The sequence below is a fragment of the Chamaea fasciata genome, unplaced genomic scaffold (genome assembly GCF_029207755.1).
Source record: "Chamaea fasciata isolate MVZ Bird 193981 ecotype frontalis unplaced genomic scaffold, bChaFas1.0.hap1 SCAF_2, whole genome shotgun sequence".
NCBI lineage: Eukaryota > Metazoa > Chordata > Aves > Passeriformes > Sylviidae > Chamaea > Chamaea fasciata.
The window spans coordinates 81,926,964-81,982,594 of NW_027094087.1; the positions used below are offsets into that span (position 1 = coordinate 81,926,964).

The window sequence follows — 55,631 nt, forward strand, 5'->3', positions numbered from 1 at the left end:
GCATTGCTACATCCATGCTTAATGTAGCTGCTTTCCTGGTCCCAGGAGATGGGCATGGAGCTGCCTGATAAATGGGTTGTTATTCTTCTGGTACTAGTTATGCTGCACTCCCTCAGCCATTGTCAAGTTTCTTCCCAAGGTATGATGTCTTTCAATAACTATGCTATGAAGACAAAAATCTTCAAATTAAGTATATATAAAAACATTTACAGGGACATTATGTATCCTACAGCCTGTGTATTTAAATCTTACTTCATCTCACTTCCTGTGGTCTCCACAAAAAGTCTCCAAATGATTGTAGTACTGCTCTACTTCAAATACGAAGGAAATTCTGGGAAGTGGTCATCTAGAGACACTGGGATATTACAGGCCTTCCAAGCTGGATAGAAGAGGAGGAAGGAGCATTTGGAGCTGAGCTGACAAATTGATAGGGATTCTTAAAAATGAGAACACAGAGGCAAGCAGTAAGACTGGGAAATAAATCTAGGGTATCTGCTCTGAAAGCACTCCCTGAGTCTGGAAAAATCTAGAATACCCCTTCATAAACCACAAATCTAGTTGAACATGTAAAGCAATCTTAAAATATCAAGGAGATGGAGGGTTGTATGAAGTGGGTAACTCTGCTCAGAAGACTGCTAGCTAAATACAAGCTGTATATAAAAAGACAAAAATAAAACATAGGGAATGTTAAATGACACCATGATTTTACACAGAGTTACTGATGATTAGTTGATGAAATAGAATCCATCTGCAAACAACTAAAGATCTATCCCCCTACAGTAACAGAAACAAGAGGTATTTACTTCACGAATTAGGCAGGCATATTAAACTATGGCAAGGATTTTGGTGGCAGAAAAAGGTTCATTGAAAAACCTAAGTGTGAGCTCCTTGAATTGATGAGGTTATCGTAGAAAAGTCAAGCTGCCCTGTGAAAGGTGAAATGCTTATTCCCTTCATAGCAACTTTGTAGCTAAGCCCCTAGAGTTCACTAATTTCCTCACAATGGAAGTGCATTGTTCCCCAAACAAGATGATCCTGTGCTTGCACAGGTGGCTCAGGCAAATAATACATCTGGGTTGAAATACATACACTTATCACAATACACACACAAGTAGGGACAAGAACTTTATGATCACAGTGTTCTTCACGTGCTTGAAGGCATTACTGTGCAGGCCACCGAGTAAATGCATGGACAGAAAAGCAGAGAAGTCCAGAACAAAAATATCGAGGTCTCTGCAGTTCAGAGCTTTACCTGCTGTTTTGCTTCTGTTCAAAATACCTTGGATATTTGAAAAAGTCAATAGTTTCATAACCAACCTTGGACAAGCTAATCTTTGACTAGCACAGTCAGCCACGACACAAACTTTTCTGATAACTGCTGGTGTCATTGATCTCCCCCTCGATCAGCTCACTGCAGCCTCACACTTGCTGTGCCTGGCTTGTGAGGCTACCATGGGGCAGTTAACAGCTCTCTGTCAAACCTCTCCCAGCCGTGGCAGCTTGTGTGATGTGGTTCAGCTTTTCTCACTGGGTTCTTTAGTTTGACATTTACACCAGCAAAAATAACATATAAAGATAGTAAATGAAAAGATGTATTTCAACAGGTTTGTGGTTTGATCTTTTAAATAAACAAAATCACTAGTTGCCATGTAAGTTTAACAGAATAAGAAATCTAGTAATTACCACTTCTTAAAAATAATAATCCAAGAGCCACATCTCATTTTCTTCAATTAAAAAACCTCTTTTAGTGGTCATTGGTTTTAGACATTGTCTTAACTTTCATGGAAAATATACCAAAACTCCACATATTTCCCATTTATTCGTTTGTTTCAAAAAGTCTGTTGCGTAATGCAGAATTCAGTTAAGGGAAAAAAATCAGGCTTGTTTTCCTCTTTAGTTAATGGGATGCCACACCTAAAAAAAAGGAGTTAAATTGGGTGCATCTCTAAAGGATCTACAGGTGTTTAGAGACAGATCTGTCTTTGTTCCCCTCTCAAAACAAGCTGTCGGGAACAGGTGTTCTTTCATCTGAAATCTTTCCTTTATTCACACACACACGGATTGGGATGGAGTCACAGCTTCATTGCTCTGTTGCTATGCAAGCCAAACTACACTGGAGCACTGAATAAAATGAGGAAAAGAAGAAAATTTGGCCTGTTGGTTTGATACGTAAACCTTTGTGTTATTATCTTAGCCCTCTGGAGTGTCTGATTTTAGTTTATCATGCTTGCTTATATTCAACACAAAGCAAGGCATAGTATAGAAAGATTTCTCTGGATAAGAAATTTGTCCCAGATTCTAGGAACACCCTAGGAAATTGCAATTTTCCTTATTTTGGTTGGTAATGCAGTCACATTGAAGATGTACATATATTCGGATTTACATTTATGTTTAACTTGCAGAGTTGTAATATTTTTTCCCAGAGAAATAACTCCACATCTTTTTCTCTCTGTGCCAGGAAACATAAGATTCTGTTACTTGATGAGATTTTTGTCCTTTTATTCCACTGTCATTTATTCTATTATAATCCCATAAATTATATTGGTATCATAAGAAAGATACTATGATTTTAATTTCTGCAATATCTTTTCAATAACGAGCAGTGTCACACTTCACAGCCCTGAAAAACGAACAGTGAATTTGTTCTGACAAGCTCTAGGACAAGCACAGACTACTCCTTTTTCACACAGGCCCTATTTTCTTCACCGGCTCTACAGATATCCCAGAACTATATTCAGTATTCTGGATTTGCAGAGCACAGCTGTCTACATTTACAGTTTTACTTAATCTAAGATTCTTATTTCTGTTTTCAATTCCACATAATTTCTCTAGGTTCTCTGTATTTTTTAATAACTTGAGAAAAAATGTCTTTAAATTTTCAAGTCTGCTCTCAAGTCATCATCACCACTAAAAAAAAAAAATATTAAAAAAATACTGACGTTCAAACCTTAAATCCTGGAACCTAAGATGATGTACATACAACCTGTCAGGTTATGGTGACAAATAGCTGATCCCCATGCACCATGACAGGTGCAGGAGGCCCAAGTCTGAAAGGAGCCCCAGCAGCACCACTAGGCCAACAAAGCCCCCTGTCCCAGGCACTCCAGGTGCCACAGGAGCCCTGTGCTACTGGGGGGTCCACAGATACAATAGGTAGGTAGGGGAATGTGTGTGCATGCAAAAAAGTTTTTCATCCTGATCAGCCAGAGCGGAACAAAGAGACTCCTGGTGCTGTTTATGCCTGTGTGAGTGCTTAGTGTCCCTGTCCATATTGCTCCGTGTGGTTTTCCACGTCTCCAAGTACACACGCCATACAGTGTGTGCATGTCTGCCTGCTGGCAATGGAATACACACTCAGTCCTGCTGCTGAGGGCACCTGGGGCTGTCAGATTGGCAACCCCTAACACAAACCATGGAATCACGGAGCAGGAAAGATTGAAAGGGATCGTCTAGTCCAACTTCCTTGCTCAAGCAAGGCCATCCTAGAGCACATTGTATTGTGCTTGTGGCATTCTGGATTGTGTCCAGATGGTTCTTGAATATTTACAGTGTGGGGGACATCACAATCTCTCTGGGCAGTCTGTCTCAGTGCATGGGCACATTAAACTTCTTCCTCATACCCTCATACTTGGGTGAAAATTCGTGAGCATCAGTTTCTGTCTGTTGCCTCTTGTCAACTGCTTGGCACCACTGAGAAGAGCCTGGCTCTTCTGCCAATGAGACACATGGTCCATGAGAGAGGTGTCAAAAGATCCAAATATGTAACACAAACTGCTGTTTTAATGACCGGGCATATTTTTAATGCTGGAGGATACCTTTTGCTTTCTTCCAAGCCAACTGAGAAAGCATGCAGCATCACACTATTTGAAAGTAATCTGAGTTTTTATGTTCTTTTTCCACTACTTTTTCTACTTTTTCACTTAAAAGGCCAAATAGGGGATATTTAAATTTTGATGAAAATGCTACAGGTGATGATGACAATAGAGTCACAGAATCGTAGAATGATGCAGGTCAGCAGGGACCTCAGAGATTCTTCTGCATATCTAACCTAAATTTCCCCTCTTTCAAGTTTGTACCCCTTACTTCTCACCCTATCACTTACATGCCCATGTGAAAAGTCCCTCTCTGACCTCCCTGTTTTCACCCTTCTGGTTCTAAAAGGTTGTTATGAGGTCTGCATGAAACCTTCTCTTCTTCAGGCAAAACAGCCTCAACTTTTCCAGCCTGTCTTCATAGCAGAGGTGCTCCAGCCCCCTGATGAACTTCATGGCCTCCTCTGGACTTGATCCAACACTTTTATGTCCTTCTTATGTTGGAGTCCCTTCTGAGCTGAGAGAAAGTGATAGCACATCTTTTCGAAATACTTCATGCCGACATTAGTGGAGGAGAAGGGATGGGATGTTAAACATGATGTGTGTCTTGTACTCGGCACTAGTGAGGCCTTGTCTTGAGTACTGTGTCCAGTCCTGTGCCCCTCCATTCAGGAAGGACATTGAGGTGTTGGAGTGGATCCAGAGAAGGGCAGTGGAGCTGGTGAAGGATCTGGAGCACAAATCCTAAGAGGAGCAGCTGAGGGAGCTTGTTAAGCCTGGAAAAAAGGAGGCTCAGGAGTGAGCTTATCACTCTCTAGAGCCACCTGAAAGGAGGTTGTAGCCAGGTGGGGGTCAGCCTCTTCTCCCAGGCAACCAGAGACAGAACAAGAGGAAACAGCCTCAAGCTGTGCCAGAGAAGGTTTAGATTGGACGTGGAGAAGAATTTTTTCACAGACGGGGTGATTGGATATTGGAACGGAATGCCCAGGGAGGCGGTGCAGTCACCATCCCTTAAGGTGTTTAAGGAAAGGCTGGACGCGGCACTCAGTGCCACGGTCTATTCACATGGTGCCGTTCGGTCATGAGCTGGACTCGATCTCAGAGGTCTTTTCCAATCTGACTGATTCTGTGCTTGAAGCCTGCCGTCAGCTGATGCGCAGGCGATGACGAGGACAGCTGAAGCCCTTCCCCTCACGGCGGGGCGGCCGCCGAACCACTGTCCCCACACGCGGCCGTGCCGTGCCGTGCCGTGCCGTGCCGTGCCGTGCCGTACCGTGCCGCCGGGGCTCTGCCCGCGAGGTGCTCCGCTCCCGGCCCGGCTCCGCCCCGCCGCCCCGCCGCCACTTAAGGCCGCCGCCGCTGGTTCCCCGCCCCCGACCAGCGCGGAGCAGAGGTCGAGCGCCGGTGGCTGCCGCCATGGCGTTGCACCCGGTGCTGGGGAAGCTGGTCAGGAAGCGGGTGGTGCTGGCCAGCGCCTCGCCGCGCCGGCAGGAGATCCTCACCAACGTGGTGAGTGCGGCCGGCGGCCGCTCGCCTTGCACGGGCCGGGGGCTGCGGGCAGCGGCGGCCGCAAGCGCCGGCCGGGGGCCTGCGGGGCCCGACGCTTCCCGGCCCGCCCGCTCCATGACACCCGTGGGAGGGGAGCGGGGGAATAACGTGTCTCCTTTCGGAAATGCGCTAGTGCAGAGCAAAGGAGGCCGTAACCTGCCATTCAGACCGTTCAGCCCCTGTGGAGAAACGCGTCGGCCTCGCTGGGCGGGCTGCGGGAGGCTTTTGAATAGCACTTGGATATTATCTATCCAATTTAGGTTGCTTAGTATTGCCATTCTTAATAATTCAACCGATGGATTGAACTTAAGTGGAAGAAATAACTTCAAAATACGCATGTGTGGAGAAGCACCTCGGCGAGGTTCGGTCATGTACTAAGTTATTAGAAACATACCATGCCTGCTGGGTGTAGTAAATATACACTGTAGTAAATATACGCTGTACAAGTGTAACCTAGAGGCAGAAGGTTGGAAGAATAGTTGGGCATTGTTTGATGAAACCAATCAGAAACTGCCTGGTTTTGTTTTCCGTTTATCATGTGTATAGGGACACAAAACGTGCAGTAAAGCTCCTGTAAGAATGTGCACTGCTGTTGCATGATTAAAGTGCTATGGATGGGTTCAATTAAAAAATATCCAGTAATATAATCCTCTGTTTATGAAGTGTGTAAGCTTACACTGTTAGTTTTTATACGAAAAGAATAATGAAATTACTAATGTGATGAGGTTCTAATAAATAAGGGTAAAATAAAATATACACACCAGTTTCAAAGTTCTGATTGTTTTCTTTTAGATTGCTTGCAAAGGATATGTATGCACTTAACACTGATAGAAGCACTGGGGTTTTTTTCCGTATGCTGTGGAGGAGGTGTGTTAAAGTGTAAGAAAGCATGTGTCAAAATTGCTACTTGTTTAATCTGCCTTGGGAGCAATGTTTAATAACGAGGTCAGATTGACTGTGTCACTTTCCTGTGTTACAGGGCCTGCGGTTTGAGGTGGTTCCATCCTGGTTTAAGGAGACGCTAGAAAAGTCATCTTTTGCAGCCCCTTATGAGTATGCTGTGGAAACAGCAAAACAGAAAGCTCTTGAAGTAGCAAACAGAATGCATGTAGTAAGTTACTAACTATTACAGCAATAAGGTTTTTGTCTTTAGGTGGTGCATGTTACTGTGACTTAATTTGCTTGCACTGCTTAAGTGATCCCTGAGTTCTTTTTCTCCGCTGAAGGCTAATGGATGTTTTCCTGTCATTTGTGAAAGATGGTGTCTTGTAACTGCCTAATCAAAAGTCTCATGCCTACAGTTCAGGCTTTCCACAAACTGAAGCAGCCTGCCTCTTTTTTCAGCATCATCTGTTCCGTGGTTTCTTTGAACAGTCAGGTGTATGGCTGACCTCATTCCATGTATTTGTTGATTGTGGAGACAGACTTCACAAAAAAACGCTGATGTGATTCCAGTGCTTTGCTGTAGCTTCCCCTGAAGGAGTGACAAGAATAGCTCAGAAATTGTGAGCATAGAGGTACTGGAGGAAAGCAGAAAAAAAAAATTACTCTTTCTTTGTCTAGAATGTTTTAAAACAGAATTTGTCTATCTGATTTTAAGAAGGGAGAAGTTGACATGATTTCAGGTTCTGTTAAACAAGGCATCCATTTTGTATCCTAAATTTTATCAAAGCCAGTGATGCAACTTACACTATCAGTGATGTTTGACTTACGCTCTTGGCTGTGATCACTGTTTGAACACATAAGGCTCTTTGGTACCAGAACATACTTAAAAGTTGGGCTGATTAAATCTCACAAAATGGACCATAATAATTTCTTAATAATTCAGCTCTGAAAGAGAGAGGGGTTTGTTGATCCTATTCTAGTGGCAGAAAAGGAATGTTGAATACTTTTAAATGAACAGTGTTGCCAGATGTGTCACCGTTCTTCAGTGCAAATATTGCATGATCTCCAATGTAAATCGTTACCCAGGATTCTGTCAGCTACTTTCCAGACAATACTACAACATAGGAAAGTGGATTTTAAACCCAACCTCACTGTAAATGACTTACTTTGAGCTTTCATTGCAAAACACTGTGCTGGTGATGATGGTAGTTCAGTGGATTTCAAAATACTTCATGCAGGAATTAGTAGAACCAATTCTAGATTACATTAAACAATTTAGAGCGTATCAAGTCTTCATCTAGAATTGCCTCCCTATAAATGTTTTATTATAATGGTCACACTTACAGGCAGGTTTCATGTCATGTTGTGATAATTAACAGCGGTATACTTTATAATATGCAGATGAATTAAAACTTAGCTATAAGGACAGGTACAGTTTAAAGTCACGAAAGGCTTACAAGGAACTTTTATAGATCACTACCTCTCATATTTAGAAAAATAGACTGTGTTCCCTTTTGAGAGAAGAACATGAAATGTAGCTGAAAAAATGGGTTTTATTTTTTAATTAAACTTTGTTTGGAAAAATGATCCTAGAGGGCTGTATTCTTTGGCTTCCAAACACTAGGCACTTCCTTTAAAGGAATTGTTTGCCACCTTGATGACCAGATTGACTTCTGAGAATGCACTTTATTTCCTGGATGCATTTATTCATCAATAACATATTTCAGGAAATTTGTGGCTTGAGAATGGTGTGCTCAAGCCTCACTTTTATGGTGATATAAATGTATACTATTTTTTGAACAATGCAAAAGCAGAAACACTGGCTTGTTTTCAGGTCAGTGTAGAGCCCTGCTTCTAAACCAGTAAACTGCTGTTTTCTTACCCTGAGTCTTAAGAGATTGTGTTGTCTTTGCATCTTCTGACAAATATCTTCTTATGCTTTTGCAGAAGCATCTGAGAACACCTGATGTTGTCATAGGAGCAGATACTATTGTGGTAAGAAGTCTTTAGTGATTCAGCATTATTTCAATTTATGACAAGTGTAGAAAATACTTGTATCATTAGGTTTAAGTTTGAAAGCTACCTTCACTGTGAAGTTATATCTGCATTATGATACGTGTTTTTGGGGTTTGTTGACGTGGCTTTTAGGTTTTTGCCCAACAAGGTAATTTTTGAAATCTTGAGAGTGAGAAGCCTTGCTACTGGTTTTGAAGATGTTAATACTGCCATAAATATTGCCTTGGATCCTCGAATATGTAATGGAAGTTATGTTCTCAGGTGACCTACCTGTCAAGAAGTCCAGCTCATGTGATCTATTCAGTATTGTGCCTTGTAGGAGGAGGTCACTTTACACCTGACATCTTCACAGAGACAGTGCACTGTTAAGGACAGAAAAAGTTGAATTATCCTTTTGTTTGAGAGGTGTAGCCATTGGAGGGTAGAGTGTGGCACTCACATGATTGACACTAAATTACCTGTTTTACCAAAATATCTGTGCTTCTTGTTCTACTCAATAGACTCAGGTTGGAAGCCCTGTCTGAAATCGTGATTTTAAACATAATTTCTGACCTCAGTTTCTGAAATGTGAGAAAAAGCAGCGCACTCATTCTGCCTTTCTGTTTTAGTCTGTGGATGAGCAGATCCTGGAGAAACCAGTTGATAAGCAAGATGCCTACAGGATGCTGTCAAGGTCTGTAGTTTTAAGTAAGATAGGAAATTTGAAGATGCAATTTCTCCATCACTTAGATTCTGAAAAGGGTTCCACGGAAGGGATACATGCAAGTTTTTGGGGGTTTTGTTTTGTCTGTTGTAAGTTTACTAGGTCAGTCTCTTAATTAGGGATATGAAATGCACTAAATATTTAGCTTTTTTAGAACTCCAGGAAAAAAGGCAGACAAGATGATGCATCTGCATATATCCAAGGTGTCATGAAAATTTTCACACACTTCCATCTTACAATTTGGTGTGAAATCTTGTGAGGGACAGAGCATGTGAGATGCTTCTGATCACATCCAAAAATATCTTGGCTAATCTTTTTGAGACTATTCCTTAAATAGTCTCTTCAAAGATTCACAATCCCTTGCTATTGTACATCTATTGCTTACACAGCAGATAATAAAGTCCTCAGAACTAATTGGCCACAGTGTGGCACTCCGGAGCCACTACTAGAGAGAGCCGGGGTAAGGGAATCTGGGCTTTTCTCTGCACTCTGGCTTGCTGTGGGATCTCCGGGGGCCACTCTGGATGAAATGAGACCACATGCTCTAGTTCCCTATTACATGTTTAGTCTGAGTTGCATCACCTAGTTATTTATTGCCAGCTTTCAGTGAAGATGGCCATAACAGTATTTATGCCAACTGGCCTTTTCTAATGCATTTGGAGTAGTCGCTTTGCTGATGTACAATGAATGAGCTAATACCATGGACTACTCTTATACAAGTGGTATTTTGGAGACTTGAGATGACTGCAGCTTTTGATAGTGTTTTTTATGTGGTTATTTTTTTTTGTTTTTCCAGTGTCCTTTCACTGATACGGAAATAAAATTTACTTGTTTAGGATGCATGTCAGATCCATTGAGTGATATGTTAATACAATGGTCTACTTCTCAGGCTGTAGCAATATAATCATGGAGAGAATTTCATAAGACTGTTGCTTAATGGACATTTTTTCCCTGACAGGTTGAATGGGAAAGAGCACAGTGTTTTCACAGGGGTGGCTATTATACACTGCTGCAGTAAAGGTATGCGTCATTTTATTATGACTCAATATTTGTATTAAAAATTACTCTCATGGTAGCTTGTACATGTAAAGAAACAGGATGAAAATGTTTCATATACAGTCTGAATTGGTTTTCTACTCAAGAACTACTTTATCAAAATATAAAGCCTCCCCACAAAATCTAACCTTCTTCCTGTATTCAGTTTTCACACAGAAAGGAAAGTGACAAGACACAATGGAGTTTATAAATACTGTCTCTGAAAGCTGTAAGACTAATTGAAATGCCAGCGTAAGTTGTGGAATATTCTAAATTAAATTCAGTTCAGGTACTACAGACTGTCAGACTGAGGTGAATGTAATCCATATCAACTTCATTCTATGTTGTGCTTATAACAGTTGAGGCTTAATGCCTCAGACTGTTAAGCTGTAGGGAGCAGTACACCAATGTTCTTTATCACATAATTTAGAGAAAGAGAGAGGTTTTTATGGAAACTGTACCATTAATATAATTTGAGGGGTGCTTTAATTATCACTGGGTGCTTGAATTATCACTGTTTGATAATTGTGCCAACGGTATTTTAGTAGAGCTTTTGCAGACGTTTTGCTGGGCATAGTCTTTCTGTATACAAATGAACAGTTTTTAATGTTTTCTGGAATGGTTGCTCTTAACTCTTGTAAAATAGAATTAAAGTTAGTTGTGCAGTACTGCTGATATGCTAGTACAGTAGAGGGAGAGCTGCTGCAAAAGAAATAAAACATTGTTACCAAGGGGTTCTTGTGAGCAACATAAATAATGCCTTTAACTGTTTACTCAAGGAAGAAAGTTTAAGTGCACTCAACTGTAGTAGTGATGCTATAACAGCACATCTCATTTGAAGTTTACAAATTTGAACTGCATCACTGTCAGATGAGTAAAAATATACCGTTAGTCTGCAGATTCTCCAAGAGATGCAATTGATAGAACAGTTTTGTAGAATGCATTTTCATTTATAGTTTAAAATTACAGTATGTTTTTTAACTTGTTAAAGATGAAATTTTTATTTCGAGCTGACTAGAGTTTTTTATCAATACTGAAAGACATGGTAATCTGTCTTCATATGCCCCAATTTTCTTATTTCATCTGGGTCATTAAATGTTTGGGTGTTTCGTTTTCACACTATCACCATTAGAAGTTGGCCAACATTCTTCCCTTGGTCTGTCTGTACTGTAGATATTTCTTACTCCTCCTCAAGCATTTCCACTGCTACCAAAACTGTGGTAACAGGGGATGCTGACCTTGATGTTTATATAGAGAAGAGTAGAGAAAGCTAATAATCTGTAATGTCTACACTCATTTGTGCAAGGCTGTTGCCTTTTGGAAAAGCCTGTGTCTGCAGTGACAGCAGGCTCACAGTGTACCACATGCAGCAGGGTCCATACCCAGGTGCGCAGCACTCGTATTCCACCTTCCCTCAGCCACTTCCAGTTACAGATGTCAGAAGTAATCTTGTCATCTCTTGAGAGGTGATAGAAAGATGACAGTGATGGTTCCAGATGGGGCTGCTGGATACCCAAGTCTGAAGTGCACTTGCAGCTGCACGTACCCACTTTTATGACAGCAACCTGTTGAACTCTGGTTTGTTGTTAAGAGTTCTTTGACAACAGTCATAAAGCTGGAAAGGTCATTGTAGCCTTCTTTATACTCAGTGCTGGATGTGTGGGCCAGCATCCATAAATAGCTTTGTGTAAGCATTGTTAATTTAAGAAAATATTCCACACAGGAAGAGAAGTCTGTTAGCCCTGAGACAGGACTGCAGAAGTTGAAAATGCAAATTCTTACTGTTTTGGGAAAGTTGAGTTCACTGTCCCTAAAAAGCATTATTAGTCATTTCGTACATCTATGCAATATATTTAATTTTTCTCAAGCAAAATTGCCAAATGATTATGAAATCAATCTAGTGTTATGATCTCTAAACTAAAATTCCTGTTTCTAATAAGGCCTTTTTCCTTCTGTAGACAATCAGCTAGAGATGGAAATCACTGATTTCTATGAAGAGACTAAAGTAAAATTTTCTGAGCTGTCTGAAGAACTCTTATGGGAGTACATTCACAGTGGGGAGCCAATGTAAGTAAGACCCTGATGCCACCACACAACTTGAGAACAGTCTTTAGGGTGCATTATTAAGCCAGTGTGAAACATTGTTCTGTGAAGTTTTGCTCTGTGTGTATGATAAATGATAGTATGGGTGATGCAAGGTCACTATTCTTTTGCTCTTGTGTAAAGCTGTCCTTTCTCTGGTGAAAGTGAGTTACCTTTTTAGAACCCTAACGAATTTGAAAAGTGAAGATTTGAAATACTCTGGATTAGAGCAAGCACTTGTGCAATATACAATTATCTTTCTGTTAGCACAGGTGTTCAGGGTTCTTCTTTGCTCAAGACAATGCCTAGTTCATTACAAACAGGTGAAGAATTAGTGTTCAGGGCATCATGGTACTGTATTGGAAGAAAGCTAGAACTCAGTGTTATTCATTCATCAAAATCACTGCTCTGATGCAAGGAACACTAGCTCAGTTTTCACTTATCCTTGTGAAAAGTGAAAACACAGTTTGTGTGTGGTGCTGTGCCAAAACTGTCCTTCAGCTTATGCATTTCTGCTACACTGGAAACACAGTTACTGGCCTGTATAGGCAACATTTACAAAGACAGTAAACCAGACAACAGCGATTCCATGGGAGAAATAGGATGAGAACAGAATGCCTAATTACTACTCCTTAGATGAAGTCCACTAGATTGCTTAAAAAAAAAAAAAAAAAAAAGTACTTATTTGGATAAAACAAGGGAAAGGAATTTTTGTTTCCTTTGTGTTAGCTGGAGCCACCTGAAGGCATAGTTAGCACTATGGACTGCATATCAGGTGATCTGATGTGAACTTTTGTCCCTGTAGCTTCAATTCTGACCATGTAAGAATATAAATTGTGGTGGTTTTTAAACTAATTTGTGCTATAAAACAATAAAGCTATGTCTTACTGGTGAAAGAGAAACACCAGTGTGGACTTGGGATACGCTTCAATGCTTATGTGTAAATTAGGCATATTTTGGGAACATATAAGGTTCACAGCTTATTGACTGGACTGATGTTAAATTGGATTATGTGGAGAGAATGTTTTGGGAAGACTAAAGCTTGTAATAAATTCCCACATAGGTTTCTGGAAGGTGATGTTTGCTATGCTAATTAGTATGATGTTTAGATTTAGTGGGCCATAAAGGTGCAGTTTGAAGGAAAAATGACCATGGATTTTTAGGAAGAATGTGAGGCTGAAAATTATTTTTGAATATTCTGAATATTTCTTCTGGAAGCAAATATGCTTTAGCAGTACTTTGCTGCAGCAAAATGGCTTGTGAGCAGTGCTGGGTTCTGTTCGTTCTGCTCAAAAGGGTGTGTGATGTCAAGGTTTCTCAGATACCAAAGGTTGAGAGAATGTATTTCATTACTCTCTGAAGCAGAAGCTGATTGATCTTTGTTTATATAATCCCGAGGATAGGAAGCATTTGTTCTGACTTTGCAAAGGAACTACCAAATGCAGTGTCCTGTAAATTTTGCGAAACAGTAAGAAGTATCTCACAGCACTTATTTTTTTTTTTTTGTTCCCTCCTCCACATCCACTCATACAGGTTACACATTTCAATGCATATGGGTTTTTCTAAACACTTTTGCAGTCAAGTGACCGTTTCTTTTTTTTTTTTTAATTTTACATGCCAAAATAATTTTATGAAATAATACAAGACTTAACGATCACATGAAAAAATAAAAGAAAAATTACTAAGTGCGTTTTTCTTCAAGAAGAAAATTGGCAAATAGTATTTAGGTCAATCATTGGTGACAGAGACTAATACTAGAAATACACAGCTGACCTAAAGTATGGGTACAGAAGGAGGGGAAATTGTTGTCTCAAGGTACCGCAGTAATCCTAACTTGTATAATTGAGTAGACTTAGTTTCCTTCAGCCTCTTTGACCCAACTTTTTATTTTGTAATCTTTCCCTTATGAACAGCTTTCTCTGTCCCTGCTTACAACTTCTAGCTTGAAAATCCTGTGTGGTTTAAGTAGCTCTCCTCTGATGGCAGTGAAACCAAAGGACTCTACTGCAGTCTGGGAAGGAGGTGATGGCCTACAGCTCCACAGTTTCAGACTTTCTTGTGAAGTAATAAAATGTGGAATGTAAATGTTCTTTTCAGTATCCAATCCCAGAACAAAGTGTTGTAGAAAAATAAATGTGTGGCCAGTTCTGTGAACGTTCTTGCTAGGAGTATGATACTGCTGCTTTTGATGGTCATAATTTTTTTTTTGCTTCCCTGTAAGCATTCATCAAAATGACTGCAACTTCATTTAAAAATGAGAAGACATTTTAGTCAGTATAATATTCCTAATTTAGTTGATGTAAGTTATAAAAGAGAAATAATTTAACCAATGACAAAGGTACAAGGTAGTGATTACAATGCAAGATTAAAGGAAAACTCCTATTCCACAATTTATAGCAATTCAGAAAATCCTACTTGCTGGTATACTGATTCCTCTGTTTTAGAAGTGCTATTAGAAAGGGAATCCAGAGGTAAGTACTAAAAATGACAAGCTGTTTCTGATCAAATCTAAGGTTAAAAAATTATTGCTAATTTTTGTATAGTAATCTTCTTTCTCAAGCAGTTTGCATAATTCCATGCTACCTTCAGTTAATAGATCTGAGACTGACTGACCTTTGGTTTCTAAGCTTGCTGACTTAGGTTTTCAGATTCTGCTGTTATTTAGGAAACATACTTTTAACTGCCTTGTTCCTTGTATGAAAACAGTAAAATTGTTGGATCTGCTGCAGCTTATCTGACTTGTGTATGTTTCCATTTCACTCTGTGGAATTTGCATAATTATGCCTAAAGGTAAATCAGATTTCCATGGTTAGTTTCTGTGCAGGTACATTCCTGTACCAAATTACCAGTATTACCATGACACCTAAGAGCACAGTGTTGTGAACCATGACTCTATTCTATCTCAGATGGTAGCACAAGACATGGATGGATAGGGCTAAATAGAGTAGTGTTTGAATAGGTTGTTCTTTCCCAAGAAAGTCCTGTCTTCCCAATCCTCATTTTAGGTATTCCTATGACTGAAATCTGCAATATGCATTCTGTAATCAGTTTGAGTTCTAAAAGGTCATCTTTGTTGAGCTCCTTTGAGACCTAACATTCCTAAAGGCTTTTAAGCCTCTTACGGAATTGGGTGAGGATCAGTGTGCATCTGGTGACCCAGTGGCAGTGTTGGTCTTGGTGACACTTTTTGATAGCCACAACTTGGTAACCTGTGACAACACACTTCGACTGCAGTCACCTGCTGCCGAGGTGATTGTTGCACTTGCACTGTCTGAAGCATCAAGGCTATGCACCCTTACTAGAAATACTGATCCTTTTATTATCTTGTGATCTACAAATTGAAGTTTTGAGCCTACCTAGTAGATTTAATCTGCCTCTAACTTAAGTACATTACTCTGTATTCCAGCCTCTGCAGTACTGGTGGATTATTAGTGTTCTATGATACCTCTACTCTTAACCTTAATTAGATCTATGTTGGTTTTGCTTTCTCTTCCTTAGGGACAAGGCTGGTGGATATGGTATCCAAGCCCTTGGTGGAATGTTAGTTGAGTATGTCCATGGAGACTTCTTGAACGTGGTGGGATTTCCTCTGAATCACTTCTGCAAAAAGCTAGCAGAATTGTACTATCCGCCTTCTAAACATAATGTACAACATAAAAAGTATGACTCTATCCCTTCTGTGGACACTTTTGAGAACTTAAGTGATGGAGAAAGTGAATCTTCAAATTTCACAGAGCACAAAGTTGCTAGAAAGTTGGACAGCAGTGGGATGGATTCCTCGGGAGCAGTTTACACTTCTGGAAAGAGTTCTGCTGTCAGAACAGGTTTTACAGTACCTTTGGAAGATCAGAATGGAGTGTCACAGAGTGCATCAAAACTTCCATCCAAAATTCTAGAGCTGATGGATGGTTTTAGAGCTTCAAAGGTAAGGGAAAAAATAAAACTGTTAATTACATTGTTGTCTGATACATTTGTTTCACTGGACTCCAGTATGTACCAGGTATTGTGAAATACTTCAGCTGGGGAAGGAATGTATTAATAATTAGTAAAAAAGGACTACTGACGTTTTGGAGAATCTTAAGATAGCCAAAACTTCTGGTGCAGTGCAAACATTGCTGGGTTTGTCTTTTTGTATTTGTTTTTATATGTTCTATGAAATTTCAGTTACCTATTGGATAATTTTATCTCTTTAGTTTAGAGGGAAAAGAAGTTGCAGATTTTTTTACTGATCAGAAGAGTACAACCAAGCTGGAATCATATAATCTTCAAAGAAAGCATTTAATGTGGTTAACTCAGCTGACTTAAAACTGTGACAAGAATTGTATGTACTATATTTCCTTAGTAACTTTTGATGCTTTGCATTAGAATTCTGTGGAAGATCTTAATTTTTATTGCCTCTTCTGAATATTATTTTTGTATAACCTGCTTCATTTTCTGAATGTATTTAACTGATAGCATCCATGCTGTATCTGATGGAGGCATACTCATAACAGCTCACAAACAAGGTCACATGCTCTGTGTATCAGCCAGGTGTGATGAGAAATGCATAGCTGGATATTTTAAATACTCCAAGATTTTCTATATAGTTCCAGTGTAGCAAAGACAATACTGAAGAAGGGGAAGAAGAAATGAACATTGATCATTCCAATAGATCACTGGTCTCCAAGTTACTTGTGTTTTAGACAGAGGTGGGAAAGAAGTGCTAAAGTGGCAGTGAAGTGCAAACTTGGAAGTAAAGATCCAGCAACTTAGAGGTGAATGGAGGGAGGCACACCAGACAGTGAACAATAGTTCTGCTGAAACAGTGGAGAGTTGTGCTCAGCTCAGAAGGAAGATTGTAGCGTGATCACGGGATGTGGTTCTGTGGGCGTGCTGCTTGGAGGCATGCAAAGCTGTCCTGAGAGGTTTGGAATAAAGTGGCTTTGAGGCTGCTGCATTTGTGAACTTCTTGTCTATCCATAGGCAGTGAGGCATTTGAATGGGTAAGATGATGCTTAGCATTTCTTCAATTTAAGTAAAAATAAATATGGAGAATCATCAGCATGTGGTTGTACATTACTTATTCTGTTCACAGGGATGTGATGTTGAATAGTTTTGTGCAGTGAAAGACAGTGGAGGCTGGAAATAAAAGAGCTTTACTTTCCCACTACTCCAGTGTAAAGTCATAGTATGAAGTACTGAATCACATGTTGAACTAGTGGGATTTTTTTTTTCCCCACTTCATGGATCTTTGTAAAATTAATTGCCAGTAGCACTGAATTGTGATATGACAAAACTCATCATGTTTCCATTTCCACAAAAACTCTCAATGTTTTTTTAAATCTTAATTCTGGAGTGTCACATCAAGAACTTTATTAAGCAGAGTAAAAGCTCCTGCAGGTGAAGATATTGCTGCCTGTTTTCCTCTGAACCACTCTGCAGAACAGGAGGGGATCAGAGTTAAATACTTGCAAGTTAAAAAACTTTCAAGTTTACTGTGTTCCAGATTTACATAGTCTGGTCTGTACTTGGATCTTTGACATTTTTTCTTCTTTAATTCCTTTTTTTCTTTTTTTAACTGAGAATTACTGAATGGGTAGGTCAGCCAAGTTTTCTGCCTTATATTCTCGCCTTCTTTTTCGTGTTCTACTATTTTCCAGTTGGTATCAGTCCAAAGACTGGGCAGGTCTCAGAAGCCATCTGATTGTAAACTAGATGTAATTGCCTCAGTATTGTGAAAGCCTGAAATATAATAAATCCCAGATATATGTTCTTACTAGAATAACAAAGGAAACTGTAAAAAGAGGTGAAGATGATAGAATATAGAGACACACAGTAGCAAACCTACCTCTCAAAGTTAATCACGTTTTCTCCCTTTGATTTTTATTAAGCAGAATGTCAAAGCCCTTCTTTCCTTGATTACTTTTAGATCTAAATTTCATTATAGTTGCTTGCAATTGTAAAGAAATTGATTCTGTTACAGCTGCATTTGCCTCTACCATTGTGTTCTCCATAAGTTCCCTGGTTTTAGGTGTTTTACCTGCTTCACAACACAGGAACTGTAGAATTGCAAATAAATTTTGAATGGAGAGATATATATTACCACATCTTATTAACTTTACTCTCTGGTTTGGTTAGCATATCTTTAAAGAAGTTCATCTAAGGTTTTCAATTTAAGGCAGCCATTGCCTGTGGGCTTTACTTCACCATCAGGCACTAGCTCTTCTCTTGTCCCTCTTCCATGTGTACACATCCTGTTAAGGTGTGCCTGTAGTACTGCTGTCCTGCTGTCCTATGAAGTTTTATTCTTCTTGTTGTTAATCTCTTTGGGGTTTTTCCTCAATTTAGTAAAATAAAGACCTGTATTTTAGCAACTGAAGCTGTCATAACATCTTAGTGGAGAGTTTCGAGTTCCTTATGCTTTAGGTATATCAAATTTAATTTGATCTTTTGGTATTGGATCATATGCTTAAGAATGTTTTACAAGATCAAACAGTCATATAGATGGGGAAGTGCTAAATATCTCAATAAAGAAGTTTCATACAAAATTTGTAGGCTGCATTCCAGAATACTCCCTTGTCTCCCAAACACTGTTATTAAAAGTTCTGTTACTCAGCCAAGATACTGAAACCCTCTGAGAAGGAAAGGAGCAATTTTAGGAGGTTTGTTAAATTGTGTTGAAGTAGTTTACAGTAGTTGTGTAGGATATTTTTAGGCAAACAATATCATTGTTTTGTTTTTTGATTGCAGTCTTTTAAACACAGCATGATAACAGTTTCTTACCTACACATAGGCTCTATTTGTAGCCTCCAAGCTGAAGATATTTGATCATCTGAAAGATAAAGGTCCAATGAAGGCTGTAGCTATTGCAAATGTTATTGGAACCTCTGTGTGTGGAACTGAAAGACTCCTTGATGCATGTGCTTCTCTTGGATTACTGGAGAAAACACCACAAGGTGATTAATTTGTCCTGCTTGCAACTGCCTGTGGTACTGAAAGACAGGCAGGACTGGAAGAGATGCTTTTAAAGTCACAGGTTCTGACTTGATATTGTGGGTAACTTGGATTTGGGGCAGAGGGGAGTGGGTTGTTATTCCTTTGCTTTCATTATTAATAGCTGGAATTGCTTCATGTGGGGGAAGGCTTTATGTAATGAACACATTCAAGTCTCCTTTATGGAAACTTTAGATTGTTTTTGCTCTCTGGACACAATACTGACCAAATTTCTAAGAAAAGGTTGCATGGACAGTCCCAGGGAACAGTGTAATAGCTCAGATGTGTTATCTGTACTTGAGTCACAACAGCCCCATGCAGCACTACAGGCTGGGAGAAAAGTGGCTGGAAAGCTGCCCAGTGGAAAAGGACCTGGTGTGTTCAGGAGCAGCTGAGCCTTAGCCAGTGTGTGCCCAGGTGGCCAAGAAAGCCAGTGACATCCTGGCCTGTATCAGCAGTAGTGTGGCCAGCAGGACCAGGGCAGGGATTATGCCCCCATACTCAGCACTGGTGAGGCCACAGCTTGAATCCCATGGTCAGTTTTGAGTCCCTCATGACAAGACAGACACTGAGGTGCTGCAGCATGTCCAGAGAAGGGTAATGGAGCTGATGAAGGGTCTGGAGTGCAATTCTGATGAGGAGTGGTTGAAGGAGCTGGGGTGTTGTTAAACCTGAAGAAAAGGAGGATCAGAAGAGACCTTATTGTTCTCTACAACTACATGTAAGGATGTTGTAGCTGAGTGGGAGATGGTCTCTTTTTACAAGTAACAGCAGGATAAGGGGAAACAGGCTCAAGGTATACCAGGGGAGACTTAGATTGAATATTAGGAAAAAAAATCTTGCCTGAAAGGATTGCCAAGCATTGGAGCAGGCTGCCCAGGGAAGTTGCTGAGTCACCACCCCTGGAGGTATTTAAAAGGTATATAAATGTGGTACTTGGGAACCTGGTTAAGTGGTGGACTTAACAATGCTGGGATAAAGGTTGTACTTGATAAACCTTAGAAGGCTTCTCCATTGAAGTGATTCTATGTTTCTATGTAAAATGATTGTCAAATTCCATTTCCTGCTGCAGCAGTGCTGTCAAGTCTTCAGCAGAGGATCAGGCTTTTAATAGGGAGAGTTCTGCAGTGTGTCCTTCCTTGTGGACAACAACTTAAATTTTAGTGCTCCTAACTAGAACAGTCCTTGAAGGTGTATGTAAATGAGGGAGTCAGTATTAGGATTAACATTTTTCAGTCCACACTATGTAGTTCTAAGTTTCCATGTGCATCATTTACATAGTAAGACTTTAAATGGTTAGGTGTGAAGAAAAGAAAATAAAGGAGTCTTTTAACTCTGTTAGAGGACACGACAAATGAAAAAGACCTAAAGATAAAACCTAATGGACAAAGTTTGAATTCAGGGAAGAAGCAGCCATAATCTAAATAAACATACAGTCAAGAATGATGAACTTCTAATACTGTCCCTTGAATATTAGGTATCTAACTGAGGTACTGTGGTTTAAAATATATATTAAAAAAAAATCAGTGTGTCTGTATTTCCCAGCATATAAATTCTTTTCTGAAACTAATTACTTGCTCTTTTAAGAATGACAGTTCTTTCAGAATTAATTACTTTTTGTGCAAAATTTTTAGTAATAGATCATAAGATCAGGATTTACAAGTTATTTATGCAGGGAAACATGCCTTCAGATTTTAAACAACAGTTGCAAAGTACTGAAACAAAGCTGGTTACAACTGTGTTCTTCCCATAAGGTTACAGTAATACAGACTCAGCAAACACCTTCCTGACCTCAGATGGTAAATACTCACTTCATGGCTACATTATCCATTCTAATGATCACCTTTGGCCTCTCTTCACAAACTTGGAGTCTGCTGTCAAAGAAGGGAGCAGGCAGAATCATCGAGCCTTTGGAAAGAAATCAGATGATCTATTTAAGGTAATGTAAATGCTTATTAGTATCAAAACCAGCTGTGGGGAGCTCAGAACTGATCTAGGGGCAAATGGAGACTGAGCTATCTGAAGAAAATGTGTCAGTCTCTGAAAAGGTAGAAACACAATGCAGGTAGAAACTCACCGGTCCCAGGCTTCAGTTCCCTTCAACTTTAGACTGTGAAGTAGTGGACCAATCATAGAATATATTGGGAAGTTTGAGTACTGATAAAAATTCTCCAGATGAAGTGTTTCCTATCCCACTGACACACTCTTAGAACAACTTCTGGGCCTGTTTAATTTTCATTTGTGTCCTTTTTTATAACACCAGATAGTACCTTACCACACGTTTACTCTGTCTATATTGGATGTCAGTCAGCCGATACTGATGTGGATCCAGTTTAGGCTGTGCTGTGTAGTCCAAGCTGGTTTGTGTTGATGCAGTGGAGAAGGGATCTGATCTCCTTTGTGAAGTTTTGTAATTTTGTACAAGCTTCAAGCTGATATCTGTTAGTGATAAAATTTTAATCCTTCTGCCACCTGTTTCAATCTGTGGCATTCCCTTCCCAATGCTAGCCCAGATGGATCAGACTGGAGAATCACTTAGGGTTGTTACTGGCCTAACTTGTCAGTTATCCACGTGGTGAAGCAGGTTGAGAGCCATAAATATTTGTGCCTGTGTAAGCAGAGAGCTGGTAGTGTGAGCAGGAGAATATGTCTTTGATAGCACTGCTGGCTTGAATTGTACTTCAGACTACATCCTGATGTCCTTAATTTGTATTAAACTTCAGGATGGTGATGAAGGCCATCTCCTGAAGGAGATGTCTACATCCCCTTATGTATAGTCAATGTAACGAAATAAAGTTCTGGAGATTTTAAAGCTCTGCTAGCCTCATGTTAGTACCTGAATAACTGCAGGACAGAAAGGCCATTGGAAATCATTCAGAGGGTCTTTAAAGGGAGTTAAGATACTTTGCTTTAGGATAACTGTTGCAGTAGATGCCTAAATTTATATACAAATTAAGTGGTTTAATGTTGGTGAACTGGAGTTAATCCTTTGTTAAACACATCTGGGTTATCAACTTTGCTTGGGTGATGCTCGTGTCCAGTTTGGACCTGGGCTCCATATGTGTACAGGATGGCATGTCTGAGCAGAAGCTATGGGCTGCCTGTGACACTATGTACACCACAGCCTGGACATACTTCCACTTCATGGTAGTTGCAAAGCCAGCCATAAACGGTGAAATCTGTATAAAAGTGAAACATAAAGGGATTTGTGTGTATGTGTCCTTGAAAAGGTAAAGGCGTGAGGTTCTGCAAAAAAACCTGAATGATCTTTCCAATTTATGGTATGGTCCAATTATCTGGTTATTTACCCTTCATGGCAGAAGTGAAATGAAAGCAATTTGTGATGATATCAAGAAGGAGCACTAGAATTTTTCTTTTAGTCTCCTGAATCTGTCCTTTCAAGATGTCTGTGTGATCAGAATTCTTGAGGGGATGCAAAAATCTGCTTATCACTACAGCAAAGGATTTGGATAAGCAGATAGTCAGTGGCGCTTTTAATGGACCTTTTCATCTTGGGAATTCTGATGTTCACTACATTCACCTTCTGCCTTGGTTGTACATAGTTTTAATTAACTGATGAAAATAACCTTTAATTACACTGCTTCTCCCCCTTTTTAGGACTATTATCACAGCCAGGAGGTAAAGCAACGTTTTATGGCTGCCATGCACAGTATTGCTCACCTGACAGCAAGAGATGTGGCTACAGCGTTTGATCTTTCACAGTTTAAATCTGCTTGTGATTTAGGAGGTATTGCTTGTAATTGAACTTGTATACAAATTAAAGGGAAAAGCTTGATTTCAGTTCAGCATTTTATTACTTAAAAGACATTTTAAATGTATATTTATTAAAAAATATAAAATGTATATTTCTTTACTAGAACTGCAGTAATATTATCTACTGTTATTTTTCTGATATTGGAATGTCAGGATAAAAGAACCGTGCAGCTAATTGGAAACAGAGTTACCTAAATGGTGTATTAATAGTTTAAGATAAGTGAATATTTGTTTCAATCAGTTACACAGTTCAAGGTAGAAAAGAAGATAGTGGCTCAGGTGATAACAGCATTGGGCTGGGAGTGCCATTTTCAGCAGTGTTGTTGCTCTCCTTAGGCACACCCAAGATTTTCAAAAGTAATGAAAGTAGTCAACCACCACTGCTGGGGTATCAAACTTGAAACACTGCACTGTTAAAACAAAAGTTTTGATTCTTTTCCGATGAGTTTGTTTTGTGTATTTTTGTAGTTATTAATATCTAAGATGTCCACCAAAAAGTTGGAGACCAATGATATACCTGGGGAAACTCTGCTTTTTAGTATTTCTTTTTTTTTACCCTGTGCTTGGGGCTGCACAGAGGAAGTGTTTTTACATAGGGAAAGATCCACTGAAGAGGAGGAATACCTTATTTAGTACCTGGGGAGGTGGACAGCATCTCAGAGGAATTAACCCAATACTGGTACTGGTACAACTGTTGGTACTTGTGCAGAGACTCCAAAACTTCACAGTCTTTACTATGCTGGCGAGTGTTTGTTAAATTTCATGTATCAGTGCTTTGTAAATGCTAAACTGTTAGAGGTGGTCTTCTTCAACAAATAGAAGTCTTTGCCTTTTCATTTACATTTTGATACTCCCAAAAAAAACCCTGAGGTACTGATATCAAAGGTCACATTTGCAATTCTGTGTCAGTAAGGAGTCATGCCTGCATTCCACAAGCTTTAAAACCTTGCTGTATCAACCAGGAAGTCCTGTTACCCATTTTAGTTGTTGAGCTATCTACCTCTGGTTCTGATTGGATGTCTCTATTTTAATGTTATATACAGCCTTGTCTTTAAAAATGTTTGCAAATTCTGGGACAAAATACTTGATTTAACTTCTTTAAACTTTTCACAGGTTGCACTGGAGCCCTGGCTCATGAATTGGTACAAGTATACCCAAATCTCAAGGTCACAGTGTTTGACCTTCCGGAAGTCATTGCAAACATCTCTTACTTCCAGCCTTCAGGACAGCACACTGCTGCAGTGACATTTGTATCAGGTAAATGTAGCACATGATCTTTTGTCTGATTTCTGTTATCCTTGAGCCCAGAACAGGCTCTTTTGCTGCTGCTCCAACCCCAACATATCTTAGTACAAGGCAATGTAGCTTCACTCCTGCTAAATGAGGGTGTGGTATTTTTTAAGATTGTGGGGAAAAAAATGTTTGGAGAATGTGGCTGAATTGGTATGAATTAGTAATTTTTTGAATGCCACTGGAAGCAGAGGCCGCATGTGCGTGTCTGAGATGTTTCATTTCTAGACAAGATCAACATGATGACTACAAAGAACTTTGCCTCCTTTCTTGCTGTAGGTTTTTGCTCTCCCTTTTTTTGTTAGAGAATTCTTGCCTGTGATCTGCTCTTTAACTACACTTTTGTTATCTGCAAATCAGGGCACACCTGTACCTGTTCATTCTTGTTAGTTCCACACTCTGCTGAAGCGTTCCTTGTTTTTGTAGTATGTACTCTGTGGTTTCTGTAGGAATGTACTAACTGTTTTCCAACAGGTGACTTCTTCAAGGATAATCTTCCAGAAGCAGAGCTTTACATCCTTTCACGTGTTCTTCATGACTGGCCTGATGAAAAGATACATGTGCTGTTAAGCAAGATATCAGCTGTTTGCAGACCAGGTATGTTTTTTTCATCTTGTGAGTTTAAAGGTGCATGTTAATGTACCTTCAGTGAGCACTGACTAATGCTTTTCTAATGTGAGCTTACAATATTTTTTGTTCAATCATAGTAGCCTTTGCTTGAAGGTCTAGGCTTGCATTATGACAGTACCTACTAAGAAAAGAAGGAAACAAAGCTGCGAATAAAATTATATATAATAAGCTTTTACTATACTTGCAGGCTTCACATACAACTGTATCATATCCCCAGTCTCTGTCATGTCCAGTATTTCTAAGCCCTGTATCATCATCATCAATTAAGCATGTGCTTATTTCTATACATAAAATTAACCTAGCTAAAGTTTCTTTGGGTTAATCAAGAAGTAGCAGTTTGTTTTGCTATCTCAGTAGTGTCCAGAGTATGGTAAACTGGCTGAAGTTCAGTGCTACTTTATGCACACATACCATGAGAAATACACAGCCTCTTGGACTTTCTACTACATTTAAATCATTGGATCATCAGAGTATCCCAAGGTGGAAGTGAGCCCTAAGGATCATTAAGTTGAACTCCTGCTTCTTGAAGGACCAACTCAAACTAGTTTGTACAACTAAGAATGTCATCCAGATGGTCCTTGAACTCTGGCAGGTTTGGTGCTGTGACCACCTCTCTGGGGAGCCTGTTCCAGTGCCTACCACCCTCTGGGTGAAGAACCTTTTCCAAATGTCCAGTCTGAACTTTCCCTGATGCTTCATTCCATTTCCTTGTGTTCTGTCACTGGTTCACCAGAGAGAGGAAATCAGCACCTTACCCTCTACTGCTCCCTTTGAGGAAGCTGTACATGATGATGAACCTCAGCTTTCTGTTCTCCAGTCTGAACAGATCTGGGGACCTCAGCTGCACCTCATGAATCTTGCCCTCACGGCCCTTCACCATCTTGGTCACATATACTGAGGCACCCAAAACTGCACACAGAATCATAGAATATGCTGGGTTGAAAGGGGCCCATCAGGGTCCTCAAGTCCAACCTCTAGCCCTTTTGCAGGACACCCCAAGGGTCACACCATGTGCCTGACCACATTGTCCAAAACACCCCTTGAACTCAGACTTGGTGCTGTGATCACTTCCCTGGGGAACCTGTTCCAGTGCCCAGCCAAGTTCCTGATAACCAAACTAAACCTCCCCTGACCCAGCTTCATGCTATTTCCTTGAGTATTGCTACTCGTCACAAGAGTGAAGACATCAGTACTTGCACCTCCATTACCCCTCCTGAGGATGTTGAAGACCACAATGAGGTCTTCCCTCAGTCTCCTCCAGGCTCAACAAACCAAGTGACCTCAGCTGCTCCTTACAAGGCTTCCCCTTGAGACCCTTCACCTTCTTTGTGACCCTCCTTTGGATGGTCTCTAATAGCCTAATAATATATTTATACTGTAGTCCCAAAACTGCACACAGTACTCAAGGCAAGGCTGTACCAGCACAGAGTAGAGTGAGACAATCATCTGTGTAGTGATTTGCTATCCTGTGCTTGATGTACCCGAGAACACAGTTGTCCCTGTGGACTGCCAGGGCATGCTGCTGACTCATATTCAGGCAATATTAAAGATCAAAGAAGAGAAAAAATTGGAAAAGCCTGACCGCTAAGATCATCTGATTCCTGTGTGAAGTTTGTTTCAGAGGAGAGGATGCAAAATAAGACCTAGCCCATAAGCTCTAACCCTGATTATAAATTATGAAAGAAAATTTTGGGTCACTGTCTTAATCTTATGCAAAGTTTGGGTTATGACAGATGCTTACAGGAGTTGTTTGGTTCAAATGAAAGCAAGACTGAGTTTAAGAGCATAGTCAGGAAGTGGTCTGAACTGGAGACAATGCCTCAAACTCTCCCTTCTTTTTAACAATTAAATGGTTGCTTCCAGGAAGAGATCACTGAAAGTAAACTTCTTTCACTGATTTCCACTGAAGACAATTAAAAAATCAGTCTGAAAGGATGTCTCTGAAAAAACACTTTTAAATTAGAGATAAAAATAGTGACATGGAACCACTTTTCGTTGTTTTGGAAATGCAGGAAGTGCCTTGCTAGTGGCAGAAACTGTGCTTGATGAACAGAAGACACACCCTCCTGTAGCTGTGTTACAATCCCTCAGCATGACTGAAGGCAAGCAGAGAAGCGGCTCAGAATATACACAGCTACTGGAGAAATACGGATTCGCAGATGTACAAATTAAGATCACAGGGAACTTATTAGATGCTGTTCTGTGCTTCAAAAAGAGTCTGTCACTGTAGTGTGCCCAAAAGCAATCTAGGATGCTGAATTTTCACCCCCTTAAGCAATATATCCATCATCAACCAGCTCGTATTGGCAGTTGATGATCATTTGGGCCCTTTGTCTGAAACATAGTTATTGACAGGCCTTGGATACAAGTTGCAGCTTCTGCCAGAGTGAATTCTGTGCATTTTAAAAATTGTCTGGGGCAGGCTGAAACTCCTGCACGTGAAATATCTTAATGTCCAGTTCTTCTGCAGAGTGTATTAAGCTTAGACTTGGCATAGCTGTGTATAGCATGTCAAGTTAAACCTGCAAGCTTGTACTGAGCTACATGAATGGCTTAGTTTTCCTGGACCTTGAAATTAAAGAGAATTCTCCCTCTGCAGTGTATTCAGTGGTTACTACTAATTTTTATCAGATATTAAAAATTAATATTGTACCATCTGCCTGAATTTGGGGATGTTAGTCCTCTTTTTCACTGCTGTGTGGGACTCAAAAACATCTCATATATAGTCTTTTTAAGCACTTTTTCTACAAGCAAAAGTGAAAACAGAACAAACCTCAATCATGTTCTTGAAACAGCTGTAACGTCACAGAGGAACTTCAGTCTCTGGCCTCCAGCCACAATATGTACTTGCACAGGTGGCAGCTGAGAGCTGTTCATATTGCTTACTATCACTTTAGGGGTTTTCTGAATATGGTTGAATAGCCATATATGCTTTCTGTCTCATTAATTGAGATGAGTTTTAGGATTCATGCATAAAACCTTGTATGAAAATTTAAAAAATAAAGTTTCTTCGTGCTTCAGTCTTTAATTGGGGAAGTGCGTGCTTTATCCAGTCTCTTGAAGTAATTTGTCACTAATGTTTCCTCTCCTAATGTTTATTTCTTTCCTGATACTTCATTGATATTTATTTTTTCCTTTTAAAGTGTAGTGGAAGTATCTCTGGAGATTAAAGTTACACTTTCAAACTAGCTTTTTTCACTGTCGGTTGTGAGCTTCTTGCCTGTCACTCGTACAGCAATAGTCCCAATAAACCAGTGTGCAAGAGGCCATGCCAATACTGAATCACCAACCTCAGTAAATTAGAGAGGGTTAATGAGGAAGGTTAAGAGTTGCAGCTGCCTGGATGTTACTTAATCAGGAGTTACTTTGCTCCTTGACCAATGGGCAAAGAAAACGTGTCGCAGTGGCTCATCAGGAGAAACAGGCTTCCTACAAAACATTTCAGGTGCACAAAATCAGGGAAATATCAGACTCTACCACACTGGCGTTTTTAATTCTTCACAACGTTTCCATGAATGGAATTTTGACTGATCTCATCCATATAGGCTTTTAAAATAGATAAAGCCAAATATTCAACAAATGAAAAAATGTAAGATTATTCTTTTCCAAATTGACATGAAGCTTGCTCTTAGCTTAACGGGTCTGTATGTTGAGAGAGACTCGTTCTGACACTCAGATGTGTCTCATCTCATAGTTAGTCATGAAGTTCATAATGCTGTTCCTTAAGCTGCTCTAAGCTATTTGAATCAGAAGCAATCAAATCCTGAAGTTGGCACACCTGTGTAACTGTTAAAACTGTGCCTCTGAGCACTATGTCTCTGTAAAATTTGAATAGAGTATGTTTGGCTACCACCCAGCCTTCATCTACTCTGTGATTAAGGCACAACAGTAAGCATTAGTCCCTTGAGCATGGTGTCTATGGTCATGTACCACAGCTTTGCTCTCCAAGCATAATTAAGTGTTGGAGCAGGTAGTCCAGGGAGGTTGTGGAATCTCTGTCCTTGGAGTCTTCCATGTGTGAAGCCAGCCCTGAAGAAGCTGAAGTGATTGCAGAGCTGCCCTGCTCTGAGTGGGAGACTGGACTAGACATCTCATGCAGTCTGTTTCAGACTCAACTGTTCTACAATCGATGCAGCTCAGTCACCTGAGGAATTACAAGCTCATCTTACTAATACACAGAATGAGTTTGTCAGTTGCTCTGAATGTCTTTTGCTGACTGGTAGAAGGAGTGGATTTAATAGTCAAACACTGAAAAGATTTTCTAAGCATATGCATAAGTGAGGAAAATTTTCCTGACATGAAGAATGAGGGGGGTTAAGTTTTAAAACTTTTTGGTGATTGTTGAATGACTGAGCTGTACAAGTTGGAATGACTCCAACGAGATTGTCATAAATGTCAGAAAGATATGACTGTTATGCTGCACTTAATAATAAAATCACTATGGACTGCTGCTGTTTTGATGTGAGTTGGTGTAAGGCCAAAAGGCAAGTATGTGTAGCAGTGCATTGGTCAGTAGCCCCCTCTTGGCTTCCCTTTCCCCTCATAGGTCTGAATATGGAGAAGACTCTGTAAATCAGATCATTTAAGTTCAATTTCATCCTTAGGTCAGTCCCACCACAAAGAATTTGGGTCCTACAGAAATAACATACAGAATGTATTGAACAGAAACACTGCCTTCTCCTCTGGTTCTGTAATGCTTGCCATCCACTCTTCTCTCTGCTTGGCATCATTTCAGTATGAATGTGAAGCAGCAGTATACCCCAAAGAGATGCAACTCCATTCCTGTCTTACTGTTTTTTATAGTTCTCATGCCAAGTCTACAGAAGTCATCCCCTGAAAAGAGATGTGACTTGACTTGTGAGTGTTTGATCACTCCATATTGTGAAAGGGAATTTCCTGGGGTTTGTGAGAGGAGTGGATTATTCATTTAATAGTGGAGTTGTCATCTAATAGCAGAGCAAATCGATAAATGATAAAGGAAATCACCCAGATATTGTAGTTTGCACCCCTCTATATGGTAGCAGAAATTTTCTTGCCAGATAATGGATTAGAACTGTTGCATGCATTTGTTTGTAAATTAGGCTGTGCGATTTTGCTGGCTGAAATGGTGTTGGATGATGAAAAGAAAAACAGGAGCACAGCTCTGCTGCAGTCTTTGAACATGCTTGTGCAGACAGAGGGAAAGGAAAGAAGTGGCTCTGAATATCAAGCCTTGCTGGAACAACATGGATTCACAAACGTCAGAATCAGAATAACAGGAAATTTGTTAGACGTCATTCTCTGTGTTAAAACCTAGAAAAAATGTATTAAGTAGTTGTCTGGATGTCTTGTGTTTGATGTTTTGTAATTACTCAAATACATTCTTGACTTCCCGTCAATGCTATAAACAAGGAATATAACAAGAAATGTAACAAGAAACGTAACAAAAATGTCAGCTTTGTGGTGCTACTTTTAAAAGGGAGGAAGGATTGATTACATTTATTTTAGTCTTCAGTAGAATGATGGCAGGAGATTCTGTGGCTGCATGTGTAGGACACAAATAGTGTCATCAGCCCAATGGCAGTATTCACACTGTTGAGAAATCACTGTTTCTTCATACTTGGTGCAATTAGAATAGGAGAGTTTTTAGACCAGCACTTGCTTTTCCTCTGTTCCAGGTTAATGTTGGTATCATTTTAATGCTCCATTGCCATCCATTTTAATATCATTTTATGTTACACCCTCTACTGTAAACAAACACTCTCTAATCAAGTCTGGAAACTGCTGCTGCAATGGTGTAAGATTGGAAACAAAAACTGGAGCAGCAGCTTCCTGAGAGAGTCAAGACAAACTGCTCTGCTTTGAGAGGCTTCCGAAAAAAGGCAGTTATATAAAAGCACAAGTTTCCTCGGTGATTGTAATTTGAGAATAAAAGTGAGGGCACTGAGTTTGTTTCAAGAATATCATCCTACACCTTTTTAGGCCTACTTAGTATGTGAGCTCTTACAAAAGTGGATAGCAAAATATGAGATGAGAAAAAAAAAAAAAAAAGGTGCAGAAACAGAAGAAAAAGCATGGTGATAGAAAACAATTACCCCCAGTCATATTCAGGTGAGCTCCCAAGGTGAACAGAATATGACAACTACAAACTGAACAGTTTGCCATTACAAGTTATGTTTTACCTTCATTTTTGACACTGACAATACTCGAGAGTCTTAGAATATAAAGTTCTTTTTAAATTAATAAAAATTTTTATGGTGAAAAAAATCTCAGTCTTGCAGACAAGAGACTGTGGTAAGAGAGTATTAACATTCAGTTATGAACTTTTTTTAAAAGGAAAAAATACCACACGGTGTGTGCCTCCCTGAATAAATGTATCACAGGATTTCATATATTATGTTCAAAATGTGGTCTTGTAACACCCAATGTGCATAACCCTCTGTGAGCACAGGAGTAACTTCAGACTATCTGTATTATGATTTAGAAGAGCACACAATTTACTTAAAATCTTTTAGTGTGCAAAAGAAAAATATAGTGACATATGTTTTACTAGAGCAGAGACAAAGACTATGCCTGGCATTTTCTTCTCACAAAATGCTCTCATTTTGAAATCCTTCGAAGAACATACATGTGTAAGGAGTGGTTTCTGGCATCTCAGCTACTGCAACTTTGTGGTACACCAGTCATCTGTTTAAAAAAAAAAAAAAAAAAAAAAAAAAAAAAAAAAAAAGTTTGGCCTTATTTACTTTGGTTGGAAACATCCACTAAAAGTGAAAGCACATGATGTGAACTAATGCCCTCCAGCTAGAAAAATTTCAATACTTTTAGAAAGAATAGGTATAATTTCAGACAGAAGTTTGACAATTTCAAAATATCAATTTCAGCATACAGTAAAATTAGTAAATGGAAACCAGGCATGTCCTTGGTAGGCCTGAGTCCCTGCCATGAGTGCTTGCTCTGAGAGCCTGCAGAGGAGGTTTTCACAGTGTCTAACTCGGAGTGCCCATATAAGAAGCTGGAACCACTCTGTCCTATTGTCTCTCTTTTGTCCCAAAGGAAACTGCAGCTAAGTCCTTTGGTATTCCATTGTCTTGGATCAATTCAGTGACATGCAGAAAAGTCCCATGCTGTGACCCTTGGCACTGGCAGTGCTAAGGAGGAGGTGGGCACAGAACTTGGGAAAAAGGATATGCCATGGGATCAGCATTACCCGGAGAGTGGTGAGAATGGAGCAAAACCGACTGGTGCCAGGACAGTGCCTGAAATGTGCTCCCCTCCACCTGACAGCTGCTGCTGCCCCACGGGGACCCCATGCAGAAAGGTGTGTCTCTCTCCCAGACTGGCTTCCAGCAGTTGCCACAGAAGGAGCCTCCCAGTTCACTTGCTTTTGCTGCTCACTGACTACTGCCTGGGCCCACAGACCCACACCCCAAAGCCAGTGCTCCACCAGCTCACACTCAGCTTCACAGAATCAGAATCACAGAATCAGAATCACAGAATCAGTTATGTAGGAAAAGAAATCTCAGATCATCAAGGACAATCTCTGACCCAAAACCATGTCAGCAAATCATGGCACCAAGTGCCACATTTACTCTTTCCTTAGACACACCAAGGGACATTGACTCCACCACTTTCCTGGACAGTCTATTCCAATGTCTCACCACCCCTTTCGTGAAAAAAATTCTTCCTAATATTCAACCTAACCCTCCCCTGGCACAGCTTAAGACTGTGTCCCCTTGACCTGTCTCTGGTTGCCTGGGAGAAGAGGCCAACCCTCACCTGTCTACAGCCTCCTTTTGTGGTTGTAGAAAGTGATAAGGTCACCCCTGAGCCTCCTTTTCTGCAGGCTAAACAACCCCATCTCCCTCAGGGGCTCCTCACAGGACTGTGCTTCAGACCCTTCACCAGCTTCATTCCCCTTATCTGGGTTCACTCCAACACCTCAGTGTCCTTCCTGGATTAAAGGGCCCAGAACTGGGAACGGAACTCGAGGAGTGGCCTCACCAGTGCTGCGTGCAGCAGGATTACTCCCCTGCTCCTCTCAGCCAGGATGCCATTGACTTTACTGTCCACTTGGGCACGCGCTGGCCCGTTTTCTGACGCTGCCACCAGCACCCCCTGTCCCTCTTACGCGCGGCAGTTTTCCAGCCAGTGTGCCTGCAGCGCTGTATGGGGCTGTTGTGACCCAAGTGCATTTGGTCTTGTTGAACCTCATACCACTAGCGCCCATGGATCCAGCCCGTCCAGATCGGTCTGCAGAGCCTGCGTGCCGGACGGCGCGGGGACCCGCTGGGCTGTGCAGGCCGGTGCGGGCAGCAGCAGAAAGCGATCACGGAGAGCGCTTGAGAAGGCGACTGTAGTGGGGACAATCGTGTGAGCAGCGGGCTGCCCGCGAGCCGCCCCGCGGGGGCCGGTCCCGGGCGGTGGCGGGGCCGGACCGCGCTTGGTGACGCGGCGCTGCGACACTGGCACCGCAGCGGGGCGGAGCGCGAGGGGAGGCTCGGGGGTGGGGCGTTGTCACCACAAGCCCCGCCCTCGGAGCTGGATGGCCAATGGGGAGGCGGAGGCGTGGCCTCCGCTGCCCGGCATTAAGCCCATGCGCGGGGGCTCTCCCGCCCTTTCGGCTTGAGCGGCAGCAGCGTTTCCCTCCCGGCGGCTCCGGCGCGGCGCGAACATGGCGGACCAGGCCATCTCCTTCCTCAAGGACTTTCTGGCGGGCGGCGTCGCCGCTGCCATCAGTAAGACCGCTGTGGCGCCCATCGAGCGGGTCAAGCTCTTGCTCCAGGTCAGCGGCTCGGGCGAGAACGGGTAGCGCGGGCGGCGCCCGTCTCTGCCCCCCGCGGGCGCCGGGCCGGGCGAGGACAGAGGGACGGGCGGGGGGCGGGGGCCGCGGCCAGCGCGGGACAAAGGGCGCGAGCGAGGCGGCGGCGGCTGGCGGGAAGGTCACGTGGGCGGCGGTGGGGAAGCCGAAGCCGGTTCCGCCATGCGGGGCGGGGAGGGGAGGGAGGGCCGGGCCGGGCCGAGGGGGGCGGCCGCCGCTGGTGTCACTTCCTGCCGCCCCCGCTCCCGGCGCCGAGGGCACGGCGGGGAGGGGTGGGCGGTAGCTCTCCGCCGCCATCTTGGCGACCTTCACGTGACTCGCGCCCTAGCCGCGATTGGGCCGCGGGCGGGGCGGGGTCGGGGCGCGGCCGGCGCGCGGGGCCCGGCGTGACCTGATGGCGCCCCAAGGTGACTCGAGTGACCTTCGCGACGGCTCCGGCCCCGGCCGCGGGTCTGGCCGCTCCGCTCCTCCCTCGCCCCCAGCCGCTGTCCCTCCAGCTGGCAGCGCTGTCGGCCTAACGCGCCTCTCTCAGGCGACTCCCGCCCGCAGGCCCGTCTCTGTCAAAAAAGGCTCTCGCTCTGTGTAGGCCCGGTGTACTTGTCGTGATTTATTTGTCTTATACTTGCCCTTGTAGCTCACAGAATCAGCTAGGTTCGAAAACACCTCAGAGAGATCATGAAGCCCAACCTAACACCACCATTTAAACGAGACTGGCACGAAGTGCCACGTCCAGTAAAATACCTCCAGGGACGGTTCCTTCACCACCTCCCTGGGTAGTCAATTCCAACATCTAATCACTTTTGTCCTAAGAAATTCCTCCACTAATTCCCCCTAAACCTTCCTTGGCACAGCTTAAGGCTGTGTTCTCTACTCCTGTCTCTAGTTGCCTGGGAGAACAGGCTGGCCCCCACCTTGCTCCAGTCTCCAGGTAGTTGTAGAGGAATTTCTCGCAGCTGTTCTTGTTTTGACAAGTCCGAATTTCTGAGAAAGCTTGGAAGGAGTTCTAAGCGTTTTTCTTAATAATACCGACAATGGCCATTCAGAATTAACAACTTCATTTTATAGTAAAAGCAGGCTTAAGCCCAGCTGCAGCACAGACCTGTCGAGGCGAGTGATCAGTATTTGTATTTTTATTTGCAGGTGCAACATGCGAGTAAACAGATTGCTGCTGATAAGCAGTACAAGGGTATCATCGATTGTGTAGTGCGTATTCCAAAGGAACAAGGAGTGCTGTCCTTCTGGCGAGGAAACTTGGCAAATGTCATCAGATACTTCCCAACTCAAGCTCTTAATTTTGCCTTCAAGGATAAGTATAAGCAGGTGTTTTTGGGAGGTGTAGACAAGCACACTCAGTTCTGGAGGTATTTTGCTGGTAACCTGGCATCTGGTGGTGCAGCTGGAGCCACTTCCCTCTGCTTTGTCTACCCCTTGGATTTTGCAAGAACCCGTTTGGCTGCCGATGTTGGAAAAGCTGGAGCAGACAGAGAATTCTCTGGTCTTGGGGACTGTCTAGTCAAAATCACCAAGTCTGATGGTGTGCGTGGCTTGTACCAAGGGTTCAATGTCTCTGTCCAAGGCATCATCATCTATAGAGCTGCCTACTTTGGGATCTATGATACAGCAAAAGGTAATATTTCAGAGGGGATCTGAAAAACCTGCTTTTAGAATTGTGTTGTCTGGGTTTGGATGTGTGAAGGTGAAGGAGGATATCAGTGCTACATCCATGACACTGCTGTATAAAGTGAAAACTTGGGCATGTGTTGATGGCAGCAGCCTACTTGCAAGTACTGGTTTTGTACTTTAAACAAGTTGCTCCTAAGGCCAGGAGAGTATGTTGGTGACCAGAAACAATTAGAATAATTTCTTTTTTGTTCAGTGCGTGCTGAAGTTACACTGGACCAGTCCAAGTGTGTTTAACAGAATAGGATAGAGCAGTGCTTTTGCAATGTAATTTTTAAGCTTGATATTTGGGCAAATAAGCCATTGATGCTAGTTTGTAATGTAATGTTATCCACAGGGACAGTGATTGAATTCAGTGATGTTTCTTTACTAAAAGAATAGGGAATAGTCAAGTCTTCTTATGCCAGTCTAAAAAGAATGCTTGTGCTTAAATAGTAACGTATTTTGATTACTGAGAAAAAAAGTCTTCTAAATATGACTTCAGTATGTTTAAAATTTGTGTTTTGCTGCAATTTTATTGAGAGTATGGGTCTACAGTTTTTCATACTAGTTCATATAGAAGAATAGCTGTCATGCAGTCAGTGAACCAGAGGAGGATGTTGAAGGTAAGCTAATTGCCTTTTTTTTTTTTTTTTTTTTTTAATTGCAGGCATGCTCCCGGATCCCAGAAATACCCACATTGTTATCAGCTGGATGATTGCCCAGACAGTGACTGCCGTGGCTGGCGTGGTATCCTATCCCTTTGATACAGTGCGGCGTAGAATGATGATGCAGTCAGGACGCAAAGGAGGTAGGCTGTAAATCCACGGAGCTATTTATGCTGTTAAAACAGCAGTAACAAGATGGAGTTCTTTTTTTCTAACAGCCATTCTCAGAGTTACAGTTCATTGTTCCATAAATCTGGTTTATTTTACTGTACTCAAATGAGGAAGTGGCAGTAAGGCTTAACTTGAGATTGTCAGGATTTATGCTGAGGACTTTTCATTATGGAACATAAAATAAAGAAATGGACTGCCAGTTTGCATTGTCAGATTAAGCAGAGGTATTAAAAAAAGCATAATATTTTTAGTAAGTATTGTGTTGCAGTCTTAAGTTGTGGTTTGGGACATCACAAAGAAGTTAAGTGAGATGGGGGAGTTGTTAAAATTAGATAAAACAGGAATTAAGAATAACTCTTTGCTCTTTTCCTGCAGCTGATATCATGTACTCTGGAACAATTGACTGCTGGCGGAAGATTGCAAGGGATGAAGGAGGAAAGGCCTTCTTCAAGGGTGCATGGTCTAACGTCCTCAGAGGCATGGGGGGTGCTTTCGTGCTTGTGCTGTACGATGAATTCAAGAAAGTAATTTAAACAGCCTAAATAGAATTGGAAATCAAGTTGAGCAGATCATGTAGAATAACTACCATTATGGACCATTGACCTTCAAGAAATTCCTGTAAGTCTTATTTATCAGAGCCAGATGATACTTCTAGATGGGGCTAGAAACTGACATAGACAACTGATCCACTTTTCTGTAACATGCATTAAAACACTGAATCTGGCAATTCAGTGTGGCAATTTTTCTTTACAGCAGTAAGGAATGAGTGATGTTGGTTCTGGGTCCAAAGTTGTTTGATCCAATTTAGGCAGAAAAAAATCATTTGCCTGTGGATCAGTCTTCAGTTTCAAGTCTTATCTTCTAGGACCATAAAATTGTATTTGAAAGCATTTGCTTAACAAATCATGTTCTTTTCCACTTGTACTGAAGCACTATGTACCATTTTGCACAGCTGAACATCTAGCAACTTTGTTCTTAAATTGGGGCATTTTGCTGTAAAACAATAAACATACTTACTTGGTCTGTGTTGGAATTATTACATAAAAGCATTGGGAAAGCCTCTTGTATTTGAAAACCTGTTTCAGATAATGGGTCCTTTGATACCCTTACACTGCATTCTGTAACAAAATAAGCTTTTTAAAAAATCATTAAATGTGAGATCTTCAGAGAGATGGGGTGGGGAAGCATGGGTCATACTAATAGAAACCACTCCCATTCTTTGTGCCTGATAGTGTATGATGGGCTGCTGCAAGAGGCTTTTTGCATGATTCTTAAAAATTGATTTACAACTTCTATGACTTAAAATTGGGGGGAGGGGGGGGGGGGGCAGGGTGGGTTCAGTTATAGTGCTAGGAAAACTCAAAAGTACCAAGGGCTGTCAAAAAGTATAGTTCTTGCCCTTGGTAAAACAGCCTAAAATGTTTTTTTTTTTTGTTAAATCAGTATGGAAAGCATCATGGCATTCATGCAAAAACCCAGGAACCCAGTAAATGCCTTCAACTTCTGAGTGACCTGTGTATTGTATTCTTGCTGCTGGTTGGAAATGTTGATTGTGCCATTCAAGATACTGTTTGGAGTCATCTGTAGCAGTGGTCAGTGGCTCTGTGGATGGTTGAATTTTATCTGAAAAAAGTTGCAGTCTAATAGGTGAAGTTGAAGGGGTGTGGGGGAGGGAATAATGTGTGTGCTTCTATGTAGCTGTAAAATAATAGATCAAAGTAGGTCAGCCTTCAGTATTAACTGATTTGATGTTTAGGGATGGTCAGAAGACCAGATTGAGTAATTTCTCATAACTGCTCTTTGAAATAATGTAATACCTATGTGCCGTTCTTCATAATGTATATAATCTTTTGTACTTAGTAATCTGCAGACATGGTAGAGGGACCAGTAGAGGAAAACAAGGTGTTAATCTTCATGTTTTAAGAACTTTCCCTATATCTTGAGAAAGCAAAAGTGTGTCGTTGTATGACTCATTGAAGGCTGACTGAGCTGTCTTGAGTTCTGTGTGCCTTCTGAGATTGCAATTCAAGATTAAGTATTTAAATTACCTGCTTGGCTTTGGCTGGTTATTACCTTCCTCTCGAGCATACTTTACTTTTTTCCTTTCACGGTTGCACAAGCACTGCTTTCAACACAACATCTGTATGTGAATGTAAGGACATTACACAGCTACTTTGTACACAGGCTAGTGGCAAACTTCATGTACCTATTGCAAGTGGTTCTTACATCCTGTGTGGTGGCAGTGGCAGCTCCCTGTGGTGCAGGCCGATCATTTGGTGTTAACCCTGCTAATCAGTTTGCTGGGGGGCAAAGGAAGACATTTTGTCTATATAAATACATTAAATCAGGTTTCTTTCTGTATCAGTGCCTTGCAGGGGTAGAGATAATGATGGGATACCTCCCTGTGAGTGTACAGTGACCTGAGCTTTGTGAGAGTAACCAAATGTTGTCATTACTTCAGCAGCCCCTGACAGGGACAGGACTTCGACACCCAATCTCCCTTCAGAACAAGGTTTAACCAAAAGAAATAGGAAAAGGAACAAATGCAAGTGTAGGTGATTAAGTGGAACTTCAATTTCCCTATGCTGTACATTCAATATGGACTAAATTGTGATGTTCAGGTTTTGGTTGGGTTTTTTTTGGTATTTTTTTAGTATATGGCTTCCCTTAGTCATGCAGCAGCAATTTGCAATGTGTGGTGCAGTTTAGGGATGTAAGAGGCAAACAATAAATGAGACTTTTAAAAAAGAATTGTTCTCTGTCTTATTGAAACTCTGAAATTCATTCATTTTGAAAAGCATGAACAGGAAAACACCCAGCATTTGCAAAAGAAAATACTAGCATCTAAAGCCTGTATTATTTTTAAAAGGCATTGGAAATAGATTGTTCCCTTTGAAGGGAGAAACTAAAGTACATTTGTGAGGAAATTTTACAGTTAAGATCCAGCTATTAAATACTAGATTTTATTTCATTTCTCTAATCCAATTTGTTGGATTTTTTTTGAAAGCTTTAGATGCTATTTGTGTGAATTAAGTACATACTAAAACTGCACAGGATCAGGTGTGGCAGATGTCTATTTACAGTGGCACTACTGAGCTCGTGAAATGGCTGGCTGACAGACCAGTATTAATGGTTATAATTGACAAGTATGATTTTCGGTTTTTTTCTTGCATAAGGTCTTGCATATATTGGGATAGTTTGGTGTTACTGGTTGGAAGACCAAAGAGCAAATTTAAACACATTCTAAATAGCTGGTTTGTTCTTTAGAAAATAACTGGCCATATAAAAACAACAGCAAAATTACTGTAGCATTATACAGCAAGCCTGTCAGCCTGCAGGAAATCATACTGAGAGGAAAGAAGCTTCATAGCAATGACAAGAACTAACAGCTTTATTCTGGATAAGAGGGCTTGTGTCACATTGGGAAGAACCTCTTAGCAAGGTTTAAGCGCTTCTTCAAAGTCGGTGCTTGCAGACAAGGTTAGTTGTCAGGCATTGCATGTTTGAAGAAAGAGAAAAGAACAAATTTCACTCATTTTTCTTCCTTTTTTTCATCTTCTCCATTTAAAGTGGATTTTAAGGGGACAAACAGTTTATGGGTGATTATATTCTTTTATAGGCTGGTTTGAAGTATGTGTTAGCAGGATCCATAATTTTTCATGTTGGGCAATCAGGTGTGTTTTCGGGAAGTTGCATCATTCTTCAATTCTAGTTATTTCCTCAGTGTGACTTTTTGTTGGTAGATCTACATATTCTATCTAAAGAGAAAGAAAACTGAGTCAGCTACAAGTTGCTGTTGGTGTCGTTCTGAACATTAGTTTCAGTACCAAAGGTATCCCATCTTGGTCTTTGAATACTTAACAAATGATTGCAAGGCAGGAGAACGCAGTTTTAAGGACAGTTAAGGAATGTTTCAATATGTCTGATCAGTACTAGCTGTCAGCAGGAGGAAGAACAGAAGCTGATTTAGACACTGGGCAACCTTAGCTGAGACAATAGAAGGAATTTATTCAGTCAGTATTGCCTGAATTTTCCATATATAAGCATTGGCTAGATGTGTATGTAGGAAGTCAATGGTCTGTAGTAAGAGTAAAATAAAATGGATTAGAGGAGTGCGAGTTGTCTGATGGACTGAATCATTTGGTTGGTAGGATCTTAAAGCAAATAAAATTGGCAGTTCTTTAACAGGAGTGTTTTAAGGATGCAGTGCAGAAAGGTAGGTTTTGAAAATCTTTTCCAGTGATTTGGGAAAAGTATTGTGTAGGAGAAAAGAATGAGAAAATGTGAAAGGTCATTAAGTAAATACAGGCAAAATGAGGAAATGCAAGCTTTGAAAGGGGTGATTAGCAAAGAACATTGCAGGTTTCAAAACAGCTCAAAAATCCATTAGCACTAAATGTCAGGGAGAGTGTTGGGTATTGAGTGGAGGAGAGCTTTCAAAAATGTACTTTTTGTACTTTGTTATTATTTGAATTTTGAAGAATTACAACATTCAATCGATGCTAAAGGTACTGAGTTTGGAGAGAAGAACAAAATAAAATTAGGTTTTGAGAGTAGTTCAAACCGTTTAAACGTCAGAATCGTATGAATTAACTTGACAGCAGCAGTTGGCAAGTGTGAGATAACATGAGGGTTTCACTTAACCCTGGCAACTGTTGCTGCTGTGTTGCTCCCTGCATGGAAGTGCCTGTGCCACAGTATACAGACCTCATCCACAAAGGCCTCTGTGCTGCAGTTGAATGATTTGAGTGTGTTTGGTAATATATTCACAGGAATTTGGAAGCCACTCAAGTTTAGGAAAAACAGGCAATCAGTATGCAATTTTCTAAAACCTGCTTGTTATTTTCCTAGCTTTTATTACTTAATATGCTGGACTGTGGACAGCTGCTGCTCTGTGGCCTTAGCTGTGACAGCCTGGTAGGAAGTGAGATACCAGGTATCTATGACTTAAGGTGGATGAGGAAACCTATCTAAAGCCACATTCCTACCTGCTTTCTATGAAAGCCAAAGGTGGTAGGACCAAAGACAATCAGGACAACAAGCTGGTATATAGTTAACAAAACTAAAAAGTTTAAATTTCCTGATACAGTTCCTGATACTAGTCAGAGATTTGGGGATTCTTTGTAAACAATTGAAGGAAAATTTATGTGTCACTTTTGGAATCCTTATTGGAATGCGTGGTGTTGCCCACTGAATTTTAGGCAATTAGTGACTAACCTGATTTACTGACTTCAAGTATGTCTTTGCTTTAGCCAGCTGAGAGAAAGCATCCCCTCACAATGCAATAGTCACCATACAAACCACTGCTGAAATGGATGGATTTGAGAAGCCTGGTTGTCGTGATGTGTGCAGAAAGACAGAAGAGTTACTTGCTGTTGACAGTGTGCAGGTGTGTAAGGTACTGTAAACAGGAAAGGAATAAGGGCAAAAAGTAATGAATTTTAAATGCATTAAACCAAGCTATTAAAAAGGCTTTTTAAAAGTGAGGCTAAATAAACATGCAGAATACGCTGCACAGGGATGCTACAGTGTATTGGTCAGATACAATTTGCACAAAACACTGAAATTGTAAATCCTGTGTTGAAGCAAGAGGAAGGTTTTAACTGTTAAGTCTTTCCAGCCCTGTTGATTTGCACCAAGTGTGACAGGATTTTTATATGGGTATAGGTCAGGCTTTGGAATACATCTTCACATTATATTATGACCATTGATGCTTGAAAATGCTAATGAAAAATTCATCTTCACTTAGGTTATTTTTAAAGTATGAACAGCAATCTTGCAAAGCTGGTACACACAGAGATTACAGGCCTCAGTAAAACTGAAAGCTGGTCTTAAAATACATCTGCAAATACCTCAAGGACAATCTTTTGTTTTAGTGTTGGCATAGAGCAGGTTTCAAAGCAGCATAGCTTGCATGACAAATTAGTTTTGGACCAAATGTTAACATTTATTTTTATAAGTCAGTTCAAATCAAGGCCCGTTGTGGTTTAATGTTAACAAATTTGACTGAATTGAGAAGAAATCATACCTGGATATCTCCTTCAGCATTGAATTTGTCTCTTGGTTGTGGTATGGGAGGAAATATGTTCTTCAAACTGCAGAACCTTTGGGTAGTAAATAGGATGGTGGACAAATTGAAAATACTGCTAATATTACACAAACATTTTGTGTTGTAACTTAAGGACATTTTTACTTTCAAGATTGAATATCTATTGCTCTACAAATAAAATGAGAAAGTATTTTCAGTGGGGTAACAGATGGGTAACCATTATTACGCTTAGCATTTGGGTTCTTAAGATTTATTTTGTGATTAGAATCATAGTAAAAATGCTATTAATAAATTACTTTGAATAAATCACGTGACATAACTTTCACCACTGAATGGGAAGTTTTATCAAAATAACAGTATGTTAATTTGGATTCTCTCTTGTCTGGTACTGTATACAACCAATGGCTTCAAAGCAACCTGGATGTTTTAAAAGTAAGAACAAAAATGCTTTTGTAGGTTCTGGTAGAATCAATCAATAACTTTAACATCCTTTCCCCCTTTTCCACTTAGTGATTTTGCATGCCCAAGGGCCATCCACAGCAATCCTGGTGGTAATAGTTCATGACGTTGATAATCAGATTATTTAAATCTGCAGGTAGGAAAGTAGGGGGTTGAAGGAACCTGTTTCATATAGATAATACTCTGCCAGTAGTGTCTACAGAAAAAAAGGTTGATTTACCTTTTGAAAAGACAATACAGGAGAAGTGTAATTGAGGTTGTTCCAAGTACAATCAGAAATAAAATCACAAAAATAAAGTAATCTTTCCCTTGACCTGTAATAGCCACGAGAGAGAAATATTTTAGCATGGCAAAAGACTGCCTTTTTTACTGTATGATATAATGAATGTCAATTTCACTACATTTTTGAATGTCTTAAAGGACTTCAACTTCATTATAGAATTTTGTCCGAAAATGCAAATGGACTTCATACATCTTAAACCTTTTCAAATATTTAAGATTTAGAGAATTAAAATTTTGAATTTTTTTTTTAATTCTGGAAAAAGAGAAGAATAAACAGAGTTACAGAACAATTAATAGAGCAAAATTAGTGGAAAGGGTGAGAAGAAAGATGCAGAAGGAAGGGTATGATATTCATGGTAAAAGCTTAAGAGAACAGAGGCAGCCTCATCACAGCAGACCAAAGAGTGGGTCCATCTCAGTCTGTTTCTGTAGCCCTGGCATCTGAGTAACTGCTGCCTTCACAATAGCAGCTATTCAAAGGCTCTGCTGCCAGAGTATCGGAGCTACTCCTTCACATTAATAACATCCATCCAGTTCCTTCCATGTAACTGGGTAAAAATTAAGACTTTATTGATTTCTGTGACTATGAGGAAGAAAGGGAAGCAAACAAAGTAATACTGCAAGAAAAAAAAATTATCTTACCAAACTCAATGGGTTCACTCCATTCCCCCCAGTTTGAGCTTACGAGACAGTTTTTTCCACGTGCTCTGATTTTCAGAGTGTATAGTTTTTTCTCATTGTAATTTTGGAATTTGTATCTGTCTGTCCGTACCTAAAAGGAAAGTGATCTACATTTCCCCTCATAGGCAAATACAAAAAACATTTGTGAGTAAATTTCATGATACAGTTTCTATTAAAAAAATATGATTTTTTTTAGGTATGTAGTGTCTTGCTAGCAAAACTTTCTGATTTTTGGAGGTTAAAATTTCTCCGAAGTTTATTTTGTCTTTGATTTCTTTAATTATGCTTTATGGACATTTTTTTTTTGTGTGTGTGTGTGTGTGTGTGTGTGTGTGTGTGTGTGTGTGTGTCCTTGTTTGTGGACCCTAAAGAAATCTGGAAGAAACAAAGCAGAATTTGGAGAAGTGCCCTGTAAACTCCCCTTGCAACCTTCATGGGGGTTAAACAGGCATGGATGGTGTCTGTCATTGCTAAGAAGATTTAATGTTCCAGCAACAATACAATAACAGATGCATAACATTTGGCCTCATGATACTTTATACAAAGTCTGGGATCTGTCAAGCCCTTCCAAGGCTTAGAAGACCACTAATTTGTTGAGGGAAGATTGACAGTTTTTATTAAATTCCCCAGTTTTGAAGATTGTTGTACTTGCTTTGCCTAGCTGTCCTGATCTATCAGTGGTATTATTCCAATGAGAAAGAGTGTTTCAGATTTTTCATTAGCAAAATGTCACATCCTTCAGGAACAATATCTATTTGTACAATAGATGCAATGTATGAAGTTTTGTGAAACGCATGGAAAATTTTGCCTACTCCGTCCAAACGGGTGTATTAAGTTTACACTTCAAGATCTCACAGGAACATATTTTTCTGAATTCTCATAGCTACATTGATACAAGAGCTGTAGTTCTAGAAGTAAGTGTGTTTTCTGTAATGGTATTTATAGGCTTAAGCAGGCGAAAGCGCAGATTCTTATGTGACAAGAGTACTTACCTGAGGAAGCTTTTTCTCTTCTTTGGGGTCATCCTGCAAAACAAAGACAAATCTTCATTTTTAGTATTTTCTTTTCAATCAAATATTTCTCTATTTTGTTCTCATTTTCTTGCTTTTGAAGATAATAAGTTATTTTAAACTGAAAAATCAATTGGATATTATTCTCTAGTAATGTCCCAGAATAGCAGCATTTTATTCAGAATTTTGTATTCCTACATTTCCTTTTAGAAAAGGAAGGAAACATTAATTATTTATCAGTAGATGTGAGAAGCTGCATTTCCACTAAGGGTATCTTTATACACAATATGCATTCTCATCCATGTTCAAATCACGCAAGCAATCCCATCATCCTACAAACACGGCAGATCTGGAAGCTGTGATTTCACAACAGTTTGATAACCTGTGCATAAAATTTATGTGAACAGCAAATTTACCCTCCCTCCAACCAAAGTCTCTGTTAGGCTTATCCATGCTCAGGGGATTTCTGTGAAGAGCTACTTACACATCCTATGCAATCAAAATTTAATTAGCTGGAATCAAACATTGACCTGGATCATAGAACCTAAAAATTTTGAAGAGAAGGATAGGTTCAAAAACGAGTGAATAAATTCAACAGCAGTCACTTGTAGCAATGATCTCAAAAATCATTGAAAAACAGGTCCTGGAAACATCTATCACATGTAACATCAGGATAACCAGCATTATGGAAGTCAGAAAGGTATAACTGGAAGGACTATCTCATTACAGAAAACACAGTGTATCTTGCACTATAAAGCAGACAAGGATTTCCCCATCACTCACTGTCAGCTGAGTGCTTTCAGTTTAGGGCATGATGGAAGTCATCAGCTTGTGTGGGGAATGAACAGGGTGTAAATGAATTGCTTAAACTTTAGATGTGTAGTGCTGCTTTAGCTGTCTTACCTCTGCTGGCGCCTCCTGAAAGGTGTGAGTTCTGGCTGACATCTCTGAAAGTACTTCTGGTGCCTTCAGCACCTCAAGGGCCGTGAGGTGCCTACTGCTCCACAGCAGGGAGCCCTAATGTGCACTGACCCCAGGGAGATATCCGTGCTCCTGTGCAAACACCTACATTAAGGTGTCTCAGTGTAGGAGATGAATTTCCTACCCAAATGTACAAATCTACACTGAACCCCACCCATTCTGACTGTAGCACAGGAAACAAGAGTTAAGATATATTTCTTTCAAATAAACGTTTTGACAATACTGCTATGTTGTGATCTATATCTTTATGTAAAACTTTGAAAATATTTCACACAAGATCTTACTGTGTTATAAAATTATGCCATTATACCATTATAAATTATACCAACCAGCTGGAAAGCTACATGTACTGCAATTGCTCCTTGTACCAATAGGTACCAAGGTAGATACTATTAATGCATGAAAGATAAAAAATCCAGATAATCCAAACAGCCTGCAAGTCATTGGTCCTGTTTTTAATAAACAAATGAGATTTAATGATGTGTTGCTTTGTTGCAGTTGTATATATATGTTTAACCCTTAGCTGATCTTTCCTGTAATGGTCTTGTGGCTGAGCAGTTGCTACCATGGTAAGCTTCTGAGCTGTAGAATTTCATGAGAGGTGGGATGTGAGACCAGCAAAACTGTAGCAGTAGGACACCCCAGCTTATGCGAGAAAAATTAACAAATGAAGTCACAAATGTACACATTTTTGATATGCATGAGCATAAGTACAGTACCAAAGGCAAACCAAGAAATTATTTATACCTTGTTTTGTATGCTAAGTTCATACTGAAAACACTTCGCGTTTTTCACATGACTTGTAAGGGGTGGATGCCATGTAATAATGCAACCTGCTGAATCTTTGGTACAACTGGCAGTGACATTTAATGGAGCAGTGAGTATTTCTGGGGAAAAAAAAATGGAATAATTATTATACAACCATAGCTACAACTCAAGCAAAATGCACGTGAAGGTGAGGCAGCTGATGTACAACTGAGTGTGCTGCTGGTGCTAACTAAAGTTATCTGGTAAACAGTAAAATATCTTACAATAACTTGAGAATGCATCACTGCAGTTTTTGGACATTTGAAGGAAAAGAAGTTTGTGTAAAGAAAAGTTATGAAAGGTTTTATGTAATTCAGTGGTGCAATCAGCAGAGTGCTATTTTCTTCTACATCTTTTTTCCAACAGCACATTGACAATGCAAGTTCCGTAGGAAAAAGGAAGAAACTTTTTGTATGTGTGGTATTATTCATGATGCATTCAAGGCATCTGAATTGGAGTGCTTATAATATAGTTGACTCAGTGTGACCTGATTTCTCTTGGAGCTTAAACACCTAACTCACAGAGTTACCCACATATTTAACTAATGCAGTCCTAATTTGGAAGCTGAACCCTCACTCTAGTTTTAGGACATGTAGCACTTGTGGCTCTCAGAGAAGTGTGAGATTAAGGGATGGTAAAATAAGCCCTTAAGAAAGGTGTACTTGAAAATCTAACCATTGTGTTTCATTATTTGGAATCCGTGACTATGTCTGATGCCTTGGGAAGGCTGACCTGGAACACAGACTGATAATAAAGTAGATATTTATTAAAAGGCCTTTAAGGATACACCTTGGGCAGTACAACAGCCTGGCCAGGGCTACACCCAAGATGGACCCAAAATGGTCACAAAAGGGATAACAAGTCAGGAGGTCTCACACTTTCATAAGTTTTGGTCCATTTGCATATTGGGGTTTAATTGTCCAGTTACAGGTTCAGATTATGAAGTTCCATCCTTCTTGTTTTCTCTCTTCAGTCCACCATTGTTTATGCTTTTGGGCCTGAAAACTTGTAATGCTTGTCCTTTGTCTTCAGCAGAAAAAGGATTTGTTTTGTCTACCTACTCTGTGAAGAGGGCTTACTAGCACTTAATATGAGACTCAGAGGTACACACTTAGGCAGCACAGAGTCTGAAAAACATGAAAGCTAAAACTTCCTTTAAAAGGCATCATGTCCACAACTCTTTCATCAGTTTTTTTCAGGCTGCCTCTGCCTTTGCTTGTTTTGGTCAAGTTTTGGAGCTATATTCTATCTGCTGTTGGAAGCAAAGTCTGCCCTGCAGTGCAGGATCCTGCAACACCTACAGACTTTGTTTTAATCTGCTTTTCAGAGAAAAATTCCCCGCGTCCTTATTTTTAAAAACAGTAATGAAATAAAATGTTCAATTACTTACCAATTTTATACAGGTCAATATACTCATCATAGAACTGGATCAGGGAGTCTTTGCTAGACCCATTCACCAGGAAGTAAGCTTTTTCATGTTCTATGCTCACATTTTGGAAGATACATCCCACATTTCTGCAATTTTCATCTTTAATGTAAAGCTCACATTCCATCTGATTATCCTCTCTGCATACAGTAAAGTATTTTAGTTAAACATGGGCACTGTGATGTGTTGAAACAGATTTCACACTTCCCCGTCTCAAGCAGACCTACTTACATTGACTTCTGCCAGTAGAGAAAATATTGTGTGTCTGCTGGAGCATCCCCTCCTGCCTGCCAAGTGCAGTTCATGAGGAAGATGTTATAAATCACACAGGAGAAGTTTTCAATGGCTGACCCATTCATGCCTGCAAGCACAGGAATATCCATGATGAGGAAAAATCCTGTGACTCCTCCAAGCTGGAGGATCATGGCACACACTTAGGTATGTTAGATACCTGCAAATCTAGCCAGTTATTTCTTCGGTTAGGAATGACAACTGAGTGAAAACTCTACTCTCACTCCACTTTAACTGCCTCTGACTTGTGAAACCTGTCAGCAAATGAAGCATTCCACATGGACACTGCCTTTTAATACCATCCATGCTGCTACAGAGAGAAGTATTTCTCCTTTTGCAATTAATGCCCAGGAATCCACTCCTGACACGTTTACACAGAGGATTAAAAAAGCTGAGACTTTTAAAGGTAAGGTTGGACTTTATCCTGCTCTCCAATCAAGCAGGCTCCTCCCTAGATCTTTCCACTTTCATGTGGGTGACAGTGACTTGTTCCTTTGCTTTTCTGAAGCACATTGAAATGGGAACCTCATTTCTTCTGAAGGTCCCTCCTGGCTGGGCTGTGCAGGCATGCTCAGCCTCCTCTGCTCTTTCAACCAGTTTTCTGCTTCCTTCTGTGGTATGTCCTAAATTCAGTGAAAGTGTGGAGGCTTCCTCTGCTACTGACTCCCCCCCTCTACAGTGCCCAGTAAAGGGGGCAACCTTATGGAAGAGCAGGGGAATCTTCTGGGAAAGCTGCTCACTTCCCCAGGTCGGGGGAAGGTAGGGCCAGCTGGGGAAGAGCAGCAAAGTTTTGTGTGTCCTGGTTTGTCTTTTGAGGGTCACCATGAGTGTTTCCTCTGTCAAATGTACAGGAAGAGAAGAGCAGCAAGCATTTTCTCTGCTCAGACATGAGAAAGCTGCCAATTCATCATCTCTTTCATGTCTGAAATACCCCAGTTACACACAGCTGCTGCAGCACTGGTGGCTGGGCAATTTTAATGGAGAACTCTGAGCTGAGAAGCAAGGGAAAAAATGGGTTGCAATAAACTCACCAACAGCCCAGCATGAAAGCATTAAAAAAATAGGTACTAACATCTTAATTTTTAACAGCCAGAAGAGTTATTTGAATCCATCCTTAAACCACTGTAATTTATTGCCATTTTGGAGCCTTAGTATAAAAGAGAATAATGCAATCGTGGATACATTTGTAGTAATATATCTCTGGCAGACTGATGAAGACATTTATTACAGAGCAAATAATTTTAACAGATATGAAAAAGAAAGTTTTTTTTAATAGAAAATATAGCAGTTACCTGCTGTCTAAGCAACTGTTTTCTAAGGCAATATTTACCTTTAAAAGATTGCAAATGTATAAAACTTTAGCCAGACCATATACATTACCTCCAGGGAGATAGGCGCATTGTTTTGAGATGTTTGTGTTTGGCACTTTAATGACAAAGGATACCCCTTTGTGCTGAGGCATGTATATTTCCACTGGAAAGCTGCATAGTGGACTATACGCCTGAAAAGAGAACATGTTGATATTTTAGTTCTCTGCTTTTCCTCTTCTGATGTTAGATGAGGCTGGCTATGGAAGTGCAACTCAGGAATGTAGTTCCATGTATATGTACGGTTTTGGCTCTCCTTTAGCACTCAAGGGTGATATAGAATGGAACTGGGGGATCAAAAACATGACTACACAAAAAGCTTTGCAGCTCAGGAGCTGGATACTACACTAGCGTGCAACTCTTTTAGGAGACTAATAGTAGGCTGGTGGCATAACAGAAAATGGCTAATACATAGCGGAACCACAGAAGAATTTAATCAAAGGATTAAGCAAAATAGAAGTCCTCATCTGACCTGCCCAGGCGTTAAAAAATGTCTGTGGTGTTACACACATAATGTTCAAAAAAGATGTGATATATTTTGTACTATGTATTTCTAAGGCACCTGCTTTGCTAGGCTAAATAAGCCATCTCTATCTCTGTCCGGCTTCCTGTTTTCCTCTTTGGATAATGTGGGTTTATAACAATCTGTTCTACAACAGTAGTTTTACACTACACAGTTTACTGGGAAACAAGTGAAGAACTTAAGATAACCATAGTCCATGGCAATGTTTCTGGGATATTTTTGAGTGGTGTCTCTTGCTCTGTCTCTTTAAAGTCTCGAGAAGTCTCACCTAATCTCACAGCCCCTTTTCTCAGCAGCTACATCCCTACTCATGATTCAATATAGCTGCAGTTCAGGCTATCACTTTCTTTCTGCTTTGGTGTCAGAATTCCAGTTCTTTAGTATGAATTGGGTGCTCATCTCACAGCAAATACACCCTGGCATTGCTGAGGTCTTTCCACAGTCCCTAAGAGATCAAGCTGTGGACTGCAAACAGCCACATGTTAGATGTTATCTGAGACATTCATTTTTTTCAAAGTAAGTGAAATTGATAAAAGGTACCATTATTTATCCCAATGAATGGCAAGTTTACCTCTATTTCTATATATTCGTCGTCCCCGTCCATGATGGTGCATAGGTACTCAGAGAAATTCTTGCTGCTCTCCCAGGACAGTTCCAGTTTACTTCTCCAGTCCACATTCACATTTGTAATAGGTGATTCCTGTGCATCTGCTGAAAGTGTTGCAGCATAACTTCAGTGAGGATATGCTATTGCTTTTGTTGAATGCAGGGGATAGTATCTGTCAGGCTTAAGATAGCAATTGCTAGTTTCATTGAAAGTATCTCTGATAAATGAAGAGTTAAACCTTGTTTCTCAGATTATATCTGCAAAAACATACTTACACTCCTTACACTGGATGTCAGCATGCAAGGGATGAAATAGTATCATACACCACCAAATCATACAAATGAGTCCAAGAGTATCAAACATATTTTTCCTTCTCTGGAAATAGATAATGAAACCTTCAGAAAGAAAAAGGAAAAGATAAGAAAAAAAAAAAAAAAAAAAAGAAATTCAAGTTGAAGTGTATTTTGGTTTTGCAAAACTTAATTTTTTTACCATATTCTTTAGAAAAGCTAGGCAGAGGGTGTGGTTCAGGATGTCTGGCAGGCACTTCTTTAAAAGAATAGCCATAATACTGCCTAGTAACAAAGAAGTTTGAGATAAAGAGGCCACAGACTCTCATGATGCTTCACTCACTGTATTCAGTGCAGAGAACATGACTTAGAATTTTTTCCCACATATCTATACTAACTATACCATCAGAAAGTCAGGTTTTCTTGCTTTCTGATCCTGTGAACATCACAATGCTGTGCTCTTCGTAGCTAGAATGGTGTTGGTAACACACCAGAGTTTTGGACCACTGTTTTGTTTTGGAGTGGCTGGATGTTGTCTGCTGAGGGGAAGGAGAGAATAAGGAAGAGGGGGAGTGAGAGAGCAGCTTGGTGGCAGCTGATGGCCAGCCAAGAACAGGGCACCACAGTATTTTTTCCTGTTTCCTATCACAAATGGGTCTCCACTTTTGAAACTTCCTAACTCCCACTGTTCTTAGAGGTTTGCATCCTTCCAGAATAGTCTGCTTCAAATTTTTGCTTGCTTCAGTGTCAGAAACCAAGGAGTCAGATGTTCCCGATCCCTGTAGGCAATTTAAATTACTAAGGAAGTGTGAGTACCTGCAAAGGGCGACTCCACATCCATTCATGTGGTATGGAGGACTGAGCAAAGCTAGTCAAGTATTGGCATCAACTCTTGTCAAACATTTCTCATCTAATGTACAATTTTCCTTTTTTCAAAGGAGGTTAAAACTTCAGAAAATATTTCTCTATTCCCAGCTTTTTCTTTTTTTTTTTGTTTTTTTCTTTCCTACATGAGGAAGCAACTCTGGTTAAATTTTTTGTTTGCTTTAGCATTGTCTAGAAGTACTTCATAGTGGCAATTTTCTTGATTACAGGTAGTACTATGAATAATTCTAAAACAGAATTCAATTCTTATGAATTCCTGAAAAAGAGAAACGTGGTAATATTTTCTTAGTAGTCAACCCCTCTATATTAATATTTAATTTCAGAATGCTGATTTCAAACTGACTCCACTTGTGGTGAAAGCAAACCCCACTCTGATGTTCCAAGTAAGTTATTCTGTAGTCTTGAATATTTTCAGAAGGCATGTCACATATCCTGGAAATTGGCTTGATGTGACATGTCCATCGTGGTCCCCAGGACACAAGCCGGGCCAAGTCACAATGCTGGGGTTGCAACAGACACAGACTCTTCACTGTAACCTGCTTATCTCTTGCAGCATCCATATTTGTAAATCGTCATACTACAGTAAGGATGTGGCCAAGGCTGCTGGGAAGTGATAAAGAAGAATCTCAAGTACAAACAGTCTGGAGGACTGGCCATGAAAGGTTCTGTGAGATTTTGGTCTCAATAGTTATTTGCACTTTCCCACACTCTCAGGGTCCTCCCCAGTAATGCACATGAAAATCTTGAGACCTGTTGTCCTTCTAGTCAGCTTATTTGTAGTATTTTTCTCCATTTTGTTCAGTCACTTGATATTTTCCCCTTCCTTTCCTCATCTTATGTTCTTTTCCTAGGTATTAGTTTTCCTATTCTTTGACAACTGTCTGCTCACCTTTCCTTTATTTTCTTGTTTCATTTTTCTTGAGATCTCCCTCTCTCTGTTCTGATTACTTCTGTGCTTTCAAAATCACTCTCAAGTTTCCTACACATGACTGCAGCCCCATATTGCAAGTACCCTTCACAATTTCTCCTGGAAATGCTCATCTGGGACACTGCCATAGGAGTCATCTGCAGCTCTGTCTGCTTGGAGAAGCATTTGCTGGCATCATTGTCTCCACACTCTGGACATTTCATTGAATATGCAGTGGGAATAGCAGGGCCTGTAAGTATTCACTTTCCTCATAAGAAATAACCATTCCAGCTGAATGCCCCAACACATAGCCAGGACCTCTGTTTTTTCTCTGCCTGCAAGCAGGATGAGCCGTATAGGAGCTGTGATGAGCCCTAAGCCATTTAGCTGATCAACCCAGACCTTCTGTACAGCGGCCAAACAAGTGGCTCTAGCATTGTATTTTTAGGAATTTTCTGTCCCTGGGACCTCCACCCTCTCCCAGAAAAGTTTTCTTCAGACAGGTGTGCTAAAGCTCTTTCTGGTCTGAAGTCACCTCAGTATTGAAGGTGAAAGGACACTCATATCAAAATGACTGCGAGTATTATTTGGAGGATTGGACCAGAAAAACCATAGACAGTCTGCTGTAAGCAGTATTTTCTCATATTTCATCAAAATAAAATTTATTAAGATGAAAATGCCCAAACTGGTTGATTTTTTCTGTCTTGCTTCTTTCCTCTTTCTTTCCTGGCCAGCCTCAAAAGTGTGTGTCTATCCTGCTACGTAGGGGAGGGCCCCGGGGGTGTACTCAAGCACCTGGTTTCCAGATTCCTCAACTCTTAGCTCACTCCCTAGCTCTCTCCAGGACAGCTTGTCCACCTTATCAATGGGTCAGAAGTAAAATACAGTTAGGTCGTCTGTAGTGGTTTCTACAGAAAGCATGCACTAAATACTGACTTAAGCATTATCAGTTCTTACCCTCTTTGTCTATTGTCTTTGCTCTTAGGCTGTGAGTTCAGAATGGTATCAGAAAATATCGCCTGAGACCAGTGACTTATTTGTTTCAGTGTCTCTGGAGAAAATTACTCCTGTTCATGACACACTTCCAGAAATGAAACTTTGTATTTTACTCAACTGATACATTGTCGAGATATGGAGAGCATTATACACTGGCTAAGCCTTCCTGGAAGCATTGAAATAGGACTAGAAATCTTACAATGCATACCAAGCAATGAAATACTACTATCAAATTCTGCCTAAATACAACTATTTCAGTTTTTAGATCAGTATTCTGATTCCTGTAGATGATACAAAACTGGGAAAAGTGGGTGATATGCAACTATTTCACTTCAGAGGGACCTGGAGAAGCTGGAGAAATTGAATGAAAAGCACACTGGGCTGCATAAGGAAGAGTGTTGCCAGCTGGTCAAGGGACGTGTTCCTGGCACGCTGGGTCTTGCTCTGGGATCCCCAGAAAAAGAAAGATATGGAACTACTGGAGGGGGTCCAGCTAAGATGATTAAGGGCTCTGACGTATGAGAAGAGGCTGAGGAATCTGGGATTGTTCATCTCAGAGAGATGAAGGCTCAGCAGGATGTTATCCAAGCTACAAATGCCCAGATGTCGGGAATGAGAAAGAGCCAGGCTCTGCTCAGTGGTGACAAGTGACTGGACAAGAAACAATGGGCAAAAAGCAGAAATAATAGAAATTCAATTTAAACACAAGAAAACACCTTTTACTGTAAGGTAGTCAACTACTTGGACAGGTTTTCCAGGAAAGCTTTGAAGTCCCCAGTGCTGGAGATACTCACTGGACAAAGCCCTGAGCAACCTGCTGTAGCTGACCCTGCTCTAAGCAAGGCTTGGGTTAGGGCAATTTACAGAAATGCCTTCCAGCCTCAACCATCCCATGATTTTGTGATTTACTTTTTTCCCCCTCCCAAGAAATAGAAATCTACATATTCCTACTTTGAGTAATTTATAGAAAGGATACAGAAAATAGCATTTCTTTCAGTTATTGAAAAATAGATTTCAGATAAAAAAAAAGTCAAATAGGGCAATATATAACACAGACATTTCATAGTCTTCCTTGTATCTTGCAGAAATCGTTAGAAAATTTGTATATACACCTTTTAACTTCTAATCAAATCGGCAAAAGAATCCTCAAATTTTTCTCTAGAATTCATTAAACTCGAAGAACACTAATCCAGATTTTGTACATGTGCAAGTATGACTGTACCTAACTTCATCCCTGGCAAATATTTTTATCCTGCAAAAAATCTTTTGTGGCACAATAAACTCAGCACACAACATTGAGAGACATACCTCCTCTTGAAAAAACTCTCCTCTTTTATCTTGTTCGATTTTGATTCGCAGCAACAAGGATGCTCGAACATGTAGCTGTAGTCACATGCAGAAATCTCTTAAGTGTTTTGCTCTCCCAGTTAGCTTTGTTTTACTGCATGACAGTATCAGGTAACAAATGCTGCAAGTTAGAAAGCTGCTCAGTTTATAATTTCTCTTACTGCTTTTGAGCTTCCTTAAATTTCCTGGTTGGCAGATATTAACAATTTCACATGAACAGATTATGCAATTTACTCTTCCTTCCTGTTGTGTCAGATGAACTAAGCATTAATAGTCACAATATGCAAACGCATTACCCAAAAATACAGAAAATACTCAGTAGCATCACAGTATATTAGCATGATTATAGAAATAACACTTCTACAAATAAACAGATTTTCATAAATAATATCTTCTGGAAATAATGCCAGTGTTGTGTGACTAGTCCATGTTCAAAGTGACTGCCTGTATATGTTGGCTGTGGTCCCTGCATAATCCCAGGTTGTCTTTTGAGGAAGATCAGTTCTCAGCAGAAATATACAAACAGCCAAGAAAGTTCTGTCTTGCATATTTGCTGGCAAAGAAATGCCAAGGAAAATACCAGATCCCAGTTTCTGAAATTTCTCGCTACCCAACTAGGGGTTGTTTTTGTTTGGTTCATCTTAGGCTATGAGATCATGTTAGGTGAAAAAGTGTCTG

The 55,631-nt window shown here is 40.4% G+C and overlaps 3 protein-coding genes across 4 annotated transcripts; 2 read left to right on the forward strand and 1 right to left on the reverse strand.

The window, feature by feature from the left end:
- Positions 1 to 5,197: 5,197 nt before the first annotated feature.
- On the forward strand, positions 5,198 to 31,945 carry ASMTL (acetylserotonin O-methyltransferase like). Of its 2 annotated transcripts, none has more exons than XM_066176480.1 (13): positions 5,198 to 5,321; positions 6,340 to 6,471; positions 8,193 to 8,240; positions 8,870 to 8,934; positions 9,923 to 9,984; positions 11,958 to 12,066; positions 15,580 to 16,006; positions 18,854 to 19,016; positions 20,808 to 20,992; positions 22,672 to 22,801; positions 23,941 to 24,084; positions 24,592 to 24,714; positions 29,829 to 31,945. In XM_066176480.1, the coding sequence occupies exons 1-13, from the start codon at positions 5,229 to 5,231 to the stop codon at positions 30,041 to 30,043; spliced, it is 1,896 nt and encodes a 631-aa protein (XP_066032577.1). In that variant the 5' UTR covers positions 5,198 to 5,228; the 3' UTR covers positions 30,044 to 31,945. The 2 variants fall into 2 exon arrangements, with proteins under 2 accessions (XP_066032577.1, XP_066032575.1); XM_066176478.1 differs by lacking the exon at positions 29,829 to 31,945 and adding an exon at positions 26,760 to 29,197.
- A 1,392-nt stretch (positions 31,946 to 33,337) lies between these two features.
- Positions 33,338 to 37,068, forward strand: SLC25A6 (solute carrier family 25 member 6). The gene is made up of 4 exons (XM_066176482.1): positions 33,338 to 33,511; positions 34,688 to 35,174; positions 35,877 to 36,017; positions 36,421 to 37,068. The coding sequence occupies exons 1-4, from the start codon at positions 33,401 to 33,403 to the stop codon at positions 36,576 to 36,578; spliced, it is 897 nt and encodes a 298-aa protein (XP_066032579.1). The 5' UTR covers positions 33,338 to 33,400; the 3' UTR covers positions 36,579 to 37,068.
- Positions 37,069 to 39,353: 2,285 nt separating this feature from the next.
- On the reverse strand, positions 39,354 to 55,051 carry LOC136285382 (granulocyte-macrophage colony-stimulating factor receptor subunit alpha-like). The gene is given in 13 exon segments (XM_066176481.1): positions 39,354 to 39,803; positions 42,074 to 42,149; positions 42,774 to 42,867; positions 43,478 to 43,607; positions 44,509 to 44,541; positions 46,255 to 46,394; positions 47,705 to 47,880; positions 47,972 to 48,101; positions 49,412 to 49,532; positions 50,493 to 50,632; positions 50,804 to 50,891; positions 50,893 to 50,923; positions 54,915 to 55,051. Coding segments are annotated over 13 exon segments (1,293 nt in total). The 5' UTR covers positions 54,986 to 55,051; the 3' UTR covers positions 39,354 to 39,740.
- Between the last annotated feature and the right edge of the window lie 580 nt (positions 55,052 to 55,631).

Excerpts from the sequence above, each read along its gene's own strand:
- ASMTL (XM_066176478.1), top strand. The coding sequence starts at position 5,229 with ATGGCGTTGCACCCGGTGCTGGGGAAGCTGGTCAGGAAGCGGGTGGTG. Across the intron at positions 12,067-15,579 it reads ATTCACAGTGGGGAGCCAAT|GGACAAGGCTGGTGGATATG; the intron begins GTAAGTAAGACC and ends TCTCTTCCTTAG. Across the intron at positions 20,993-22,671 it reads AATCAGATGATCTATTTAAG|GACTATTATCACAGCCAGGA; the intron begins GTAATGTAAATG and ends CCCCCTTTTTAG.
- SLC25A6 (XM_066176482.1), top strand. The coding sequence starts at position 33,401 with ATGGCGGACCAGGCCATCTCCTTCCTCAAGGACTTTCTGGCGGGCGGC. Across the intron at positions 35,175-35,876 it reads GATCTATGATACAGCAAAAG|GCATGCTCCCGGATCCCAGA; the intron begins GTAATATTTCAG and ends TTTTAATTGCAG. Across the intron at positions 36,018-36,420 it reads GCAGTCAGGACGCAAAGGAG|CTGATATCATGTACTCTGGA; the intron begins GTAGGCTGTAAA and ends CTTTTCCTGCAG.